Source organism: Athene noctua, chromosome 3 (assembly GCF_965140245.1).
Source record: "Athene noctua chromosome 3, bAthNoc1.hap1.1, whole genome shotgun sequence".
Lineage (NCBI taxonomy): Eukaryota > Metazoa > Chordata > Aves > Strigiformes > Strigidae > Athene > Athene noctua.
In genome coordinates this window covers 10,066,027-10,126,974 of record NC_134039.1, presented here as the reverse complement: position 1 = coordinate 10,126,974, position 60,948 = coordinate 10,066,027, and the positions used below count along the sequence as shown (strand labels likewise).

The window sequence follows — 60,948 nt, the reverse complement described above, 5'->3', positions numbered from 1 at the left end:
CGGTTTCCCCGCGGTGAGTGAGGGGTGTCCCGAAGCTGCCGTGAAACGCGGGAGGCGAAAGGGGCGTCTTGGCTGCCCGGGGAAGCTCCGAGCTCGCTGCGGGGAGCCCGAGGGGTCCTGCGGGTTTAAGCCTGCGGGGAGCCTTATCCCCGGCTTAACGGCTCCAGCCCAGGGTGGGGGGGCAGGGGAAAGCCTGGGAAGGTGGGGGGGCCCTTTCCTCGGGGCCGGCCCGGGGGCGCGGTGAGGTGCCGGGCGGCGGCGCTGGGGGCCGGCGGTTTCCCAGGCGATGGGTGGGGAGAGGAGGAGGAGGAGGAAGAGGAGGAGGAGGAGGGGTCCCCGCGGCTTTATCTCCCACCCGGCTCCGCCTGCCGCCGGCTGCCTCCCGTCGCTTCCCCGCTCCGCTCCGCTCCGCACGTCCGGGCCGGGCAGCGCCCATGGGCTGCGGCAACTCCACGGCCGGCGGCACCGGAGGGCGAGGTAGGGCGGCGGCGCTGAGCGGGGCCCGGCGGCGGGTCAGCATCCCCGCGGGCAGCCCTGCCGGGGGGCGGCCGTGGGCACCCCGCCACCCCCCCGGCGGGGGGCTGCATCCCCCACCCCGGTTTGGGGGATGCCCGTCCAACGGGCGGGAACCGCTGCCCGCGCTCCGGCAGGAGCGTCTCCGTTCCCCGAGGCTGAATCGCTTGCCCAGGGGAGAGGGGGTGATGTGGTCCGGCGGGGGGGAGGGGGCACCGGAGGCTTTAGGGTGCCCGGGTTGTCGTTAGGGTCACCACCTCCGACAGTAGCTGTCCTAGGCAGGGTGAGCCCAGGCCGGGAGCTGGACGTCAGGGTCCCGCCGGGGGTGTAAGCTCCATCCTCTTCGCTTCCCTATAAGGCTACGAATGCCACTTCTGAAATGAATTTGTGCCACTTCTTCTCCAATGTTTGCCGGAGAAGTTGGAGGATTGAGGCTTCTTACATGTTGATGTGTGCCACTGACTGTTGCGTCCAGCGGGCTGCCTTGTTTGCTCATTGCTGTTTTCAAAAGAGGTAAGATCTGGGAAGATGGTGCTGATGTGTTCATCTTCCCCCCGGCCCCCTGAAATACATATGGTAATTGAAAGGTGGAGTTTCACCATATAATTATAAATAGGAACATTTCACAATCATTTTTAATCCTGACTGCACTGGGCAAATATTGCCATCTGTTTCAGTACCTGTATTGAGTCTTTCAGATGCACTTGTTAGCTTTGTAACCTCTTGGAAATACACAGCAAAACAGTGGCCGGACAAGTTGGAATTACTGGGTCTCCATCTCTTGCCATTTTGACTGACTTTATGCCGAGCTGCAGTGGTGCCTCAGGTGGTGTTAGTCCCGATTTGAAGAACTGGGCATATCTGAGTGTGAATGATGATGCCTTCTCCAAGTTGCATGTATGTGTCTATGTTTGTGTGGTGTGTTGATGGTTTACACACCAAGCCCTGCACTTCTCATTCCTAGGGGAAGGGGTGGCTTTTCTGCCATTATTGCTTACCTGATTGCTGCTAAATTATTCTAAATTACGTTTTAGATATCATGTCTATCAGAGGCCTCCCTCACCCATAAAGAATGCACTGTATGAATTTGCTTGAACTTCTAGCACTCATTAGAGCTGTCCTGTTTGCACACATTAATTCTCTCCCATTAGTTGATTCCTGCATTGCTGTGACTGCAAGTTGTGTCAGTTTATGACCAATGTAGCTTCATACTGCTGGGGTGCTTGTTTACATCCCATTTCTGTTTGCTGGCTAAAAGCACCAGAGCAGGTATCGGAGAAATTGCGAGGAAAATTTTGAGTTGATCATTAGTCCCATTGTTGTAGCTTCTCGGTTAATGTTGATGAGGCCACCCTGTGTAACTTGTACCAGGACACAAACGGGTAAATGTCAGACTGACTAACTCTGACAGCGGTAGTATTTAGTGAATTATGCTGAACTAAAAGTTTGTTTGTTTAAATAAATGTGTCCACTGTTGCATTAAAGGCAGCTATTTTCAACAGGTTTTGGGTTGCAGATTCATAAATTATTTTTACTGCAGGTGGAGCCCCTTCAGTAGTTTAACTTACCAGTACTGTTATTCATAATACACTTGAACTTGCATTTCATGGCAGCCTTTTGCATACTCTCTAGAATAGTCCGCAGATCTCCAATGGCTTAGTGCAGGTAAAAGACAATGCCATATAAAACATATAGTTAGTATAATGGAATAATTACTGTTGCCCTGATAGAGCTTTTCAAAGCAAAAACAGCTTTGAAAGGTCCAGTTCTCTTCTCACTTTCACCACCATCAGTCAGGAATAACTATGCAGTCTATGGTGTTATAATAATCAACAAGTGTTAATAAAAGTAAGAAGTCAGGTGTCTACTATTTATTTTTTTCCATTTAGCATACCTTGCAAAGTGTATCTAATAAAAATGAAATTATTTTATATAGGGGAAGGAGAAGATGCACCATTTTTAATTGGAATTCTAGAGCTCTTAAGGAAAGTGTAACTCTGAGTATTTTCCTGAAAGATGTGAATACTGTGTAAATACAAATTAATCTTGTGGCTTGCACAGCATGACTACATCATTAGTGCTAAAGTTATGACTATTCTAGTCGGTAATGTCAAAGCCAGAGGTACATAATGTATAATTAACCTGTAACACTCTCTGTCATATTATATGACTAAGGATAATATTGTAGCATACTTCACAGAATACATCAGACATGTTATGCTAGACCCCATTTTCTTACTCTGGTAAAATTTCTATTGTAGCCTAACTCAATTTTTCCTTAGCAGACGTATATGTAATGATAGTTCAGCTAATGATATTATCTTCTGTTGTACGGCTAGAATGACATCAGAGGAGCGATCAGCTCTATGGTCTGTGAGATCTAAACTAATAGACATGATCTAGAATAACATTTCTGTCTGTGGTGCAGTACTCCAGAACACCAGCGTAACTCACAGAGTTTAAATTTTCCTTCCAGAGCATCAGACACTGGCAAAAGGCTCTTCAGTTGACAAACGGCAACTAAGTAAACCAATGTATACACATCCTTCTTAAATCACCTAGCTATTTTGTTAACTATGGTTTATACTTATTTTTTAAATTTCCCATCACCCACAGACAGCTTTATTAACAACTTGCTATTTTCCTGATGTTTTGTTACCTCACTCTATGTATCCTTCTTTCATGTTATTTCCTGGTGTTTTAGAAGCTCCAAATAGCTCTTCTGTTTTGGTCTTTTAAAAATATGTCCTTAAACATTAATTTACTTTTTTTCCAAGTTAAGGCATTTCCCTTCTTTCTAGTGTTGCTTCACTAACGGTTTTTAACTGCCTCCTCCTTTCTGTACCAATTGTAGTAGGAATGACAGCACCTTAAATTATGGTACTCAATGGAGGCTGGCAGTCTAGCCTTAATTTAAATATACAGAGAAGCTGTTAGTCTGGAGAATTTCAAATACAAATTAGGATTAAGAACTTTCACATCAAGTTTAAACAGATTTACTAACTTCAAGTTTGTTGGAATGCCCAGGAAACCATCCTGCCATTCTATTTAAAATCCAACTGATTTTTAAAATTAATGTTTAATCAGGTCACGTCTATGTACAGAACTGCCACCTGATGAGTTGAAGTAATCAATTTGAAGTAAATTGATATAATTCTGTCCTCAGTTACACTGGGGTATAAATAGAATAAATTCATTGGTGTTAGGACTTGGTTCCTTATTGCTGTCTTTTGGAGCAAAATCAGAAAGGAGCCTACAATAGAAAACTCATTTGTAATCTTAACTGTCGCATGCATGTGTGTGCAATTTTTATGTTTTTATTGCTTTTTGTTACAATTTGAAGTATTTGCAAGAAAATATTGTAGGAAATTGTGCCTTAAATATTAATGGGAAAAATGTTTCATAATCTATTCTGAGGTCAGATGCTGGCGTTCTTTGAATCCATGTTTTTATGCATGTAAGTGGTTGCCTCTCATCCTTTTTATGTTTTTTTGTCTTCCACATTCACTCATTATGCATTTCTCAGCACAGAGGAATATTGTCTGTGGCTGTCAATTTCTTTCAACCATCTTTTGCGTTTGTCCTGCATTTGCTGAAATCCTGCAGGCTTGTCAGTAACAAGCTGCTGTTTTGAAAGTGCAAAACCCCCTCTCACTGAATGGAAGATACTTTGGAATATGCTCTTGTCCTTCTTCATTTGTGACTGTTAAAAGGCTGTGGTTTTTTCTGAGAGATCACAGCTCCACTACTCTAGACAGAACGTTTTTCTTCTGTAATCACTCAGGCTCAGAGTGATGTATGGCTGAATGGGCCTCGTTTATTCTGCAGGCTGTACTCTTCCTTCTCCTCCTGCAGCTGTAAAATGCCAAAATGCACCCATGGTCCGACTGTGTTGGTGGTGTGAGCAGAGAAGTCATTTGGGACACTTCAGTACTGCCTATTTTTTGTAAATACAGCTTCCTGTCTTTCCCTCAGCCTCTTGCTGAGGTTAGGCAGATTTTGGAAAACTAAATCAACATGAGCCTATTAAGACAAGGTTTGTAAGGTCAAGTGCTGCCTTCTTTTAGGCCAAGCTGATACAGTGGGAAAAAATGTACAAACTTTCCAATGTGTGATGCTTTTCTCAAGTCACATATCTAAAACATCATGGCTACCAGAGCACTAAGCCTTGCTGCTCTGGCAGAGCTATGCACTGTTTGTAAATCAGTGGTAAATAAGATTCTTTGGCTGAACATCTGGCAAGAGGAACTTGAGCAGCTATAAAATAATATGTCGCTCACTAAACATGGAGGAGTTAGAGAAATATGTCAGTGAAGTAACAGGGGTGAGGGTGAATGGATTGGACTTTAAAAACAAACACGACTGTACAAACTGAGATATTATTGGGTTCCTTGAGAAATAAAATCTCTGTATAAAGAGTGTTCAGGCTGCCTAAGGAAGAAAACCTTATGGGCCATCTAACTGAAGGGATGTTCACTTGAACGCTCAGAACTGTTCCAGGAAGAAAATTTTGTGAATTGGAAATACTTTCAGATCTATATTCAGGTACTTTAATGGTACTCAGGTGAATTTGGACCAAACTCTTGTTTCACTTCTGCTAGTGAAAATGAGAAATAACACCACTGAAATCAATGGAATCTCGTCAGCGGAAGTGAGGATAACCAGTTCTTTGTGTTTATAAAAACAGTAGAAAACACTTTGTTTATTATATGTATTTATTTATTATAAATAGAAAAATGACCTCTTGAAAAGTGAATTTGTTTTTATCATAGTTCTCAGTGTTTCAGTGTGAGGTGCATTTCAAAATGCTGCAATGATTTTTCTGCAGCGACACCCCCTTTAATATTCAAAGGAAACAAGTGTTGCCAGGTGTGAATGATAGTGACACATCTGCATTCACAAACACAGCTTCATAGCTGTATAGCTCTACATGGAGGCCAGGTTGATGGGTCTGAGAGACTGCTCCTGTCCCCAGACTGTGAATGTATGTGTACTGTAATGCACTGAAGGCAGGTACGGCATTGAACATGGACATGGCATTGAAGTGTGCCTGGTGATTGACTGGAATTTGAGTATCATCTCCACTGGGAAATGTAATCATACTATAGGCACATAGTTCTCAGTCAGCTAAGGTTTCAGTTTGTGTATTAAATGCTTTTTACTTCTGGTATACTTGCTGCAAGGAAGGCATTAATTTTTCAAACAAGGATCCAAAGGGCTGAGACCTCAGCTCAGACTCAGAAAAGACTCGCCAAAGGCCTCACAAAGGACCTCTCATCTCTTTTTTTGGAGAAACTGAGTTTGTTTGCAGTGAGTTTAGGTTGAAAAAATGAGAAAGTTATGGTTCTGGGGCAGAACAGGGATATTGCAGGAATAGTTTCTCCTGGGGAAAAAAAAAAAAAAAAGATCCTGCTAGCTACAGCAGTGGAGCTAGGCTTTTTGAAATGTGTTGTCTGAGGTGTTGCTGATGTCTAGATGTGCAAGGTGTTGCTCTGAAGTTATGTAGCTGAGCTGACTCTGGATGATCTTGCCTTGGTAGCAGAAAACGTCTCCCTACATTGACCAAGATCAAGCTTGTATGCAGCACTGCAATGCCAACCTTCCACCTGGACACAATTAATTTGGAGGATTTATATGTAGTATTATGTAATATCCCTATAAAGCCAAAGAGTCTTAGAAAGCTGCCTGGCAGAATAAAGTTTTATAGTGAGGACCTGAGCTTATTGTGCATAGAGGTACTCCCTCCAGGTTAATTAAGAGTTTCTGATGATACGCTTAGCTGCACTGAGATTTTGCTGACTCTGGAAGCAGTACTAACAAAAGAAATGTGTACAGTCTAGTCTATGTTGTTGCTGGGAAAAGGAGGGATAGCCAGCTCATTGGAACTGGGAGTGATGTGATGTTCAAGAGTTAGCTGTAAAGGGAGGTGTTTCCTGCCGTCCGCGCCATCCATTCAGGTGGACAGTGCTGGAAGGCCTTGCAGGACTGTTTCTTCCTCTCTCTGTTTAAAATAAGGATGCGGAAGGCATATTCTTACACGTCAGAGTGAGACAAAAGATACTTGCTATTTATGGATATTTTTCAGCAGCAAAAATAAAGTTTTTCAAGAAGTGAAGTGCCATGACTGGAAAAAATCCCAACCTATACCTCCAAACCCATAAAATCTTTTGGATTGACAACTGTAGTTTCTTCAGAGTGAGCTCAGATAACCTCTTCCAGCTAAGTACTGAGAGGAAGAGGAAAAGAAGTGAAAGGTTTTCTAATGTGTACCCTAGCTTGTATAATTAATAGAAGGGATAATTTGCTGGTTACTCAGCTGAATGATATACCAGCAATAGCAACATGGCATTAATAACTTGGGAGGAACAGGAAAGAGCTTGTTCTTGAGTGAATGTTCCTCTCCCAGCAAGAAGCATCTGAGTCACCAAAAAAAAAAAAAATCAATCAGATCAGGCAGCCAGGTGGTGGTTTTTGTCTTTTTGCTTTTTTTTAAATAGCAAGATGAATTAAGGGGTGGTCAATCTCTTTAGATGTCTGGGACTTTGGATGGATTGTGTCCCAACATTTATATTAGTTCTGTCTGGTTGTTTTATAAAACTTTGTTTATGTGGCAGAAGAATGTAGCCACATTTTACACATGTAATGTCAAATCTACAACTGAATCAAACAGCAAAATAAACAGGCATTCAGGAGTAATTGAGTTAGCTGCGGTGACTTTGTAGCAGACAAAACTAGCAGAAGACTGAGCAAAGTGAAGCATGAAAAATTCAGAAAGATGAATTTTATGTTGCTTTCATCCTGAGTGACTGCACCAGGGCATTGGTCCACAGCAGCATAATTTTCACCCACTGAGAAACTAGCCCAGATCTAAGCATGATAGACTTAAGGGATAATACAGATAATCATTAAGGATAAACTAGACATTGATGAGAAACCTGTTCACTGACAGCAGAACATTCCTGTTGCGATTTCTGTGTTGTTTAGGACAGAAAGGTAGAAAAACGCTTACTGTACTATCAGTTGGTTTGGAGGATTATGCCATTATTTTGTAAATATGCACTTTTTTTTTTTTTTTTTCATTCCAGGTGCCACAGGGACTACTAAAGATGTGTAAGTACTTACTCTACTCTTTCAAATACTTAAGCCTGGGCTTACCTTCAGTCCTACTAGCCTTATACTAGATTCAGTCATACATGATTCATCTGGCTCCTAACATATAATCAACACCACTAGATATTTATTGTCTTTAGTGACAGCTTCCATCTCCACAAAACAATTTAATGTCTTGTTTACTTTTTATCAGATTACTTCCCTCATTATTTCTCTAACAGAAATGTCTTTTCTCTGCTTCTGCTGAAAGAGTTGTTTTCCCAGAGGTGATCATGTTACTTCAGACTACTCTTCCCTGTCTCATACCAGCACACCTTTTTCCAAAGGCCATGTCATTGTATGAAGTGACCACATAAATTTCCACCAAGCCCTGTGAGAGATGTAAAGAGCCACCCAGGCAAATTTCTCCTCTGTGGGCGACCTGGTAACCCATTCAGACTTCCTTTTCAAAGTACCCACCTTCTCTAGATGTTCTCTGCATTGAAGATAGTATCTATCTGTTCCTCTTTCTCTCCTTTATATTTGACACTGAGTAGCAGAGGGCAGCCCTACCCATCCTGTTTTTCTCTAAATGTGTAAGGTCTGAACCTCTGTTGTCCTTCTGCCTCTTGCCAACTTCTGGTTTTCAGAAAAGCACCAGCAAAAGATTAGCATTACTCAGCCCATCTTTCATTTGCTGATGTGGAAGTGTGCAGGAACAGCTTTATTCAGTCATAAATTTATTTTCCTATCAAAGGAAGCATTAAAGAAGTCCTCCTGAGGTGTTTTCTTCTATTCTATATAATTGGTATTTGCCACTAGAGTCTGAGACTGAGGATTTTAATGTTATGCAATAGGAACATTCTTCAGTTTTATTTACTTCATTTAGAATAACTACTCTAATTAGATGGAGGAATCCTGCTGTAGAAATGAGGGCTGTCAAGTCAGATAAACAAGTGGAGAGAAGAGCTTAACGACAGGCTTGTCCTTGCTATTACAGAGCACAACTGAGAGCTAACAACAGGTCTCACTTGGCAGATGAATGCTGTTGTCACAGATACTCTTGAGATCTGTGTTACTCATGTAGTCTGTTTTCTGGGTTTGCAGTGTCAGACATAAATAAATTACAGAAAGCAAGCTTATGAGGAACCTCTTCTTGATGCAGCCTACAGCATCCATGCCCTCAGCACTTCTACTTATACAAACCCACTGGGTTTAGTTTGTATTAGGGCCTTTTTCTGTTATTCAATTTAGATAATTTAAGTGACTGATTTAGAACTGCCTCTCTCTCTTTGCTCTTTGGTAGTTTTAAATTTCAAAATTGCAAGCACTGCTAAATTATGAATTTAGTAGGCACATTTCTATGCTTAAAGGTATGGGTATATGTAGAACTGCATTTGTGTGTGTGCAAGCATTTGTAGGGCCAGGCTTTAGGAGGACTGGGAACATCCTACCTATTAGTGTTAGATCATCCGTCATGTTTCAAAAAAGTATCGAGATAATATAAAAAAACTGATTAATAGTGCAAACTTCAAGAAAGTGAAAGGGTCAATCCTGGAACCATTACTCATTCAGGTAAGTATAGTGGAGCCAGCTGAACAACCTACGTGAGTAATAGCGTGCTTGAGCCTTCTTGTCAGACATTAGAAATGCAGATCTGTTAATGAGGAATGGCAGCGATGACCTGAAAAGTCCAAAATCATTCACCCTAATATTTTACAGCAGATTTTTACAAAGGAAGTAAAATACCAGAAAACCTATTCTAGTTTCACGGAAACGAACAAAGCAGATTTATATTAACTGACATTATAGATCCACACAAGCTTTTATTTTATACCTTTTCACTTCTGTCAGCTAAAGATTAAAAATTCTCTTCAAAAAACCCACATTTTTTTTTCTGTCAAATTTCAGTCATATTGGTCCTGGTCCAGAAAAGCATTCAGGTGTGTCCTTACTGACAGCATACTTTTCAATACAGAATCTGGTTATTCTAACTCAAGAGATTTCTCGTTTCTTGACTGCAACTCATTGCCAAGGCACCAGCGTCTCCTGGAGTGAGCAGCTGAGTGAAAGGAGGGAGGCCTGGATCCTGCTCTGAACCTCTTGGGGTGACTGCGGGAAGTTACTTTTCCCTCTGGGCCTTGAGTTTCTCCACCAGTAAGATAGGGATGATGATATGATCTTCCTATGCAAAGTGCTGTGAGATTGAGGGCTGCATGGTGACAAGAAGGTTGTATGGTCTGGGAACATGATCTCTCCCTGTGTATTCCAACCCTCAAATCAATGGTGAATCTGTTGGCCAGTCTGAGCCAACACACCTGCTCCACTAATGAAGAGAAGTATGTCACTGCTTACTGGAAAAGCTTAGATATAGGAGGGGTTAAATATATGCTAGAAAATAATGCAATGCCTTTGATACTCAGAATGTGGCTAAATTCAGAGGAAGATTAATAACAGTAATAAGGAAAGGACACAGCAATTCAAGCCTGTTTCAAAATATAGGGAAGAAATCCTCCAAATACAAATGACAGGCCTTTGTTCCTAAGAAATGCTGAGAAACTGAGAAGTAGTCTGTCACTTGTGCAAAGTTTAGTGAATCATTTCTTCTGGGACTACTGAGCATGGCTAGAAAGAATCTGTATAATGCTCAGCATGAACAGAGTCCTAAAAGCTGAGGTAAGAAAAATGTAGATGGAATGAATTAATGTGAATGCCTGTCATTTGATATTTAAAATATTATGTGAAAAATGACAGCTTCTTTTACCATCAAATGGACATAGGTCTGATTGATGTAAAAACTGACAATTGAACCAAGTACATTTTTCAGACAGGAGGGTGACAGGAAACCTCCTGGGATAGACAAATCCTTACCAAAAGAAACATTTATTCTAGCTCAGGATAGAATGCCGTTACGTGGATTTGCTGTTAAATCCACCTACTGGCTACAGGACTTCACCTGTGCTACCTGATGAAAAACATGCTCTCAGTTCCTTTGGAGAAGATGTCATCATCATCTGGGGGAAGATGCAGCGACGCAGCAGCAGATCAGTACAAAGTACATCGAAGTGCTAAGTTCCTTTTTGCTATCTATTCCTGGTGCAGAAAAGCTTATCCTAACTTGCTCTTCCTGGAGGACTCTGTAAATAGAGATATTTAAAGATTTTTTTTAATGCTAGGTTCTTCCTTTATCCCTGACCTAAGAAGAAGCTAGAGACACACTGGAGGTAGAGAGGGAGAGAGAAAGGATGTGCTGGACTCCTGTATCCCCATACCCTCTCTGAGTCTGGGAAATGTGGCAATGGGATGGATCACTGCTGAAACCAAAGGAGATTCTTTCCATTCTCATTTCCACATGCTTGAGTCTGCTCCCCAGAGCCACTCGTGTTCACCCAGCCTGGGCACAGAAGCAGTACCTGCTGCAGTGGCACAGATGGCACCTGGACATTTAAACATGTGAAATTAGTGGGCACCTTTCAAAATGGGGCCTTAAGCTACAGTGTGTGAAGGCAGCAGTGTGTGAATATATGTCATGCATAAACTGTAACATCATTCCTCCCCATTCTGCTTAGGAAGGAGTCCTCAGAAAGGGATGGAAAATAGCTTATTTCTTAAGTGCCATGACCAGAATTTTTCTTTCTTCTCCCTCTCACTTTTCCACGTTCCTCCTGCCTCTGCTTACTTTCTCTTTCCTAGCAGGACTACAGCAGCCTGCACCCAGTCATCACCCAGCCCAAGAGCTGTGGTCTGTACAATCCCAGATCATATCTGCTGTTGTGCATTTAGGGGAAAAGGTATTGCAAAATTAGACTTAGATTTGCAGCTATTAAGAGGAAAGGAAGAAAGCAAAATGTTTTAAAAAACCTAGTCTGCTTAATCATAGGCCTAGATAATTTGTTCTGGTGAGTGACAGTAATGGTCCAGTGATGCCCCATTACAAAACATTTCTAGAACAGAAGAAAATAGCCCCGTTGCCTAGTAGAGTTTCTTTTTTTTAAAAAAAACATTGGCATTAATTTCCTGTTGGACAATATTGATTATTATTCTTACAACTTCATTTTAGAGGCTTTGGGCTGTGCATGAAGGTGCCAGCGCTTTTAAAGGATTCTTTTCTCTGGATAATGGTTAATCTGGATTATAGAAAATGTTCCCAATTGTATGAGAAAATCAATCCTGTGACACATTCACAAGCAATCATTTCTGTTGAACCAACTGATCTTTTGGCACTCAAAGTCCCTTTCTTAAAGTGTTGTCATTTTGTTTTCTAAAAATACAGGCCTCATTTCTACCCACTGATATGTTACACAGGCTTTCCACTTTCTTTGGCTGTAATTGGCCCACACTAGGACAGAGCAGCTTCACAGTCCTCAAGGGAAATTACCTCTGTATTTTTCTGTCTGTATGTGTGAGGACTGCAAGGTGGCTTAGGCTGCATGGGGTCAGAGGAGATGGGAAATGTTTTCTGAAATAGCACTAGCTCCTCCAGGGAGGAGTGGCAGGAGGGCCAGAGAATGAGGAGTTTATTGCTCAGAATTTCCTGAGTGGTAAGACATAGGCAAAGACAGCAGACGAGGAGGCTCACCCCACTCAGTGCTGTGCGCCGCATGAATGTCAGTTAGCAAAACTGCAGCATAGATTTATCCCAAACCTCTACTATTAAAAGGACCTGTGTACCCTTATTCACTGTGGTGACACAGAAAGGATAGTTGGTAATGTTCTGCCACTTAGAAAGAAGATAAGTGTAAGATAATTCCCCACTTGTAGCAGTATTTTTAAGCATTAGCTACCCTTCCAGGAGAGTGCTGACTGAGCTTTAAGGGGCGTTTTCTTGCATTTAAGGCTGCATCTTCCTACGAGCTCTCTGTACTTCAGGCCAAAAACCCATTGACTTCAGGGGTCAGTGATGACATACAGCCCTGACAGTTAAACAGTAGGCACATCTACCTTTTAGAATAAATAAATTGCAGTAAGAAATGTCATATATTATTGTTCAAGATCGTGGTTCAGAAATGCCTTTCAAGGCTACAGTATGGATTTAGCCCTGACACTGGGTAAAGGCCATCTCTCAGTTTTATTGCCTGGGGAGCAGATAAGAAATACATGGCTCAGCTCATGATGGGGAGTATCTCTGCATTGCCCCCATAGTCCAGGCAATTGGTCCTTCAAAGGGAATATTCAGGTCAGGATATCTGGGTAAACACCCTGTGCATGAGCATTTCCATAGCAGAGCCCCCTTTGCTGTTTGCAGCCTTCCCAGGGCACTGCTGTGGCAATATCTCATGGCTTCCTGGGCAGCTGTGCTCCGGGACTCCTCCTTGGGCACTTGTCACAGTTGCCCCCAGCCGTAGGGAAGGAGTGAATGATGTTTGGATTTAACAACACTCAAGCTATCTTGCCTCTATTTTTATTGCTAGGTTGGTAGGTTGCAGGCCAAGCTAAAATGCAGCTGCTGCCCTGATCCATACCCAGCCATGCAAGCAGAACTCAATCCAAATACTTAATCAAAGGTGGGTGAGTAATTTGTGTGAAGACTGACACTGGGGCACAGACGGAGACTGCAGCGCAGCGCTATACCCTCAGAGAGCAAGAATAAAATCTTTATCTTTTCCATACTAAATTTGCCTTCACATTGGTGCCGATTACCCCCTGCTCCAGTTCAGCTACACTGGACAGTATTTCAGTGGGGAGAGTCAAACATCAGTGACTCTCTGTCGATTTACAGACTGACCTGTGATTTTTACCCTAAAGGTAAAGAGAAGTAATTGCCCATTTATAAAGGATTAGTAACAGTTACTTGGTTTGCAAACAACTCTGACTTCAGGAATTGCAGTACCTCAATTTATGGAGAGGCTCTAACATCTTTTGGCACAGGTTTATCTTTCTTCATCATCATTCCCATGCCAGCATGGACACCCAGTACCCTCCAGTACTCTTTTGGTGGAATAGCAGCCCAGTCTTGTTCCTGTTATGTGTGGAGCGGTGTGAGGACTCACTCAGGAAATGTGTTAGTTTACCAGTTTCAGCTCACAAATCTACTTTCAGGCATCACTGGTGGGGTTCATGAAAATTAAGCTGCATCTGTTCTCAATCCTTTTATTTCTTCTGTATATCAGACTGGAAAATTGTCACTCTTTTTGTGCCTGTGTAAGTACTTTATTGAATTGTGGATGACCTGAATTAAACTGAGATTAGTGATAATCCCCTTCTTCCCTTGCTCCTGAATCTACCCAGATGGTCATGGAGTATCTGAAAGAAACAATCTGCTAATGTATTTTGTATCTTTTGATGTTACAGAGCAGAAGAATCTGTATCAGATGATGACAAAAGGAGGTAGGTGCTCTGCCGGGGCTGGCTTTGTATGCAGTAGGCTGCAATGAGTTCTGCTGCCAGATGTACATCCTTCCTTCCATCTTCCTAATTCTCACCAACACCACCAAAGCAGACAAAAAGGAAAAAACAGAAGAGAGGAGGAGATCTCACACAGAGCCCCCAGTATTGATGAGTCTCCCCCATCCTGTTAGTGAGTTGGGGATGGGGGGAACTTTGCGTCAAGAAGAGCACATTATCTCACAGCTGTCGGTGATGTGCTTGGTAAGGGCCAGTGACCTCTGCCTTCACACCAGCCCTGCCACAGAAGATGGCATTAGCACTTGTGGGAGATCTCTGCTGGGATGGAAGTCAAAGGAAGTATGACTCTATCATCAAACAAATCAGAAGTCGATTTAGAGCCCTGGGGGCTGGAGGATGTGTGATTAATTTGAAACCTAACGGGGTAGAGCAGCATAATGGGAGTCTGCAAGTAGCTCTAGGCACAGCAGAGGCTCTTAAGGATCCAGTCTGTCACCTCCTTGCATTAGTCTCTGCTTTTCATACAGGCCTTGGAGCCAGAAATTATGCTTTGCAAGGCCATGAAGGGGAAAGAATTGGACTATGGAAGTACCTAACATTCTCGTGCTCCTTCCTGCTAAGTTTGCTCCAAGTGTGGCCCTAAGCAGGAGGATGCAGGTCCTATTTATTAATGGGGAGAGGTCAAAGTGCTGTTTAATTGGTGTGCTTTGTTTGAAGTGAGATTCTTCAGTGGTCCCAGTGTCAAACATTGCTATCAGGTTGGCTCTGTCCTCAGTTGGATATATTCTCTGTCTAGAACAAGCTGAGCAGGTGGGGTTTACTATCACAAGAGAGTTGGGATTTAATTAAAAATATTAGGAATTTGAGTGAAAAATAACTCCTTTCACAGGCTTGTATGCCACTCAAGAGTAACAGCTAGCCTTAAGGTTTTTTTGTCTGGCACCATATTAGCAAGCATGTGGCACTTTTCCGATAGCCACGGGAAACGAGGGGTCTCTGTGGATGCTCATGCAGAGGTGCCCTCCTCTCTGACCATCCATGGTCTGTGTAATGCTGTTGCATAATGTCAACATTATAGGGAGAAGTGTCACAATACAGCTCTGAATTATCTTTATTTGTTTCTTTATATCAGGAACTATGGTGGTGTGTATGTTGGCCTGCCGTCGGATGCGGCTGCTATGGTTTCCAGTCAGACAAAAGCTGCACCGAAAGGTACTGGAAAGTTGTGTATTGTAGTCCCCCTTCTTTCTCAGTTTAATTTTATCTAGTAAGATACATTTCCTTTAAAAATCAATTATTATTTCAGACAGACTGGCTAGCCTTGGCGACTCTTAAGGCAGTGGGGCTATTTATAATCTTTAAAGTGATTGTTCCCATTTATTTAAATTTTAACACACTTTTGCAGAAGGATCCTAGAGCAGATGCTGACAGTGTGGTACATTGTCTTCTGAACAGCTTCTCCATGCTCTGAGTGCTCTGTGAATTCAAAGAAAACAAAACCCTGTTAGGACTAAGAGACTGTGATAGATGCACTTGCAGAGCCTCAGTGCTATTTTTAGTTTTGAAGGTGTTTACTTGCATTGCGGTGAATTCCAGTAATAATAGTTAGTAAGTGCTTGCTTTCAGGTTTATTTCTGTTCTTATATGAAACCCAGTGGAAACTGTTTCTTTTCCATGTGATATTTTCGAACAGTGGGAAAAAGCATTAGGTTTTTTGGTACTTAATAGACAAGTCATAAACATATAATTATGAAATCATGTAATATTGTTTAGATTTAACCAACAAAATGCTGCTGTCACATATGTCAGCACAGTGTTTAGTCAGTAGCTGATGCTTCCAAAATTTGCTGCAAAACAAAAAAAACAAAGAAAAATACTACTATTAATCAAAATAATAGCTGGGTTTGGAACAGTAGTAACTTTGTGGCATGTTTGGTTGTTTTTTTGTTGTTTTTTTTTTTTTAAATGGTGTTCTAAATTAGTGATGTTACAATGTTTTAACCATCTTTATCTTTTGTTTTTTTTAATTAAGATTAGAAGGAAATAAACACATCAAGATGCAAAGAGCTGGAGGTAATTATGCCTTAATTAATGTTATGTGCTTGGCATCTATTCGTTGAACAGAAACAAAGTGGCAGTGCTCCCTGTGCTGCTCTTGGGTGGTTTGGGCATCACTCAGTTACTTCTCCATCTGCTTCAACTGCTGGACCTGGAGCCAGTTCTCAGTGGTGCAGACATAAATTAGAAAGTCATCTTCTTGGTGAGAAGTGGGAAGCAAGGAAGCTCTGTATTACTCCATTTGGGAATAATCAAATGCCCTGTATTCACCTTCAACCACACCACAGCTAATCCTTCAGTGGTTCTAAGACCTCCCATGAGAAGTGAGGTGCAGCAGCAGCGTGTAGACCAGCCTCTATGGAGACAAAGCTTTTCCCAGGAACAAATAGTTTGCAGTTAGAAAACATCTTCTCCATTTTGGGGAGGACATTGAAGCCATAGTGAGGCACCCACTAAGTAACGTACTGGAGCTTTCCTCTTGCTATGGGTGAATCTGTGGGGGCTTTGTTCTCCACCAGCCAGAATAGGGCAGTGAAAATTTATAGGCTGTAATCCTGATTTAAGAGTTTGAACTAACTAAAAAAAAGTCCTTTACAAGTTCATATCTGAAGAAAAAATAAGCTCAGTTTCCATTAAGATTTTGAACTAAATAAACATCAAAAAATTTTGAAAGGGAACTGTTTTGATGTCTAGCCAGTGGGGAGGGGGAAGTTATAAAGCTGCCAACAATTTCCATAGGAAGCAGAACCCTTTCTTAATTTTGGTGAAGAGCCAGAAACAGTTATGGCTGGCCCTGGTGCTGAACGCAGGCCTAGGATATATGGTAGTATATACCATAGTATATAAAGATATACACTGATTATCTTTAATCATGTGAATGGTTAAAGCTTCATGGACTCTGCTAGGAGCTCTCATACACAGGGAGACCTTTAGCTGGTCATCACATCTAAATTTAGTAACCTGTCTGAGATGTCTAAGCTAGCAACACCATCACCCTTGACCTGGGCAAGGCTGAAGCACGTTTAGATTGCAGCTTTCCATTCATTTTGATGGACAGAGCCTGAGTTAATTAGATCCCTGTCTAGGTGCTTTAGTTAAATGCCTGAGACATTTTTTTTGTGACTCAGAATAGCTGAAAGTTCACTTTGCCTTCTTCATTGGTGCAAGACCAGGACTTGGCTGTTGGCTCAGGCCAAGATGAGCACATTTAAACCTGCAAAGGATCCTCTGAGCTCCATGAGTTTATGTGCATGTGTGTCTGCAGAACATAGACTACAAATCTCTGAGCTTCTAATGACAGCCTAGTTCTCTGGTTTATGTATAGAGTGTTACTGTGTTGCTTTACCAATATTGCTTTAACAGTCCAGCTAAATCTGTTTGTTCCTTTCTTTTTTCAGTCTTCTACTAAGACCAGTTGCCAGTGCTTTAGAGAGCTGTCTTTGTGCTGGAGATTTTTATATTTACGTAGCCTTCTGGGGAGCAAGAGAGATCAGAGCACCAAAAAATCTAAACTGTTGCAAGTTCCAACTACGGGTAAAGCTTAAAGTACAGCCTTGAATCAGTTTCCTATGATGGTTGCATTATGGAAACCTCCTGCTGTTCTCCAGTGAAAAATGAAATTAATGAACCCATGGTGGATGTTTCTGCACAAGAGCTAACTTTGATGATCTGCAACTTATTTCTGTGTGGCCATATTGCAGATTTCATCAGCTATCAGCTACGCTTCGTATATTTTCTCCAACAATTTTTGATAGATTTTATATAGAAAACCATTACTACTGTCCACTTAATAGTTCCTATGGTAGGTTCTTATAAATTAATTGTTAATTTACTTCAGAGTAATATATTTGACAGGTTTGCATCTTTTTGGTAATATTGCAAATTTTAATATTTTTGCTGTGAAAACTTAGGATGAAATAAGCATAAGACCATCAGGTTCTTTATAATTACTACTGTCACTTTTATACAGTGAGAAAAATAATAGTGTTTAATTTTCACCTTTTAAGAAGATACTGCTCAAGGAAATTTATTTAAATAAGAACAATGTACTTCATCATAATAATTACATGTCTGTTTTTTATTTTCTTCGGGTTTATTTCTTCTATAAAGCATTACATGGAAAAAATACTAATGAACCAAACTATTATGTTATGTCTTCCGTTCTGTGTAATATTATAATGACATTTCCTTGTGTAATGATGAAGTGATAGTATTTTCAGAGATGGCAGGACTAAACTCCAGTGCTGTATCCTCCTGAACTATAGAGGATTTTTGATCACTATTAGAGTTTTTTATCCCTGACTCATCTCTAAGCATCTCCAGTATGGCAAATTGTAACAGAATGAGTGTTATTACTTTAACAAATTGTTGTATTAAATAACGTATGAGCGGTTTTAAAATTCATCAAGTTTATAGCAACTGTAGGTTTCACACAGAACGTAAACCAGATTGTACATTTCCGTATGGCTGAACGAGTATTTAAATTATTAAAGCTTTTTGCATAATTCTTTAGTCAAAATTTTTTTTTAATAGAACACAATATGCCATACATTTTAAACAAAAAAGCCCTCAACCCACATCATATTAATGTATTACTGTACCACTTTTAAAACTAAAAGAAAAAAGCAGCAGAGAAAACTTGGACATGAAGTGAAACATTGTAAACCATGAAATTCCTGCCCATTTCACTGATATCTATTAAGACCAATGAACAACCATTGACTATGATTTCCAGTAACTTGCAGGTCTGGCTTTAAAATAAGTGGTAGTTTATTTGGTGTAAAGCCTGTAAAAAAGTATTTTAAAATATTCCTTTTGTGTCCTCTTTTAAAGTATTTGTGACATTATTTACTGCTATTCTCTAGAAATCTGCTACTTGAGTTATCAACAATTTCAGGCTTCCAGCTCCTGAAGACAAATATGCATCTTTTTCTTGACCCCTTCAACCTAGAACTGAGATGAAATAAGCTTGAAGATTAAGAGGTGGTGTTGAAATATCTCAGTATGAATGAATGTCTGTAGATTACATCTGCAGAGTCTTGCTCTTGCAAATCAAGCTGATAAGAACTCAAATAGCACTGTGTAGCATTTGCTTCCCACCTGCTTATCATAGCATAAGGGTGTAGTTTCCACATCACATGTTCCACAAATGGTCTAAATGGTTTGCACAGCACAAGTTTCTTTAGTACGCAGCAATTAGGCCCATGCCTGACCTGAACACGATTGTCTCTCCCAAAGCAGAAAAACCACCAGTCATCTTACAGCTTGAAAAGCCAGCAACAGATGACATTAATCTCTCCAGCTTTTTGTACACTTCTATCCTTTAAGTTGCTGGGAAGGATCATCAAAAAGGTGGACAGGGCTAAATTCAAACATTACTTCTGCTACTGCCATCCAAACCCCCATGTGTGGGCTGAGGAAAGAAAGAGGTGATCTTTAATGAATAGCTCTTAGCAGTTGGTGGTGGGACAGTTGCAAAGGGTGCTTTTCTTGTTTTACATCATTGCTTAATTTTTCCTGTGCAGACCTGCAGAGAAGTGTGGAGCACTTTGCAGAATTGGCCTCTTAATGATTCATCCTCTGAATGTGTGGGAGGTATGGTGGTTTCTTAATATTTTTGTTCCTCTGCATCTTTTCACCTCAAAAGCTTACTGATCAACTGACAAATGTTTCACGATCACGGACTGGAGCCTCTGCAAGAGATATACATTCATTTATGCCATGTGGGCCTGTACCTGTTAATCTGAAGAGCTAGGGACATGTCCTTGTCTTAGATTTGCAGACTCGTCTTTTGTTTTCCAAGGACTCACAGATCTAGAAACTGGTGACAGGACACCGTATTCTGCCTTGGCCGAATTCCACTTAGGGAACTGATTTTCTGCTCATCAAAATTCCTCTATGGCGAACAGCATTTCTTAAGCCTTTGTTAATAAAAGCACATGACATTTCATGGCAAGATGAGTATATCTGCTATTTCAAAACTTACAATCTATGCGTTTTTCTGTTAGGAGGAGGAACACAAAAGAAACCCTATATGCCAGCTGCCAGCTGTGCATTTGATGGCATCCTTGGAGGATATTTATGCACTCAAGTGATGGTTCAATGTGAGACTTGAGAACAGAACACAAGTAGCCATTGAATGGCAGAGTTATTATTAAGCAATACACTTTGGTTTTGTCAAAACATCTTGAATTACATTTGCAAAGAAGACACATTTAAATGTTGGGGCTGTAATACCATTTTCTCTGCAGTTGTCACTCATTTCTCCAGCCAGAGTTGAGGAGCCAGTGAAAACAGTTTAGCAAAGACAGTAGATTCAGGCTCTCTGATTTGAGATTCTTTGACAGCCCAGAAATATTGTGCTTGAATTCATGTAACTCAGACAACTGAATCCTGAAAAATTCTGGAGTACCAAAGCATAGGATTGAAACTACAGTTTGTGATTAGCTGGAAAAAAATCCAAATATCTTGTTGGATTGCAAGTTTTGGTCTAGTAGTACAAACTATTTCACCTCGAAGTCAGCTGCTCCTTAGAATGACACTAATGAGACAGTGCATTTATTTAACTTTCTTCTTAATGCAGAACCTGGAGCTTAGTGGTAAGGACCTGACTTCTCAGTATCGGGGTAGTCCTGGCAGAGATACTGCTCATTTCATGTGTGTCATCCACTTCACAGTGTAGTTCAGAGTATGTGACACAGCTTTAAACTTCTGTGCTGCTCAAGGGTTAAATCTGTCACTAAGAGGGTTGCAGAAGGTGTGGTAAAGCCTGGTGTAAGCTTAGTTAGGACTTCATTCACTAGAAGTGAAATCCTCTCATAGCGAAGAGTCCACACAAGGCTGAAGCTGCAGAAAAACATAAAGGTGAAATTTGTCTCTAATGAACACCAAGACAAAGTACTAATTTGCTTGGTTTCATCCTGCATGTCTAGCAGAGGCGTCTCTGCTGTATTGGACTATGGTTGAAACAGCATCACTAGCATATTGTTCCCTGTCACCCACACAAGTCTAGTGATTCTCTATAATCATGCTTCCCAAGCAGTCGGTGAGTCACTGCTGATCTGTTTTCTGCAAAGTAGACCTCTGTTTGGTTTCCATGGTGATCAGAAGTGACAATTATTACAGACTGCTACTACAGTTCCTCAGTTGCGTGTGCCCACTAAAAGAAGCTCTTACCTTGTTATAGTTCCTTGGAGTTTTGCAGTACATCGTCATTGCTTTCTATTGACAGCAATTCGAACACTTCAGGTGAATTGGCTTTGTAGAGAACATGCTGGAGGAGGATGTTTTGTGGAGTATTTTTGTTTTGCAATGTATTTAGAAAAAGACCATGTTAACTTTCCATGGAGCAATGGTGTGCCAGTATTGCAGGAAATCTTTTGAGGCTGGGCTAAATAATTCAACCTTTGTTTTAACAACAAACATGCACAGAACTTAGGTTTATCATAATAGGAGTAATTTAATTTTACATGATGTGACAATTTTTACTGTAACCTTTGGGTTTTCAAACATAGGAGTATTTCCCAGACAGCAGAAACTTGCTTTGGGGTGCTTAGAATGGCTGTCACACATGTGGTGGGAACTTATCTGTAGTGGGGACACTTGCCTGGTCATTGTTAAAATACCTATAGCTGAAGATAGGACCCTGCTTGTGAAACAGATCATTCCATGAAGTGCTGTGAAACTCTCATTAGCTTAATCGTACTGAGGAAAGAATTAGAAAGATACCATGGGATGAAGCCTGGATGAAAGTGGCAGAAAAGATAACATACGTCGAAGAATGAGGATTATAATATTATGCAGTAAAGACAGATGCAGAACAAGGTTAGGAACTGAAAATGACGTAAAACAGGAAATAGTTTAGTTAAGTATCTGATCCATTTCTCTGTGATTCTAATCTCTTGAAATAGAGCAAAAAGTAGACCACTGCCAATTCGTTTTAAGACTGAAGAGAAATGGGGATTGGCTTATCGGTTCATTCCAGCCCTCAGATGTCTGAGATTGCAAACCTTTTGTGAAACATCTCATTTTTATTTGTTTAATGCCCAGTGTAATGAACCTTATATGTCCTTTTGGGTATTACCAGGACATATAAATATCCTGCCTTCTCTTTCAAAATTTGTGTTGGAGTTCCCTTTGTTTATGTCTCTCTATGCATACTGAAACTTCTAATTACTTTGGAAGTTTGCATCACACTTGAAAACAATTTAGTAGACTGAGAAAATACACAAGATGTAAAAATCATTAACAGGCATCGTACAAGGAAAGATTATAGAACATATGAAAAGGAAGCAGGAGCTTAATTTGAAAAACAGAGTAGAGTTAGAACCATAGTTTTGGTTTACTTATGCCATCTATTTTACATTTCTCATAACTAATAGATCCCTGTGCAAGTGGCTAGTTTGGATCACAGCACCCTTATCAGTACCCAGCAGTCCACTTACGGGGTTTTGCTTATGGTCTTTTATTCCTGTGTTATTGGAGATGGCAGTAATGTGAAATACTGAATTCCACCCTTAGTCTTCACTGCCCACTTTTTTTGTTGGCCAAATCTTGGTGTTGTCTGCAGGATGGCTTCAGCTCCATAAAAGCTGAGCTCACTGGATTCTTACTGTGAGGCTGTGATTCAGAGCGACACGTTAATTGGAGGCAGGTCATATTCAATAGCTGTTTTGTGGGGGATGCCAGACTGCAGGAAAATTTAAGACTGTTTATTGGAGTTAGGGAAGAATTCAGACTTTGGACAGAGTCCACATTGCATCATTACCAAACTCTACTTGGCAGAACACAAACATAACAGCACATGCATAAATAAATAAAATCAGGGAGGTAATGCACACCTTTCAGCCTATATTTAATATCATATTTATGGTTATATATTACTGGACACTGACTGCAACTTTGACTTGTGAATATTTTCCCACAGCTAGGTTTGCATTCCCAAAATGATATTGCTGTAAGGAAAAAACTTGGAAAGATTCCCACTACCTGGATTGTCCATAGGAGCCTTACATGCTTTTTGGGAAATCAGCCAATAAATTTTCTTTAAAATTAAGTTTTAATTAGATCTTGATATATAAATAGTATCAACTTGGAGCAAACTCCAAGTATCTGGTTATTATAACAATGTACTTCATCTTTGAAGTCGCACAAGAAACTAGTTGTTGCCTCTTTCCTCTTCCAAATTGTGAGTTACTTTAATAAATAAATGATTAAATTCTTTTACTGTTCTATCAAAGGAACTGCTTTGGATCATCAGATAAAAACAAACCAGTTTTGGCAGGGGATTAATTTGTAATAATGAAACTGTGCCAGCCAGGGGAGATGTAACTTCTATAAATTCCAAATTCTTTTTAACAGAATGAATAATGGTTGCAGAACGTACACAGCACTGTTAAAGTGTCTTTGTTCAAGACATCACTGCTTGTGTAACAGTTGCTTCTTTAGAAACCCAAGATTTCCAGTGAAAACAACCCTAGAAATCACTACTTGGAAAATAATTTTTGTTTTCTGATAGTAATCTGCCAAAAGCAGCATTATATTTTCCCCTTTGAATTTCAAGAGGAAGACAAATTCTCATCTGAACCTGTAAGATAAACAATCAACTTCTCCTTACCTGCAAACAATTGCAGGCAATTCTCATTCAGAGGTACAGGAAAAAAGATAAGTGATATTGACTAGCTCTATCGTAGGGACATATACGTCCATACACTTGAAATTAATCCCAATCTTTAACAAACTGGACTAGATTAGAGTAGATGTCATGTTTCCTCCATTCAGGTATTTTTACTGAAATATGGTATTATTCTTTCTTTTCTTTCTGTTGGCCAAAATAATCCCTGGCAAAAATACTTCTTCTGTATTTATTGTAAGAATGTGTACTTCACTATAATTGTCAAAACTTCTTGTACTATTTCCCAATTTTACCTTGAATACACCCTCTGGCATAAAACTCTGCCACAGACGAGGTTTTACCCAAAAGGGCTAGGCTCACACTGTTGCTCAGGTGAGCACTCCAAATAGCTGCCACTGAAGAACATTTTATCCAGAATGCTTTCTACTCAGCTGTTTTCTTCAACTTCAGTTGAAACATGGATAATGTTGCCTGATTGTTCTCTAGGAGGAGCATTTACTGCACAGGTGAATGACTGTATCATTTTGGGATCTGGACTGGCATGGTTATAGGAGTCTTCCGTTCCTCAGTGTAGGGTCCTGAAACCTCGTCTTACCTCCTGTATGACACCTCCTTCAGGTATGTCTGTGGTCAAGCAGCTTTGTGCTATGAAGTTGGAAAGCACAAAATGATGTTAAAAGTGTCTCAATCACACTCCAGTTCAAGCAGTGATGTGCAAAACAAGAGTAAATATTACTGGTAAATTAGTTGAAGAGATGACTTTGCCACATTGCACAGTCTCTTTGAAGCAGCTTGAAATGATGACGAAAGGAGCGAGATAATAAGGAATCAAGTCCTGCGATTCAATATCATAAATACCCGTATTAGACATTGCAAATTATAGCAGTATCCTTTGCACTGTCATTGCAGTTGCCTCAAAGTTGTTGCTGTCTTGTAATAATTTCACCCACACACCTCTGTAGATAGTAAAGAAAAAGACTTCCAGTTGGCAGTGGCTGACCATTTGACCCATAGGTTTTCTTGCCTAGGCCATGGGGTGGGGCTGATGTGCACAGTGCGTAGCTCATGATCTGAAAACTCCCACTTTGTAGCCTGCTGGTTTGCCACGCGGTTCTGCAGCGCACCTTCATGGTGTCTACCAGTGTAAAGGTCTACCAGTCAAGAAGAACCAGCTGGTTGACTGGTGGAGCAGAAGGGCACCTCTATGACATACTCCCTCTGTTGATCCCACTGACTTTTTGGTGCTTTGGGTGAGCTATGGTGGCTTCGCACCCAATGAGCGACCAACCATGTACGATCAGTGATCGTCCCCAGGCCAGCTGAACCATGCCATACCCACCCAGTGGCATCAGACCGGTACAAATAACACTGCTGTGCTGGAGAAGCTGGCCTTGTCTTTGGCTGGCTGAAGTCTTAAATAGTGCTGGGATTTGTTTTTCTGCTTCCCTCGCTCTCTTAGCAGCAAAACCCAACTGACTGCACTGAGTTTCCTTTTATGTGCCTCCTGAACAAGCCTTATGTTCAGAGCTGTGCTGGTGACAATCAAATTAATCACTGTCCCATTGGCAGCTGCACACAGGCTCTCCCAGCAGCCTCAGAGGGGGCGGGCTGTAGCCTGGGATGTCGGAATAAATCCTTGTCCAAAGTAGGTCAGCAAACTGTGCCTGGCCTTGAGAAACAGCTTTGATCGGAGAGAACAAATTTCTTGATATTGCTGGCAATCGTTTTCTTCAAATGTCTTTCATGGGAACGAATCCTACAGACACAGATGGCAATGCCAGTTCTCTGAAGCCTGAACCCTCTGGCAGAGCTTAAGAGAAAAGATGTTCCAAAGAGAGAGTATCCCAAAGGCTGATTAAAAAAACTCTAAGAATGCGTAAGGAATCCTTTGTAAGGAGCCTTGATACAATTCTGCTGCTCTCATTTCGGTAACATTCAATCAGTCGCTCCTTAAATCTGCAACTGTCTTAAGTTTTGATTTCATAGTATCTATACATATTATTTTAGTAGTTAAAAATTTACCTTTTTTTCAAAACACATTTAAAATTTTGAAAAAAATTACTCTGACCATTATCCTGATTTCCAAGAAATTGCCCAAATTAATTAATCAGTCACTTCAAAGCTTGTGGTTATTTATTTTTCCCTTTACAGTTTAGTTTTAATAGACGGGCTTGAGTACTAGTATTAAAATGAGGAGTCATCTCATGTTAAGAAATATTTAGCAATGACGGTGCTAACATTGCTACTTGTCACTGCTGCTGCCTGTGACAAAAATTATAGTATATGGACATAACTTAAAAATCTAATTATTTTAATTAACTTTGCTTCTTATGGACCTTTTATGTCAAGTCTGAAAGTTAATAGAGTCTATAAAAACATTGTTTTTGGGCTACTTCAGATCATCCTCTAAGCCGTATAAATATGTCTTTGAGGTCTTTTCTATAATGAAATCCATTCTGTTGTCCAGTTTCAATGTGATTCATTATAGTTCTGTTCTAGCCTCTCTACAGATGCTACTATTATTCTGCAATGAAAAAAGGCAACCAGTCATTTCTGGGTGCTCTGTAAAGTCTTAAAAGCAAGCTAGCTTAAAATAAATGTTTGCATCTTGCTGTGTTTTTATGACCTCCAGTGCACTTTGGGCACCACTAAACTATAAATAAGATCAAAAGATTCACTCTCTCATGCTCAAAAACCCAAAATAATCAAACATTTAAAAATTAAAGAATGCCAAAATTAAGCTTCTTGATACATTTGTATTATGACACATTCTTTGACAACTTGATCAATTTTATTTTCCCCAGGATACCTGCTAAAATGGACCAACCTAATTAGTTATGTATGAAAAAGCATATTTTCCCTTGAAATCGTGCAAATATTTATTTATTAATTTTATCACTGTTTTATCATTGCTGTGGGCGAATTTGTTGCCCAGAAATATGCTTTCCTGTACTGCTGTGCAAGTTCAACAATAAAAATGTAATATTTTCTCTCTTTCTCTTATTTCTGAACTACTGCTGGTTCCTGGTTACCCAAAGATGATCTTATTACCAAAGGCAACAACTGTGAAGGACTGTCAGTTGCCATCAAAAATTTGGAATAAAAATGTCAAGCCTTCACCTTGATGAATCTCGAATTATTTTGTTTTGCCTTTACTATAATTTACTGGGAACTCACAAGTTTTCATCATGCTGCTGAATGGGTTAAAATAAACTTAAAAAGAACAATCAGGCTGGTACCATTACTGCTTCATGAAAACTAGTGTAGGTACATCAAGGTATAAGAGGCATCTGAAAAGAAAGTCCAGCACCTGCCTATGGGTGGACAGTCACTCTTCAGGAACATGATGTGAAAATGTAAAGTTTTCCTAACCACCCAGATGACAAGCCTGTGAAAACAGTTAATCAATCACTTATTGTCTCTGTTACTTTTAATTTTATTTTTGTTGTTATTATTACCTAAAGCTAGCTACCTGTGGAAGAAAGCCAAAAGTACACAACTGCTGTTTTTCAGCAGGTTCTGTGTTTGCCTGGTTGGTTTTGATTTTTATTGTTTATCTGATTTCAGAGCTAAAAATAGACATGAGGAGCTGGGAATCAGAAACTCCAGCCTTCCTTATGCCACAGGCTTGTTAGTCTTGGCTGAATCACTTAGGTGGAATCCTTTAGAAACAGTTTTTAGACTTGAATGCTCAAGCAAAGGCCTTTTGTTCTAATGATGTCTCAGTACTCCTTCTCCAGGGAAATCTGAGAGGAATTTGTAGTGGTGAGCATGTTTCTGAGGCTCTCGGGACCACCGTTGAGGCTGGGTGATGTAGTGAGGAGCCTGCACATTGCCAGCAGGCAGTCTAGCAAGGGACTGGATCTCCCTCTCTGCCCTCTCCCTCCTTTCTGCCGCCCCACAGAAGTTTCTCTGCCTGAGAAACGCAGCCCCAATGTGTTTTACATCAGCTGGAGAACAAGGATTTAGCACCTTTGATGTGTACGATAAAGGAAGGAGAAGGAGGGGGATTTGGAGGTGAGCAGAAAAGCTAGAGCATGTTAGTGATGTTGATGAATTGATGTTTGTTGAAATGTGGTTCCCTGCACTTCTTCAGTGGAAATTACTCTTTTCTAGATGGAGAAACAATGAGTAGCTTAACTTCATTACAGATGCCGAAAAAATATTACTCATGTTAGCAAAACAGCTTTTTGTTCTTTTTTTCTCTTTAAAAGCCTCAGAACCTGTTACTGTTTCCAGTAATAGCTTGGAAATGAGGCTATTTTTTTTTTAAGTAAGAAAAACAAATAATCCCTGATTTCATTCTCTGCTCAAATGCAACAGTGTGGATCCTCTTGTGATTTCTCCCACTACGTTCACAGCTCCATTGGGGTTGGAGCAGCAGGCACAGAAAATGGTGCAAAGCTGACCCGCAGTGAGTGCTGAGTTGTGGACAACACTTTTTTGGCTTGGGGGGAGTGTCGTGTCTGTTCTTTTCATTTGACAGCATTAATTCCAGTGCCCACTTTCCGGGTTGAACAGCTGCCAGTGCACCTGTACAGAAATCCCTGGCAGCAGCATGTTTGTGTGTTTTCTCTATGGCTTTTAGCAAAAATACAAACATTGCAAAGACCTGGAGTGAATTTTTCATACCCTGTTATCTGACTGAGTAAACAGCTATTTTTTATCTTGTTTGAGAGTGTCACTTTTCCCCGTAGTAGATGTACTCAGTGATATCTGTGTCTGAGCCTATGAGCATCTTCTACCTCTAAGGGCAATACATTAAACTTGTCACTGCTCCCAAACTGGACAGACTGGACAGCTCTGCAGAAGTCTAGTCTGAGAAAAGAACTCCAGTGTCACAAAAATCCAGAGTTAACATTGTTTTGCCCCCAAAAAATATGTGAATTTTGTGACCAACTTCTGTTCAGAAAAAAAAGGTTTTATTTGGACAAAAGGCCTGTTTACTCTCCTCTGTGACCAGTGAAAGGATCAGTGGTAGAGGTAAGTAAGTAAGAGGTATTTCAGTGTTTCCCTTATGTCCAGCCTAGGATCACTTTGGTCCTCAATTTAGTATTAGAGGTTTTTCTTCTTGCATTCACACCCTACAGCTGATAAAATTGCAGGTAACACTGCTGCAGGGGAGCCGCCAGCTCTTGCTTGTCTTGGGGACCTGAAGATGTTTGATGAGGTGGTGGGGCTGATCTTTTCCCATGCACTAGGGGCAGTCCTCTCTCCAGGGCCCTAACACCCCTACTGCCTGCAGCGACAGGCTTGGGAAGGAGAAGCCATTTCACAGAGGTGACAAAGATAGGAGAGATCCCAGCATGGTCCCACACTGAGTTGTGGGACCCATCAGACTCCAGTGAGGGACCATGGATTGCTGAACACTAGCTGAGCAACAGGACCCAAGACATTTCATGAAGTCACCCATGGTGACCAGTCCTAGTGATGCCATTACTCCCTGGAAAGATTTCCTTTCCTAAGGTACTTTAAAGGGGAGGATCTTGTGGTATTGCCCAAAGACTGGGGGGTTTGGGTCAGCAGTTGATCCAGTGTGAAGATTGAAGAGAACAAAGCTTGATTGCTTCTCTCCTGAGGAGCTCCAGTTAGAAGATGTGATGAAGCACATGAGGAGGCAGAGAGCACACGGAGGCAGAAATGTGGCAAAAAAACATCAGAGAACATCAAGTGTTTAAAAGTCTGTGGCTGAGATCAAGGCCTGTTTGAGGAAATGGGAAAATCAATCAGGGGCATGCTGTGGTCATTTGAGTTTGTAAAAAGGAACCAGAGACCAGCAGCAGGGTGTTAGGTGCAGATGCCAGGGGAAGGGGTGTGGGACAGCCACTGCAGAAAAAACAATTTAAGCAGCAGTTGCCTCAGGGCATGTGCAGGCTCTGCAACTTCTTCCTTTGACATTGACCATTATCAGCAAAATCCTGGACTCTTTTCTACAGGGGACACATTTCAGGTGTATGGAGCAGGGGATTTATTTAAGGGCTGACAGCTTGACTGAGGATACAGTGGCAGAGTGGCTTTCTGGCCAGGGAAAGGGAACCAGACACGGGGGTGTGGGGGCTTTGTGCTGCAAACCCCCTCACTGCACAGGGACTGGCCACAGGCAGGTTTCCTGTGCAGTGGAAGCAGAAGTGAGGTAAGAGCAAGAGTCACAAGACTCTTTCCACGAAGACATGGAAATGGTACCTTCTCCTGGGCCTGGTCTCTGCGGTACCTCATGCAGGCAATGGCTGAGAAAAACGGGAAACACTCAGATCTCCAGGGGCATCTCCTGAAACCAGCAATTAGGGGGAAACGGAAGACTTTTTCTAGGATGTGTGGAAACCATGAAAGGCCGGCGGTGCTTGAAAGGGAAACATCTTTTTCAGGGGCCAGATCCAACTGTTACCACATATCTGACAGCAAGTAATGGTGGGCACCTGTGAAGTGGAGCCCCCTGGAGACCATTGTAGATGCTGAGGGCTGATGAGCAGCAGAGTGAGAAAGGTCTAGGTGCCCCTGCCTTGCCTGGGGACACTACTTAAGTGCTAAAATGTTGAAAACCAAATAGGTAGTGGGAGCTGTTGGAGGAGGTGGAGCAAAGGCCGTCCAGGTGGAGCCGCCATTCAGTTGGAGGAAGCTAGAGACCTGGTCCTGCTTGTGAGGGGAGCCAAGAGGGGATGAAGACTCCGAGAGCCTGTGATTAAAGCCCTTGGGGCAAGAAAGGAGGGTTGGACCATTTGTCTCCTCTGTGTGTATATGCAAGGGAGGCAAACCAGCAGCACATTGGAACTATGTTAAAGGGTGAATATTTCTACACGAAACCTGCTTTGGATCTCTCCTGCTGAGCATGCGCTGGTTGGAAGGCGATTGTACCTGTATGTGTGTTTACATGACTGCTCTGTGTCCGGGTGCCTCTTAAACACAAGCGTTACTTTGCTTGGTAATCACAAAACCGGGGATTACGAAAATGCAGACGAAGCTGCAAGGGCAGCCGCATGCAGAGCGTTGGTTCCCCAGCAGAGAGCAGCGTTGCTCCAGCAGTCGGCGGGGCCTTCGCGTTCCTGGCTGCGTGGCTCCTGCAGCTCTGCAGGGCTGCTTTGCTCAAGGGGCACTGGGGCTGCTGGTGGAGGAAAAACACCTCATGCGAGGCACTTGGGCCTGACCATCAGAGGTGCAGGTCACCTACAAATGTAGCTGAGCCCAGCCGGCGTCTGGGCCACTGCTATCAGCATCATCCGCTGTCTCCAATGAAGGCTCCTCATGCAGGCACCCCAACAAAAGGGAGCCGTGTTTCAAAGGCTGCCCAGGAAGAGTCTTTGAGACCATGTGGTTAGTCAGGGCTGAGTCTGAACTGGACCTGATTTAAGTCAGCTGCTGATCCCCCATGCTGTGAACTGGCAAAGTTACTTTTCCCAAGGGGCCAGTGAAGTATGTTCAGTGTGCAGTCAATGTTTCCTTTACAGCCCCTGTTTCCCTCTCCTCCAGGGGCTGAAATGTCAGGCAGAGTTGATTTTTTGCTGCAGCGAGCAAAGCAAGAACTGTCTCCTAGAGCGGGAACGGTCCCTTTGAAGCAGCCCCACTACTGTTGGAGGGGGCAGCCCGAAGCGCTGTATAACTGCGTTCCTGCTGCATGGCCCCTTGGTGAGACAGGCACTGGAGCCCAGTTACCCACTGTAGTCAGAAATAACAGTCAGGAAGAACAATAAAAACGACCTGAGGGTGCCCCTGAGGGCACTAGTGGGTATTAATGGCCCTGACTGATTTGACCGGGGCCCCCCACCCACACCATGGGCTTGGGAGCCTCTTTCAGGCCAGCGCAGGGCCCCAGCCTGTTTCTGCACTGGCTTGTTGGTGGGTCTGTCTCCCGGCCCTGCCTCCTGGCCGGACCCCCTTGGTGCGACATTGCAGCCCTGGCTCTGGCCCTCTCTGCTCCTGGCAGGGCCCCCTGGGACTGGCTTGCCCTTGTGGTGCCATCACAGGAGCCTCTTACCACCCTGCGTCCCACGTTCAGCCCTTTGGGGCTGCACCCCGCAGTGAGGGACCAGCCTGCACAGGGCCACCCTTGATGTCCCGCTCGTCCTCACTCCTGTGGCAGCCCTGCGTGGCTCCCTAGCAGGGTGCTGTTTCTGGCCCACCTGTGTCTTGCTGATGTCTGCACCGTATGTACCCCACTGGCTTGTTGGGGCATCTCTGCTGATATTTCCCTGTGTTTTTTCCGCCTGAAATCTCTGCGCTAATTGTACTTGTTGAAATCACAGAATCGTCTAGGTTGGAAAAGACCTTGAAGATCATCCAGTCCAACCATTAACCTAACCTTGACATTTCCCAACTACACCAGATCCCTCAGTGCTATGTACTCTTAAACCCCTCCAGGGATGGGGACTCCACCACCTCCCCGCGCAGCCCATTCCAACACCTAATGACCCGTTCTGTAAAGAAATGCTTCCTAATATCTAATCTAAATGTGAGCCTTCCACCAAAGGGGAAGGCTTAAAATAATGTTATCCTCTTCTTGTGCGTGGACCTGAGCACTCTTTCGGAACTGGTGCTACTGCAAGTTGGAACTTTCATTTCTGGGCTCTGTGGTCCTTGATACAACCAAGTGATTACGTTGAGCTGTAGTGTTTTGGATGGCAGCTAGAAGTTTTGTTGCTCCATCTTACCGTGTAGTAGCGATTTCTTGGGAAATGTCCTGGCATGCCAGAGCAGTGGCTTCATTAATCAGGCCAGCACCAAGTTAGCAGAGCACTAAGAAAACCAGATGTGCTCATGAGCTCAGTGTTTTTGCAGCAGACCTATTTTTGCCTGCCGCAAGACAGAGAGGTTAGAAATCCATGTAAACTGTTGTGTGCTTGGTGCTGTAGACGCCTCCCTGCTATTAGCTAACGTACATTGCCAGTTCATTTCTCACGGACACTTACTTAAGGCTCATTCTTCATTTGGGCTAGGTTTGAATTGGCATCTTGAAGAGAAAAGAATGGCAGCCTTGGCTCTCTGGCCCTCTCAGGTCTCCTTGGTAGCCCAAGGAGCGTTCTTCCTTCTGACACTTCCCATCACCTCTGACATCTCATCTCTTAAAGAAGCTGGGTTATTTCGGTCTGGTTTTCCGTATATATTTAGTGGTCTTAGGAAAAATAAATATGCCAGCAGGAGAATTCCACACTCCAAACAGGTAAAAGAATGAACATAAATATTTGAGGTGATATGTTCATGGTAGTGAAAAAAGAATTCCAGAAAATGATTCTCTCTGCATCAGCACAGACTAAGTGCAAAGTCTCTCCTTTGTCATGGTCTGTGTTAAAGCTGTTGCAGGCAATGGATGACCAGGTTTACAGAGCTTCAACGTCCACGTTTCAGTACAGGGAGAGCCGTGTCACTGCGAAGCCTTCCCAAGCATTTCAGATACATTTTGGGATCCTGCACTGCCGGTCACAGGCTTTATTCCAGGTGCTCTTAGGAGTGATTTATGCATACCGAGTGCTACGCCTTCGAGGACACTTGAAAGAATTGCAGTGACTCACCCACTTCACTCTCTCAGTGTCATACTGTGCAGGGCATGGCTTAAATTGTGGTTTTTTCAATGCATCAAAAAACCCAGAAGTGCGACACAAACAACCCTGCTAGATGTAAATGCCATGGACTCAGTTCTCCTGATGGGCTGAGACAAAGGGAGAATGACAGATGATATCTGTGCTGGCCAGTGATGTTGGAGGATGTTTAGATACCTTTGATTGGGTATCCCTATGCAGGATGGATACCATTAGGCAACTTTACCAAGCAGCCCTTTTTTTGAGGAAGAGTGAGTGAAAAGTGGTAAGCCCCATTAAAGGCCAAGACTGGGAGGAAAATGTGATTTCCCATTTGTTAAAGTGTGGACACTGTAAGACTTGTTTCACACGCAGGCAGCCCCGTTGTGATGGCCGGGATGATGCCTGAGTTCCTTGCGTACAGTGTGAGGTGAACTGGGCCTGCATTTGCTGTGCACGGGAGTGGCTGGTTTCTCTGGGGATCAGAGTAGTTCAGGGGGTGCCCCGTCTCCTCTGAGTTGGTGCTACCGTGGTTTTTTGCTTTCTAACAAGAACCAAAACCTGATTGGAGTTATTCTTCTGCCTGGGACATTAGTAATGGCTGTCTCCCACGTAGATGTCTCCTGTCTAATGTAGGCTTCTACTACAGCCTCAGAGGGACAACAGGGAAGAAGGATAAAAGGTCTTTCCCCTATGCTAGCCTATGATATGATCACCAAAGACCCAGTTCTAAGGCCTAAAAGGTGCTTTTTTTTCCCCCTCCAGTAAAGAAATGTGGAAATTAAATGTGTTTGTTGTACAACAGTCTTGAGAGAAATAACAAAGGTTTTGCACTTTGTGACTGAGCCTGTACCATGTAAGCTACTCCACTCTTTAAAATCTCATTGAGATAATAGCTCCAGTGTCACGACAGTGCTAATTCCTCTGCTGACAGGCTGTACACTAGAGCAGCAGATCAGTTTTAACTACTGGAATTAGGAATTCCTGCTGGGATCCACCGGTTATACCCTGGGCTACGTCCCTACAGCTTCCTGCCATTTGGCCAACGTGCTGCCCTCCTTCTGCCAATGCTGTGACTGTAGGAACAGAGCACTTCTACTTTTGAAACAGCTGAGACCTGTTGCAAAGCCCATTAGAACTGATGCAGGGGGGGTTTTTTAATGGATTTCACGAGGTCTGGCTGAAGCCCTTGGAAACATTGCTCTTGCTCAATGTGAAACTTGGAAGAAATCTTGGGTAAACAAGGCAGGCTAATATTCTAGAGGCTAATCATAACTGCTTGAAGAGCAAGATAAGGTGTGAAATGGCAGGAGAGTAAGAAAAGTGACTAACATTATTTTAAGAAGCTTCATCCAAATCTATCCAAGCTACCTCAGGCTTGGTTTGCCTTTGGTGAAATATCTTACTTTATATGTGCATGTGGGCTTGACACTAAAATTCAGGAACGAGTGCCAAATTTCATCTCTGAGAGGAAAGCTTTCAGCTTGTGGCAAAACCCAGCACAGCTTGATGCATAGGTAAAGGAGTTGCCAAGAGCAAAAGTTGCCCTGTGGCCTCACTTGCTAATTCCAAACTCCTGGAGAGCTGAGCCTGATGCTAAGGCAGAGGTGGAAGGGACTGTAGAGCCGCGCTGCTTGGCCAGGAGACGGGTGGTCCTTCACAGCAGCAGATCTTGCTCTCGCTCCTTCCAGTCCCCCTGACTTTCCATTCCACTGTTCCTTTGCCCTCTGCTGTGGTCCTTGCTGCCGTGGAACAAGTTGCCCGGCCCCAGCCTTGAGGTGATGGAGTCTGATGTCACCTACGCTTCCGAGAGATGGAGCTGCTGCAGATGGAAACGGATGGTCTCCAGCCTCAGCCGTGCTGGCTTTAGCAGTTCTGCTTTGGTGTGCTCTTCTGCAGGGTCACTGACAAGTAGGATTCTAAATTAGTTTGAAACTTGTGCTAAATGCACTTAAAATAAAGCCAAGTCACTAGAAGCTGTGTGCTGATTCCTGAAGGCAGGGGGTCCTCGTCTCCTTCAGAGATGGGATGCTGAAGCAGCAGTGTGACTTTGCATAGCCATTCCTGTGTTGGTGTTGATCTGCAGAATATTGTGAGCCCATGAGACTGGAGCTAAAAATGCCAAAAATTTGGTAAAGGAGGACCACCCTGAATGTCTGTAACAACCTGGAATAAAATCTTGGCTTTTGAAGAGCTCCTTGGCTGCTGCCTAGTGTTGTGCTATTCTTTCAGTAAAGAAAGTGCTCCCACTGTCTTTCAGTCATCAAGTATATGTTGTACTTTTATGTAGAGGTCTTTAAAAATCTGCAGTATGCCGGATGGGAGAGATTCAGGGTCATGAAAGCGGGAAATGAATTCAGTAGTATGCCAGTGAGTGATGTAATGTTGCTTATATTAAATTAAGTCTTGATTAATAGACTCAGCCTTTTTCTGAATCATTGTGATCTTATGGGGGGCGTGGAATTGTTGGGGGGACAGAATAATTGTCCTGTGTTTGTGGAGGCGCAATCATGTTTATTACATTGGCTGCCTATTTTCTGGGTCGGACTGGTCTTCACCGTGACTTCTGTAAGTTACTGCAGCATTTTACAATGTGCAGACCAGATTCAGCCCTCATGAAATGAACTGCTGCTTTGCAGAAGGCAGCAAAGTTGTGCTAAGTCTGACATTGCTTCTCTGTCTTTTGTAGAGCCAACTGTTTTTGAGGCTGCTGTGCTACCGAGCCAGAGGAACATCTGAGAAACCTTCTTTCTCCTCCGTACGTGGGAGGGTGTTGCCACCGTGACCTCTTAGTAGGCAGAGCTCTCAGGTTTTAATCTCTGAAGGGTAAAATGTTCTGAAAAGTAATAAGGAAAAATCAGGTTCACAGTTCCTCCTTTTGTTCTTGCAGGCACCTGTAGCTGTAGCTTTAGGGGGAAGTGTCCGTATCAGAAATTACTTCTTCCCTCCCCTCGGATTGTATTTTGGACACTGCCGACTTTGGTATGCAGCCTGTGTATGAAAGAGAACTTGCTCGTGAGATTAATGCGACCGAGCTGTCCCATGCAAGAAAGGGCTGGAGAATTGCTCTCTACGAACGTTCAATTAGAGTGGACGTGAAACAGCTGAGAAAACTCTCCAAAAGGCTGAAACTGTCGCAAAACCTTGCTTTTCAGGAGCCTGATCCAAAGCCCATGGAAGACAATTGCAGTGGCTTCACTGACTTTGGTGACCGTTGATCACACTCCACAATCTGTGCTAAAGCTGTTATATTTTTTTGTTTTATTTATTTGTGGTTTTGTACTACTGTTTCTGTCCAAAAGCAACTGCTAGATTTCTGAAAAAGACGACCTGAGCAATTAGAATGAGTGAACCTTTGCTGTGAATAAATTGCCAGTAGAAAAGTGCTAATGGCACCCGGGGATTGTGTCCTAACAGGGACTAATTAATGGGCCTAATTTGATGCCACAGAGAGAACATCACAGCTCTTAGTGCTCTGACACAAGTTAAATGTTAACGAGTCCCCAGAGGACTTTGAATTTGGGTTCCAATTACTGTAACCGTGTGTATGGCTTAGCCATATGCATATACCTAAGCAATATTCAAGGCTTGGGTATCTTGCTACCTTTACTTGTCCATTGTGACAAGATAGCGATGCTCTGGAATGTCACCCCTAGTATTTTACTATTTGAGACCCGTACAGCACATGAGGAAGAGTCCCATCATACCTCTGAAAATGTCTTCTTTGTTCTGAACCACCTGCACGATGACAGAGGCATCCTGAGAGCTTGCATGCTGCGTCGCAGGAGGAGAACTGTTCCAGCTGCTCTGGTGTGAGCTACCACCAGAGCAAGGGAGTGCAATGCTGAGTCCTCTGGGCCAGGTCGGCACAAGTTAATCCCAGATCCGCTGTGCTGAGCAGCATGGCACAGAGATGTCTGTTCCATGAAGACAGTGTTGTAGGCCCAGTTTGGCTTGCCTGGGCAGCACTGTGTTGCATGGTAGAGATTTACCCAGTCTGTGCAAGCAAAGGCATGTATCTCCATCTTGTGAGTCCCTGCAGGTGGTAGATATGTCCTCACATCAAAGAGTGCGGTTCTGTTAAGCTCTCTCCAGGTGCAGACCTCTCTCAAAAGTGCTTACAGTCAGTGTTGCCTTTAGCTTGGATCGAGATGTAGCTGAATATTGTGGCTGCCTCAGATCAGGTCTTTGCATGACGCTCTTATTCATGGCTACTCCAGAAGGAGATGAGGGTTCTTTGCAAGAGATTCCTATGTCAACTGGCAGCTCTTCGATCCTGCTGGTGGGGGCCCAGTTCCAGTCAGGGTCCCTGAAGTGGCTGAAGTCCCTGTTAGTGGCTCCCTGAAGGTCTCTCCTTTCAAGGACCGTGCCAATAAGGCCAGGGGTGTTCGGAAATGGATGAGAGCATCTAAAACGTCGGTTCTCCATCCCTAGTACAAATCCGGTGTGGTAACACATCTTCGCAATGTGCGGATTTCCTTTGAGAAGGTGTTCTTTGATGGTAACATGGAATTACCGAGGACACCTTAAGTTCTGGGCCCAAAGGGACCACTCTGCATCACAGAGCCATTGTTGTTCCCCTTGCATCTGTGGCTGTGAGCCTGGTTAAATATGCAAGCTGTCAGATCTACCAGAAAGGCTTGTGGCTGTGGGGCAGAAGAAAAGCAGCAAGCGACAGGCTTGACTTGCTTGTCCCTACTCCCTAGAAGTTTGTCACTGCTTCTTGTTAAGGGAGGGATCGGTTCATACGTGTGTCTCTGGCCTCATGGACACACCTGATGTGCTCAGCAGTGGTTACACTACCTGTGTTCCCCAAGCTGATAGGACAGAGCAGCTCCCAGAAGCTGGCCCAGGAATTGCTTGACTTGAGGGAATCCAGCTGTGCGGTGAAAACAAAGCACCCAAAGGCTGGTGCAAGGCACAGGTCTGTCCAAGCCACTAGAAATGGACACCCCCTCAGTTCCTCATCAGGTATGTGAGAGCTCACACAAGCATTTAGGCTGCTAAGTTTGGATTGCACGCAGTCCAGAAGAAGCCAACATTTTTCTTCAGTAGCTTGATTTTTCCAGAATTGGAAGGAAGGTGGAGGAAAAGAGGGCTAGAATAAAAGCAGATCTGCATCCCTCCCCAGAACTCTTGTCTGCAGCCACATAACTCACCAATTGCCTCTTTCATCCTTACAGATTCCCCACTTTGCCTCGCTAGTGGTTGGTTTGCTAATTCTTGCTGGTACCTTTGCTGAAGCTCCCTGGTTCCTGGAGAGGCACATGAGGGCTATGTGGTGCCTCAAAAGGAAGGGAAAGAGCACTGAGGCTCTGTTTTACTTCTGTGTTGTTCGTGATCACATGTTTGGAAATATGGAGAGACACCTGAGTTGGGACCCAGAGAAGGCACGCTTATAATTCTAGACATCCGGAAGATGTGGTTCAGGTACTCAGGCACCACCTTGCCATTTGAATATTTCCCTGTCTGAATATTAGAAACACCATAGCCACAATAAAGGGATCATTTCTCTTTCAAATTCTCTTCATGTTTTCCAGGCAAGAATGTAAGGGGTTTCATGCAGGAGCTTTTCAGCTGTACCTGGAATGTAACTGTAGGATTTCGTTCTCTAACCCATGTTTGGATTCATTCCCTCTTCCTCAAAGCTGTGGTATTCATCTGACTTTGAGGCTCCTCCAGTGTCTTCAGGTTCCCAGGACAGAAGGAATTCTTAGAGCATATATGTATGTCCCCTTGCTGTCAAGGACTGAGAGGTGAAATAGCTCACAGACCTGGTGGGTGACCTGTTGGTTGCTGCATGGGTTTTACTTCAAAGCCTTTAATGCCCATCTATGTCTTCCCCTAGTTGTTTGTTTTGCAATTGGTCCCCTCAGTCTGTCAGACTGGCAGGCTGCCCAAAAGGCTGTGACATCCACGGCACTGATCTTTTGACAGTTGGTCCATGTAGCTGTGGCAATGTGTCCACAACAACTTTGGCTGTCCTGAAGCTGGGCATTGGCAAGCAGATACGTGTCGGTACGTATCCAACGTGTTCTGATCTGTGGACCAGTCTTTCTGGAAAGAAACTGCAAGCAGGGGTTACTGTGATGCTGGTCATCAGCAACCACAAATGTTATGAAAGCAAAGCTGACAAACTGTGAGAGAATGCAGAGGGCAGCAGTAAAAATAATAGAGGCTTTCATAATTAAGACCAGTAGATTTGAGGTAGAGAGAGCTAGTAGTTTTCCCCTATTGACAAGAAGCCAGATGCAAGTCATATGTGTCTGTAAATATAGATATATGGTATAGGTATATGTAAAGGAAAGTGATGAAAAAAGAGAAAGACTGGATCAATATAATGCTAATTTTACAACCCCTCAGTTGACTGTATCCAGGGTTGTTAAGAGAAAAGCACACATTGCCTGTCTTTAAGCATGAAGTGAGCAAGCTAATCCCTCTGGGCTCTTAGAAAGTTGGGGGCAAAGGGGTCCCTAGAGAGGGAGAGCTGAAGCTCCGGAATGACTCCTCTGCCGCATCAGTCTCTCAGAGCAACCTGTCTTACTGCAGAGGCAAGTGGCAGGCAGTTTGCTGAGCATGGAGCCGAGTGGTGAAAGTCAGGTGATGCACACACCGCTTTCCTCTATTTCAGGGAGCTTGGCACGCAGTCAGCTCCTGCACGCTTTACTGCATGAGCTCAGAGCTTTGCCGGGTTTGGGAAACAATAGATACGGAGCATCTTGGCCGGCTGGCATTGAAGGTTGCTCTCCATGAGGGCTTTGAAGTCTTTCAAGGGATTCAGCTTCAAAAGGGCTGGGCTAGATCTGCTTTTGGAACCATGCACGTCCTGGAAAGTGTGGCTCAGTTGCTACTGCTGCCTCTACACACTGGCCTGTCTTCCTTTTATCCTGCTGTAGGCACTGTGAGTTTAGCTGTGCCTCTAAAGCAGTGGATTCATTCATGCTCCGTTGGATTCATCTTCTAGGACTGAGCAACCTGGAAGTCAGCTGGACCTGTCTGAACTGCCCACTGTCCTTTCAAAGGCATCATTAACAGAGGAAGTGTTTGCCATTCACATGCTTTTAACAGACATTTCCAGCATTAAACCCAAAGCTACCTAGCATATAGATTTTTGGAACTGCTGCCCTCCAGGAGCTGGGATTGGTGAATCGCCTGCATTTATTTTTACATTTCAGTAAGATGTGTTGAAAGCAGTGCCCTGGCTGGAGCACGAGGAAGGCGGCTTGCACACATGTCTTTGTGCATGCGTGTTTCTGTGATTGCATAATTGAAACAAAAAAACCCCAAACCCAACATCGGACACAGGGACAGCCTGCTGCGTAAGGTGGTGACGTCACCATCATCAGAGATACACTCAACTGTAAGGTTTGGTCTGGGTTTAATACGGGTACCCAGGCTGCTGTGTGGAATAAAGGACTGCAGGGAGGTTTCCTTCTAGTGCTAATGCTTCTGTGGAAATCTTTCTGGAAAGTAGATTAAGTGGCAAACACCCCCATGCGCTTACGGTCTCACTGAAAATAGCAGACGGTATTTGATTTCACTAAAAAGCTCTGGGGAAAGCTGTGTGTGCTGGAATTGCAGGGTTGTGGATGGCATCAGTCACTCATCCCCATGAGCATTGAAACATCTCTATGTTGGAAAAAAAGGTTCCTTATAGCCATAGTCTGGTTGAGATGCACTGGCTAGCTGTCTCTCCTGTCAGAAGACAGAGCTGTCCGTCCATAAACATTTTCCAAGAAAGGAAGGAGAAAGTCTGGTTTGTCTGACTCACATCAGTCTCCTCAGATGACAAAGTGCAGAGCAAATCCTGCAGAACTGGTGAAACTTGGACTAAAGCTGTGCACAGAAAAAGGACTTCAACATCTAGCTAGCTGTTCTGCTTGCTTATCCATAAAAATAAAATGAATTATTCAAACTGAAAAATGATTATTATTTGAATTATCCAAATGGAATTATTAATACATTTTAATAGAAGAGTAAGAGTTGTGATTTTTTGTGGGGAATGCCCCCGTTTGGTTTGAGAAGGTACCCGCTGTGGAAAGGAGAAAGGAAATCCCCTTCTGTCTCGTGTGCCCTGCCTGGCAGAGCATACAGTATATATAGTGTCACCGATACAGAAAGATTTGTGTGAAGGCGTGAGTTTCTTCGAGGGGGGCAGACAGAGCAAGAACAAGAAGGTTCTTGAAGGATGTCCTTCTTTTTATGGCAGAACTCTCGACAGCCTTGGCAGTGCGGACTTTGGAGATGAAATACAGGCCAAACTGTGTCCGAGCAAGTGAGCCTGAGTTGATCCGAGGGGACAGAGACAAGTTTAGGTCAGCCTCGTAGAGGCTCCGATTATCAGTGTCACTTTTTCTTCTGGGTAAGGCTGACCTTTGTATGATGATGTTCCCCCACCCAAATCTTCAGATGTGTTGAATATGCAAAACATTGCAAAACGTGTAGCCAAATACCAAGTCTTTGCAACTTCCCTGCAGAAAATGCAGCTGCTCCTGATGTGGAAAAGTGATATCTACTGTTAGCTATGCTAAATCTGATGTAACAAGGGGAAATTCTTCTCAGACTGCCAGCAGCATATAAACGACCTGGTCTGAGGAGCGGAAGGAAACCAAAATCTGAGAATACCTCTGCTGATGGCCAAAAAAATAGTCTTCTCCAAAACATCCCTCCCCTTCATGCATGGTTTCCCCCTTCATCACGGGGGTGATTCAAAACTGCACTATAACAGGCGGGAAGGTTGTTACTGATGTCAGTAGATCTCGCTCTGTATCCTTAGGATGTGCACAAGCTGCTTCCCAGCCAAATTGTCTGGCATGGCCTGAGAAGCGCAGCTGTGTGAAACTTAGAGCACCCCCTTTCTCATGGAATCTGGGGCCTGCTATGATTCTTCCCCTTAACTTCCAAGCTGGTGCACTGACCTTTTCACGGTGTCTTCGCCCAGCTCCCCGGACATATCATGAGATGTCTGAGGTACAGACAAGAGCTGTTTCTTGGGGCAGAGAGGTCTTGATCCTATGGACAGAGATACTCTTGAGATGATAGATGCCTCAAGCCTGTTTTGGATCTGTAGGCACATCAACATTTTGAGGACACGGGGGTAGTGGGTGTGTTCATCAGCTTTTGAGCACTTGAATTTCTGAGTTTTAGTGGTATTGGCCATAACACTTGGATGGCAGTCAAGAACACAGGAACCTGGCAACGTAATTCTTCAAAGTCACTGGGGAATATCAGCAACTGGATCGTTGTCAATTGCTGTTGGACACCCTTGGAAACCTATAAAACAATGGAATTTTGGCTTTGATCTCAAAGAATTAAATGTGTTTAGAGAAGTTGCTTTAGTCAGAGACTGAAATCCTATAAAATAAAAGAAATGTCTGGTTAATTGGTGAAATCACAGTGGTGCCAGCTTGGAGGATTGATGAAATACTCTCCTGTTTTGGTAGATTGAAGTAGACAGAGAGCTATTGGTGCTTCTTTTAGCCTGGGGATAGAGGTCTGAATTGCTTTGTCTTCTTGGAATGTGCCGTGTATCCTCAGGGATAAAGGAGAAGTGAGTAGTGAAAAGGGAACTGCACTGAATCAAGAATAGAGTATGGCGTGTTGTATGGTGTGCGTAGTCAAAGGTTTGTATGTGATGTACGCACCCGGGCTATTAAAGAGTGATGTTGCAGTGGTCTGCTTGCTCAACTCATGCTGATGGCATGTTTGTCTTTAATGTGTTTCAATGATTCTGTAATTTTAATGCAAATAGACCATTCCTGTGGTTTGCTTTATCATATGGAACCTGAGCAGTGTTTTCAAAGTCATTTTGGTATGTATCGCAGTTGGATGAAGGAGGCTATGCCAGCTGGATGAGAGAATTGACGGAGGGCTGAAAACCAAAACATGTCAGAGAAAATGCCAGCCGGTGAACACAATGGGGATAATGTTAAAGCCAATATGCTATAGCTACAGGGTTAATACTACTACGAGGGGTAATGTATCCTCAATGCTGTTCATTTTGAATGCCTGTCTTCTCTGTGCAGTGAAGTGCTTGGATCAAAGTCATAAGGCACAGGCATAAAATAGAAGGAGCTTGAAACAGAATATCCTGAACTGACCCATTCGTGTCTATGTAGAAGAATGAGATAATAGATATAGTTGGTGCAACTATATATAGTTGCACATATATATGTGTGAAGGGCTTTATTTCGCATTACCAGGAAAGGCTTGTCTGATGCTAACCTTAAGAGCTGGCAAGGGACGGAGCACTTTGGCTCTAGTTCAGGAAAGCACAACATTCAGCCTGCAAGAGGATTTACTCGTATCCTTAAAGTTGAGCAAATGTTGAAGAGTCCTGTTGGTCTGCGGCTCTCTTGTTTATCACCTTGGAGAACCCACTTTAAAATGGTGGAGTGGGCAGAGAAGCATTCGCTGATGTTATCACAACCCTGGAAATGCCTGGAAATAAATGTGGTGCGTTGGCCTTAAGCCCCCTCCCCTTCTTCTTCTTTTTCAAGGACCAGTCTGGAAACTTTCCAAAGTGATTTGGGAAGAGCCCTTGTAGGACTGAACCCCGTACTTTGTGGGCTCACGGAAAAGCTCTTGTTGACTTCACAGGGGCAGGGTTTGGTGGTTGGTCTTTAGAATCTATCCAGAAAGGAATTTCTCTCCCGTGGAAAGGGAAATGCTTTGGTGGCTCTAACTCTCTGCCAGCAGCTGAGCAAACATATCTCCGTTCTAGTGGGAGATCACCCACGGCTTTGTGGGCTCTGGGACGGTGTGCCCTTACACAGCTGGCTCTTGCGGTCAGCAGCTGGGCATGGGGCACTGCCCACACGTCTGCAACCAGGCGCTGCAGCGAGGCACAGCCACGGGCCATCATCCTCACCTGTCCCTGACTTCCCCAGGCAGTGCCACGCCACTCATCCACAGGCAGCTGGGACAGCGTCTGGAGCGGGGATTGCTGTGGCAGATCTTCTGCTGGGAAACTTAAAAAACATTAAAAACTTTCCCAGTGACAGGCAGCCCTGTGCCGGGTCCAGTGATTTTGTGAACCCGAAGCCAAATTTCACCATTCCTCTTATGGCCAAACAAGCGTGAGCTGCAACGGGGTTTTTGTTCTTGTTCTTTTAGTCTGGTGGGAGTTTGCTTTCTTTGGTATAACACTGTCTTCTCTGTGGTATCACAGAATTGTCTAGGTTGGAAAAGACCTTGGAGATCATCTAGTCCAACCATCAAATACGTATGTTACGCCTGGCAAGGGTGTGAATGATGGAGCTGAGGCTTGGAGCACCTTCTATCTTCACAGTGGGGAGGCTGAGTTACAGCTAAAAGGAAAGCCTTAATTCATTTATTAATGTCTTTTTGTCAGCTATAGCCAACTGCAACTTGTTTCCTTAGACACGTACATGTGGAAACACTCTGTGTTCTGAATGCGCTTTCGCACAACGTGTATGTAACCCTGTGCAAGTGCTAAAAACCCAGCTAGGAACTGGCTCCTACTTGCAGAAGGTCTCTTTAGAAGGCCATTTGCTGGCGTAGGCTTTCATGCAATTTTCCCATTTGCCAAGGGTGTTAAATAGCAAACGAATGTGTTCTAGCACGGAAAAGCCCAAGCTTTGATTTTTATGGTCCATAAGGCAGAGGATGCATTTGAGAGAGCAAATTTGTTTCAGCCAATTTCTCCTTTGACTTCAGACAGCTTCCTTCCTTCTCAGTGTTCTTTGTCTTTTAAAATTGCAGATAATTAGTTAGTGAAGTTTTTTAATACCACAGCATTTTTGAACAATTGCTAAGTTCAAGTTGGTCTACATAGGAAAGAAAATTGTACTCTTGCTAAGGGTGTCGTAAGAAAACTGTCTTTCATCCTTTTCTGTAATTATTAAATATGCTGAGTAAAAGACCAATGACATGCCCAGAAGACTTCATGTTAAATAGCAGTGCAGTGTTAGGGTAGCTCAAGGGCGGCCAAACTCCTCAAGATATGAGCAGCAAAGCTGTCACAGATGGATGTGTCCTGGGATTGTTGTTCCCCTCCACCAGTGAAGACATCTGATTATGTCAGCCTGCTGTTCTTTGCTTGGCCACCTGTTATTTCATGCAACTGTAAGTATACTGATATTCAATTGCAAGTCTGTTTGGTGCAACAACTTTTTAAATTAATGTTAGAAGATATTTCTAGTGTTAACACCCCCTTTTACATGCTCTTTTGCTCAACCCAAGTTTGAGAAGGACAGCACAGCTTTTACCTGTAATTAGTAAGGACTAGTAAGAAAAAGAATTGATCAAAAAATACACTGTGAATACAGGTGAATGTTCCTGTGAGATCAACTTGAGCAGGGTGTATTAGAATACCAACAAGTTCAGGGCTGGGAAATGTTTGAGCTTTAGCTCTGTCTGATCACTTCCATTTATGGATATATGGTGGCATTTCTTTAAAGGCTCAGCTATAAGTCCTGTGGTGAAGCATCAAGTGTGCCAGTACATTTTCAGTGACTGTTTTCCTCACATATATATGACCTTTCCAAACCTCTATGCAGTTGGGGAATTCTTAGTTGTTTTTATTGACAGAGGGCCACAGGAGTGTTCAATTTCTGCTATGTCTATTGATCAGAATGAAGTACGACGAGATGTTCGGAACATCCTGTTGAGGGTGGCCTCTCCCCTTGATGGGACATATGGAGCCTTTCCCGGTGGGGACTTATGCAGCCATCCAGGCTGTAAAAGCTCAAAATGATCAGTGATTCATTCTCCCACAATGCATAATGAAGACTTACAAAGTATTGCAGATTGAAAAAATGTTACCATGGGTCAAGAAAAACTTGGGGGTTTTTTCTTCATTTTTGGTTCTTTTACATTCATTTGTCAAATTCCAGTTAATTTAGTAAGGAAACATTGTTTTGATGTAGAATCACTATGTGGTTTCTAAAAAAAAAGTAGAATGTTTTCCTACTGTTTTTCTCCAGTCAAAACAAGCTAATGAAGTCGCCATGGACTTAGACACCTACTTGATTGACTCAAATCAGAATTTTTGATTGTGTTTGTTCTGCAGTCTATTTTTAAGACTTAATCACTGAACATTCAAATAATCTAAGAAGCTAATAGGGTCCCAGATGTGGCTTTTAAAATCTACATCAATAGTATGGTGTTCATAATTCTTTTTCTGTGCAAAAATAAGTCCCAGGTCTTCTACCATGTTTGTACAGTGTATGAAATGCATAAAACAGACCTGTCAATCAGGCATGTGAGGAGAGGCTGCATCCTTGGAGTTCTTGTAATTTCCTTCGTCTCCTGAAGCATGAGAAATGGCCATGTCCCTTGGCCTTTCTCAAAAAAACCTAAATGGATGTCAGTGTGATCAGCATGGCTTGCTCCTATCAGGTAAAAACCAGGGACTGGTTATGGTAGGATAACCTGTCTTTGCTTTCAGACTGCAGGATCTTTTCCCTAAAAGAGGGAGAAAGTGCATGGTAGCAAGTGAGAATCTATTGGCTAGTCTTCAGCTAGAGGGACAGTCTTTAATAGCGTAACAGAAGAGGTAAACCATTGAAGCAAATGACCAATGAGCAGCTGGAACAGGCTGGAGCATAAAAATATCCAAACTCAACTGTCTGGAAAGATGAGCAGAGCTAATCAGAATTTGGGCCTACTAACAATTGATCTGTGAGGGATTTGGAGTGCCTTGCCACTTGCTAAAGAAATTTACTGCAGTCAACAGTGTTTTAGAGACACTAGAGATGAGTATTTTACAAAGTGAAAATCCAGCATAAGAACAGTAGAGAATAGGAAAATAGAGACTGTGGAAGCTTCAGACTCCAAGTTTGTGAATGAAATTGTTCCTGAGCCTCTGTGAGCTTCAAGTTAGGCTATACTCCAAATGCAGATGCTCTGTTTAAAGAAAGAGTGACTCTAAATTAATCTCCATGAACAGATTCTAACCAGAGCATTTCTTCATGGCTGTGGAAACCTTAATAAATATGAATTTGTGCCTTCCTACTTCAGTTCCATTTCCATATATAAAAATCCAATTTTTGCTAAATTTGAAGGGGCTGGAAAATTACATGCCATGGAAAATACAAAAAGCACTAAAACATGCCAGAGAAATCCTCACTAAACTATGCAGAGAAGACCCTTGTTAAAAAATAAAAATCTTATAATCTGTCTAATTAATGTTAATTTAATTGGTTATTCAGAATACATTTCTCCTTTTTATTTCCACAGATTTTCTCATGACTCTTTGGAGGTGGCTTATTAGCCATGCCTAGAGAACTATGGCAGGCATGCAAATTCTGTGAGCCAGAAGATAATTTACAACAAAGGAATTACAATACAAAAATTAAATTACAAGCAAATCACAAAAGCATTTTAATACTTCACAACTGAATATGGATATTACAGTCTGTCAAGAGGAAAGGAGAGAGAAGATTAATTCAGTCTTTCACAGTCCCAGGAACTTTTGTCCCACTTCTAACAAATGACTATGATGCTAATATGAAAGGATAGACCCCAAAATACAAACTGGGATCAATGTAATTACAATACCATCTCCGGAAGTACTGGAATTATAATACCGTCTCTGGAAGTTCAAAGGATCTTTTACAGAACTGTCAAAATATTTTCACCAAAGTTTTTTTTCTGTTACAATGCTCTTCTGTTTTGCTAGGAGGATTCTCCAGGCCAGGTACAGGAAACTAAACACACCTTGCTGATAGGTACCAGGCTCCAGCACTTCTCTGGGAAGTGGCGCCAGTCCTTGTCCCACGTGCTGTTGAGCTCTGGTCTGCTTTAGACCCCCATGGTGATGGGAGGTTGCACATCCTACATTCTATGCTACCCCCAGCAGCTATAAAGCATTGACAGAAGATACACTTTCTTGATTTGCAAAAAAACCCTGTAGAGTTGTTTTCACTTCAGAAGGAAAGAAAATACCTTTCAAAACATAGACGTTGTCATGAGGAACACAATCTTCCCTCTAGCGGAGATATTCTGGACTTCTCTTCTAGATGGAAAGGCTTTAAATACTACGTAAGCATTAAGGTTGTAAGGACACTCATTTATTACCCTTCCCCTTTCTCTCCAGTGAAGCACATGGTTGTCAAAAAGTCGTATATAAATTAGTCCCCCTAATTGCAAGCAATTCAGAGGATCTGAGCGAAGTCGGATGGTGCAAAGATCTCCCGTGATTCACTGCTGTGTTTTGCAGCGTGCTTTCACTGAGTGTTACAGCGTTTACAGCACAGTGCCACGGTACTGATCAGATAGGCTTCGGCACGATGGATCTTTGCAGCATATGTATCTTCACCCTGGTTGTTCTACTGATGATGGGGTTTGCCAGAGGTTGGTTTGACTCCGTGACACCACATCAAGCAAGCGCCAGGCCACTGCACCTGGTTGCAAGAGCAAAGCTTCCTTTAGCCAGCACAGGGAGGCTGGGATCATCTGTGGGTCCCTGATCGTTTCCCTCTTGGATTCCCCATCTTAAAGACACAGGAATGTAGGAGGTAAAGGAGGAGAAAGATCCATCACAGTCCTTAGTATCAAAGCTCGACCCCACAGGTTTCTCTCACCGTGCTTAGCTAAATGCTGCTTGGATATATCCTTATCACACAGAGGCACCACGCAGATTCCAGTCCTCCTCCACATGAGTTCAGTGAAGATATGCTCCACTCCCCAATTTCAGCACAAAGTGGACCTGTTTTCACTGTCACCATTGGGTCCCCTCAAGAGGAAATTCACCGGGCTTGTACAGTTCAAAGCTAGACATGGGCAATACCCAAGTTCAGGCAGGCACATACAAATAAGGAATTGTGGCTGCCATTCTTGAAAACCTCACCTTGTTCGCTATCAGTACAATCACTATCGACAGAATTTTAATTATTTTTTCAGTATTTGAACTTCTAAGAATGCCACTGTGTCCTAATATTCCCTTTTCTTTCTCCCTGAGGTCTGGTGGTTTGCCTCTTTCTCTAGGAAGCTGATGCAAAGCTCACCAAGGGCAACAGGAGCCTTGAAGACAGGTTCAAGAAGCAAAAGTAGTTAGAGTGCATGTAGGCATTGTGTTTTTTCAGCATGAGATAATGTCTGCTTTTCTTGTTGCAAACATGTTACTATCTTCTATCTCTTAACATACCTCCTAAGCCCTTGTACATTCCAGTGATATTTTAAGCCAGGAGGTCTTAAAGTACAGGTCATGACACATTGCCCGAGGGTCATAAACCTATTCCCTTTTACTGTCTCTGGTCTGCCACTGAAACAGGCTTGCTGAGTCACTTGCCAATAGTCCTCCTCCGATCACAGCAGCACTCTATAAATCACTGTACCCATTCCTGCATGTTTACTTTGAAGCACCGTGGGAATCAGCCCAGAGGATGGTGGGAGCCTCTGAGGAGGTGGGGCAGAAAACAAGCAACTGTGGGGTCACATCAGGGAGTGAGGTTGAGGACACCTCATCACAGCAGTTAGCGAGATAGATGATACCAAAGAGCTCACGATCCAGTTAAGTATTGAAGTGTCCAAGGGTTACTGAAGGACACAGGCAGGGGGAGGTGTATGAAAACTCACTGGGAACAAGATTCACTACAGCATTTTCTGTGTGGATCTGCCCCTTAGTGGCAAGAGGGCACAAACCTCATCGCAAGCCCACAAGAACTGTGATCCCTGGCTATTTTTCAGGTTATGGACAAACGAAGACGAAAAGATGCATTTGGGAAACTCTGTCTTCCCCTTCGATCCTCCGATTCTCAAGTGGTCAAACGATGAAGTCCCTTGAATCTGCCTTAGTGTGCAAGTAACAAGGAATTCCCCGTACAGCAGAGCGCTGTGTGTCCAATTCCTCTGGTGTGGTTGGCTGATGATTCCCTGTACTGAGGTAACTCCTTGAGATGAATTATGATCTTGGTCTCTTAAAGAAAGCTCTTGTGTTGTACCACACAGCTACGCAGCATGTAGATGCCAACCAGCAATAGCTTGGATGTCATGGGAGAGGGAAAGAAACAAACTGATTTCCACCAAAATGAAGTAACATGGATGGAGAAAACAAAGCATGTTATACCTGAAATTTGGTCACGTCTGTGTGCCTGACATTTACAATATCTGCAGAGCTGCTTTCGTTGGGAGTATTTTCCTTATGTCTCTAGGCACTTCAGTGCAACTTTCTAAACCTCTTGGTAGAGATTGATAGCAGAAGAAAAGCTAGTCACTGATGATCCTTTGTAGGGTGGTGTGGAAGACAATATGGCTTAGTTCAGGGGGAAATAAGCGCAGTCTCCTGGCTGTGTCGCTCAACGGCTCTACAGACTTCTTTTTGAGGACAGATCATGCCCAGAATATCTATAGGGGAACAACTCAAAAGTGAAAGCCTTGCAACAGAGCAAGGTTCACAGAGAGAGGTGGTAGGTTTTCTTATACAGTTACTAATGTCACTTCCTACAAACCTTTCCTTATTTATATCCTTGGATCATCTTGGCTCCAACATTGCTGCTGCAGTATTTAAACCTTTGAGAATATAGGGGCCACCTCTGTCCTTTATTTGAAGTAGCACACTGGTAAGATAGTGTCCCAAATGAATACATCTGCTGTGTCTGAAGCAAGGTTCCCACATGGCTGTCAGGTAACCTGACAAAAGAAAGTGGGCTTAAAATGCAATACACCTTCTCTGTCCAAAATGAGCATCAGAATTATTTCTTGACTAATTCTGGGCATTTTCGTAAGCACCTGTTGATAGAAAGTTCTCCAGCAGGCATGAGATATTGCAGGTACTTGCTGGCTATTTCCTCCTCCTGAATGTGTGGCTGATTTCAACTGGTAGTGTGAGAATGGACTTGGGAAAACATCCCACCTTGCAGTTAAATTCACTTTGGTCCTGGTTTTCCTTTCTCTTTGGATTTATGTTGCCAGTGGTCCTACACAGCCTTCTGCTAACTTTTTTTTCTGGCTAGCTGGGTGCTGGGAATTCATCTAACAGCAAACCACCAATGTCTTGTAGTTTCCTCCACGTGACAAAGACACCGCACCAGACTGTGTCCAGTTGTCTCTCTGCAGGAACACGCTTGATGGTTCAACCTCCTCCACAGGATGACTGAACTATCTTGAAGACCTCCTTCTTCCACTCTACTTGAAGGTCACATTTTTTGTAGGAGAAAAACAAAACTGTCTAGCAACTGTGTAAGGAGCTTGTGTTGAAAACTCTGGTACGAAATACCCGCAGGAGAGTGAGGCTGGTCTGGACACCCTTTGCAGGTGGCCACCAATAATCACCCCAGCCCAGCGGCTTTAGCGTAGCTGCATGTTTGCTCACGTTATAGTAATGCCCCTGGCCACTACTTCGACAAGACAAAAAGTTTCTGCTGAAGTTTTAAAAAAATAAAACAAAGAGGATTTTTTTTTATTTTGACTTGCATCAGCAAAATCCAAAGGCTCCTAGTAAATGTGACCGGCTGCAATCCCAACATCATATCGGGGAGAAAGATTAGTCCTCCTTTTTCTGAGTTTCAGACTAATGCTGCTGTGTACTTTCGACGACCGTCCAACCCACAGCTGCTTCTAAATAGTTTTCAGAAGACTGTATCATTTACAACGACAAGGTTAAGCCACTGGCACATGCAGTCACCGCCTTATCGTAGCGTAGGTCCTTTTTTTAGCTCAGTCCAGCCCAGAGCCCTGGGAGAGCATATAATAACTTGTGGCACTGTTTTAAAAATAAAGTTGTTGTGAATGTCAACCACAGTAACCTTAAGGCCTTCAGTGACGGTTCTGGGGAAAACCTCACCTTATTATTTCAGAGACATCTCACGATATCCCCATCAGAAAAGACTGACCTGAGCAGATACACTGCTGTCCTGTTCTGAATTTTCCTGAAAATGCCTCTGCTGACAAGTAAGCTTATGTAGTTCATTTTTCAAGAGACACTAAAGTAAATGAGGAAAATTGTGTGAACCCAGATCCTGCTTTCTGAAGTTCTGAATCCTGGGCACGACTCGTCTTCTGTGGTAAAATTTTCAGAAACATCTAGGATTTAAACGCTAAGGCTGTCACATAAAGGTTATTCTAAAGATGATCCCTTGGCACTCTGCTAACTTACTGGATCTTTCACTGCCTTTGTAACTGAATCACAGAATCAATGGAAGGGATGGATCCCCCAGCCCCAGTTGTGAAATTTCCTTACAATTGTGTTTTGAAAAATAATTTCTATCAAGAAAAATACAGTAAACATGCAACCTTTTAATGTCATTAGCGGTGTAAAGCTGGAGCTGTGCTAAAAAGGAGGTTAATGTAACAATTGCATTGGCTGCCGAGTCGAGGCAAGCTACCGATTGCTGGCAACAGCTCAGCAAGCTAGGAGATATCGTTATCTCTTTTGGCTTGACAGGAGGATTACATTTTAACCGTTTCTAGAGCTGGGAAAGGTGTGAAGGAGGTGTCTGTCTTCAGTAAATCATGATAAAATAGGGCAGATGACCTCAGTGTAGAAGAGCATCTAAAAGCTAAGAGAGGAAATGAATATATTTTTAATTGGTGATTCTGTATCTGATTGAAAATATCACAGTCCTCCAGCTCCTGTAAACATTAGACTGGTTTTATGTTGTTTTGAATTAGTTTGGAATGAACCTGACAATTTTTTACACAACTCCTTATATACAAAGAATGCTCTAGAGGCCTGGAGTTATTTACTGTACTCCATAGACGTTACTAGATGAGCCAGAGCAGGAGCAGGGCTGAAGAAGAGGCAGCTGTTGCACAAAGAGTCACCACAGCTGGCCTTAGGTTAAATTGTTCTTCAACTATTGCTGACGATGGTTTTGGTACAAGCTGGAGCAATTAGCACACACAAAGTGGACTGCTCCAGTGCTGAACGTGGAGTGCAGGAATAGAATTCCTGTGTGGATATCCTTATGGCTGGTTATAGAAACAAGCAGCATCCCCACCAGTTTTGGATGGATTACCTATCCACTTCTGAGTTAAGGTTCTAGTCACTGTACTTATTTGTGGTTGTCAGCACCTTAGGCACTGTAATTCCTTTCAAAGTCTCACCCACCATCAGCAATACTATCTGTGCTTAGGAATACTTACAAACAGTTGATGATTTATCCTAGAATCCTAGAACGGTTTGGATTAAAGTGACCATAAAGATCATCTAGTTCCAACCCCCAAGGGCAGGGGGGACACCCTCCTCTAGCTGAGGTTGCCCCTGAGGTCCAACCTGGCCTTCTCTGGGCAACTTCTCTTCCCTTATCCACCAACACTGAAACACTGTGTTTTGCCAATTATTAGGCCTAGCATAAAGGGCACAGCCAGCATAAAGACAAACCAATAACCAAACTGTATTTGATATAAAAGGGTCAGTACATGGGTGAGTGCTGGGAGTACAAACAAGTCAGTCAGATTACACATAATCAACATCAATCCCACTGACCCCAACAACAACTACACACGACCAACAATGGGTGGAATAAATGGTGAAATGCAGTCTCCCATAGAAACAATGGGAGACATCTGAGTCAACCAACCAAGTACATAAGACCAAGGAAGCCACACACTGAATCTCTACACAGCCCACGTTTACAAAAGCCAGACCTGACTGGAGCCCAGTCCCAGGGAGGTGGGAAGTCCTTCCCCAACAGGGAACTCTGCAAAGCACATCCACCTCACATCCACCCAATGGCTCTCCCTGCCAGGCCGGCCCCACCCTGGGGGAAAGCCTAAAGGCAAACTCACCCCCGCTTTGTGAAGGGCTGTGGGAGTCACCCATATGTCAACCTTAATTTGGGGCTTGGGGTTGAAACCCCAGCATTTCACCCTGTCATAGGAGAACACCAAAACCATCAGTCATGATTTGCCCTTAGTGAAGCCGTGTTGGCTGTCACCAGTCACCTCCTTATTTTCCATGTGCCCTGGCATAGTTTCCAGGAGGATGTGCTCAACGATCTTGCTGGGCACAAAGGGGAGACTGACTGGCCTGGAGTTACCCAGGTCTTCCTTTTTTCCCTTTTGAAAAAAGGGACGTTGTGCTTCACCCTTTTTCCGGTCAGTGGGAGTTTCACTGGACTGCCATGACTTCTCAGATATGATGGATATTGCTAAGCCATTTGGTCTGCCACATCCTAAGCAATGAGCTTGGCTCTTTTCCGTTAGATTCCCATGACAAGCAAAGGTAAGCAGGACAGAAAGTATTCAAAAATGTTTAGAAATGTTCAAAGAATGCACTTGCTTGTTCAGCTCAGCAAGAATAGTGGCTACTAGTGGACAGTTCCCTGTAGAATTTAGGAAGATAGAAGAAGGAATATATATGTTTCTGAATACTATATTCCTAATTGTACAAAATCTATAGAATAATAAAGTTTTAATCAAGTTCATCAGTAGGAAGGCATTTTTCCATCTCAGCTATTTCTTCTCTAAATGAGTCTAACCCTCCCAACATCCATATGAGATGACTAATAAACCAGCCAGTGTATGCCCAGAGCTGTACAGAAAGAGAAATCATAACACAAAGAAACTGAGTGACTTGTTCAAGCAGAAATGCACTCGGTGTCAGATGAGGGACTACAGCCCAGGGGGTCTTGGCTGCCAACTTCTGTGTTGAGACTGCTAGGCAGAACTTTTTATTATTCATTCACTTGCACAACAAAATGGGAAAACCCACAAAAAGCCCATAAAATGAGCTGATGAGTAGTGGAGCACAGATATCTCCCCCTCTAGGTGGCTAGTGTTGAGCCGATGATGGCAGCAGGCAGGCAACCCTACTGGAGCTGTCTAATGCTGCTCAACTTAAGCTTCCGTAGGGGATCTCAGAGTACTCTGAGCTTACAACACTAAAATAATGCCTGTCAGAGTAACATGCTCATTACCAGGATTATCACATAACCCCACACATTCACTTGACACAGAACCTGAACTTCTCAGAGTATTTCTACCCAAACTTGTCCATCACAGTGACTCTCCCATACCGGGAGAAGTAGCAGGACTATCTTGACTTCCAGAAGCCTGAACTCCAGAAGGAGGAGCAGTACTTCAAACTTGGTTTCACAGAAGTTCTTCACAGGTGAAACCACATCTGTAAGTAGATTGAACGGATCTTGCCTCAAAGTCAATACAAAGATACTCCAAATGTAAACAACAGAAGACTTAAGTGTGAGAATCAAATGTTGCTTAGAAACTTGATCACGACTTCTTGCATCCATTCAAATAATCCTGGCAAAGGTCTGAATATTACTTAAAGGAATGTACCCATGAATGTAAGCAGCAACCAAATGGCCAACAGGAAGAGCATTGCTAGCAGAGATTAACAAAACTGAAGAGCAGTTTAAAATCCTCTGATAATCTTCCAAGTGGATGGCACAACTTTTCAAAATCGTTTTGCTGAGGAGCAGGTTAATCTGGCTTCTTTAAGAGGTAACAATTAATTATCCATGCAAAGACATGCTAATGATTTCTGAGTAAATACTCATTCCCGAGCCCCAGAAGAACCTTGCTTTTTCAAGTTTTCCCTGTGAAAAAGCCGGTTTTAGGAAGCCTGTATCTTCTGACACAAGTATATGTGATAGAAAACTCCCAGGAGCATGTCTTGTGCAACACAGCGAGAGGCACTTGTGAAGCACAGCTACAGCCTGACTGGGCCCAGTGGGCGATCTCCGCTCTCCCTCAGGGCCTCCAGCCGTCCGATGCATGCTCGTGGCAATACATCCAAACAACAAACATCCTGCATTGAATTCAGAAGGCAACGCTGCACGCGTACACAAACAGCTGTGACTCCCTGTCAACTTGCAAACCCAGGGCTTGGCTACAAGCACCTGCATTCCTCAAGATGGGGAGTCATTTCCCTGTGTCATGTCAAAGGAATATTCTACAAGATGTTTGCAGAACCCACCTGAACAATATTCGTGCCTTTTGCAAAGAAGCCTCACTGCCTACTCAGCCCACAGCCTATTTTGGAGGCAGAGCACCGCACGTAGTGCTGGGGGAACCTCTTCTCTGTTCTCATGACCGCAAGCCCTAGGCCTAGCCAGGCTGCAGATATGCCCTGAAAGATCGGATTGATCTCAAAGGTGTGCCAGGCCTGTGATACCTGTGAGCATCTGCATTGTCTGCACAGATACTTCCACAGCGCTCATGGTGACCACACTCTTCACTCCGTGAAGGACACAACTGTTGAAGAAATGTGCAAAGGATTTTCTGACTTGTTCTTTCACTTAGTTTTGCTGGAGACAAATGAAAAATCTAGCTTGCTTACGTCATTCAGTGAAAGCAGAGAAGGAAAGCAGCTGTCAAGGAGCAGAAATCCCATAAATCCTTGTAATAGACTGAGAGGACGCAAAGCTCCGACTGACAGCGTTTCGCTGCTGGTGGTGGAGGGGGGTAGTCTGGTGGAAAACTTTCTCTCAGGAGGGGGAGAGTTTTGAAAGGCTCCTTAATTTACTGCACTCTGCTATTGCAGGTACAGAGTGTTGGATGAGAGAAGAGTTGGAGAGGAGGCACCTTTTGCACGAAGAGAAGCTCTCCATCACTTTCTTATCTTTCATGATGCCCATTAACCTGTTCATAGCATCATCTTTTCTAAACATCTTGAGGTTAAGGCAAAGCAGATATTTTCACCCAGAGAGAAGAGATAGCTTTCCAAACCCAAGAGGGATTACCTCATGCGGCTTTAGCTTAGTGTTTACTGGGTAAAGCAGGACACCATTTACACCAGGCATGCTGCCTGTAACCCACCCACCATTAACTTTCACCTCACAGAAGGGATGCGTGACCCATGCTTCTCTCTACACCTGGCAGACCCTGCCAAGGAAACGGCAAACCAATGGCAGCCCCAAATCTTCCAAGCGAATCAGGGGGCCTGCCCTATGCGCACAACATATTTCCAAGCCGTCTGTCCTAAATTCTCAAGTGGGACGCACTAGTGCGTACATTTGCTGCACAGGCAGCCTGTTCACCAGGAGGCTGTGAGAAGACTGCTGTGGGATCAGAGGAGCACCCCCTCAGCTGCAGCAGCCCCAGGCTGCTCTGGGCAGTGCTGCTGTGTACTGCAGCAGCCCGTCCCGGCCTGGAGATGCTCATCCTAAACTCCACAGCCATACGGACTTTACCCTCCCCCATGCAGAATGGAGAGTGACATAAAATTGGTGAAGAGAAGAAAACCCTGGAGAATGGGTGAGGCAGAAAAGAAAATACCCCGCTATGCTAATGCCCTGCTTCATCCTCAACAGTCAGATTTTGCCTTCAAATCTACACTTTGCAAGGAGTCCCATGCTGTTCTTCTCCCCTCACAACCACCTGAGCTCTGGCAAGAGGACAGAGCGACAGCCCAAATACGATGGCAAGTGTGAATCCGTGCTGCTGGGAGAGGAATAGGCAATATCCCTTGAATCTGGATGCACGTGAGATTTTCTACACACTAGTGCACGCCCATGCAATCAGCTTCCCCCATGTCCACTGTGAGCTGATGTTGTTTGAAGCGCTCTCGATTTCACATGCCCGAGCGGCAAGATCAGGGAGGGTCTTCTCAGAAGACCCTCCACATCAACTTTTCTAAGTTCCTCATCGTTATGGTTCTATAAACTCTTGAAAAATATAAATTAATCTTTTCAGCAGCTCACAGCCACTCAGATTTTGACAGAAATGGGAAATCACAGTTAGAAAAACTAAATCCCGCCTTTGTTGCCTGAACTTTAAACTACAGATTAATTTGACAGATGTCTGAGCCTCATTAATATTGCTATTGTCTGTCTCTGAATAATAAGCCTGATGATCACTATGCTCTTTTGAGACACGCATACTTTAATACTATGCTCATTACTGTACAAAAATGTAAACCACATTAAGTAGTTGTTTTTTCTTTTTCACACAGTCATGAAAAATGCATTTGAAAGGGAGATTTGTAATGTTTCCAATTGTGAAAAACTGTAGAGAGAACTGGAAAATACTTGAAAACTCTTGCTAAGGAACTGACATGGCTGGGAATGCTTTTGCCTTATTTTACAGGCTCTCTGCATGGCAAAGCTAGTTCAGCTTCCCAGGGACCCGCTGGCACTGGGCCTACGCCACGGTGGCTGGACCAGGAGCAATTCCTGGAAGAACAGGGCCACAGCCAGTGCACTTCCATGTTCTGGTGGTATCTGGCTCCTGCAATGGCTTTGCAAAACCACAAGCTTTTAGGCACAGTCCCAAGAATCCCTAAGACTTCTCTCAAATGCTCCAGGAGGCTTGCTGGCCCAGGGCACTTTTTCCTTGGAAGAACCATCAATTTGTCCCTAAAGCTGAAGTGCAGCTTATTCAGAACCAGAGGCCCAGCTTCACAGACTGGATTTTCAGAACCAGTTGGCCAAATCGTCTCTTTGCACAATGTGTTTGCTCACTCCATGTGTCCTGGGTTTGGCCTGGGCAGAGCTGTTTGTTTTTTTTTTTTAGCAGCTATAATAATGCTGTGGTTTGGATTCAGTATGGGATTTGATATGAGAACAATGTCGATAATGTACTGATCTTTTTAACTGTTGCTAAGAAATCAAGGACTTTCCCACTTCCCACGTCCTGTTGGTACGTAGGTACACAAGAAGTTGGGAGGGAGCATAGCCAAAGCAACGGACCCAAACCGGCCAATGGAACATTCGATATCCTATCACATCATGTGCAGTATGTTGATGAGGGTTAACCAGGAAGCTCACTCTCGCTTCCAGGATTGTGGCTTTAGGATTCTCTCTTCTCTGGGTTTGCTAGCCAGGAACGGGCTGGGCATCAGTCGGTGGGTGGTGAGCAATCACATTGTATATTACTTGTTTGCATTTTCTATTATTACTATTTACAACTATGATTTCTAATTATAATTATTATTTTCATTTTATTTCAATTATTAAATTGCTTTTATCTCAATCTGTGGATCTCCTTACCTTCACCCTTAACCCTCCAACTCTCTCCCCCATTTCCCAGGGTGGACAGAGGGTGAGCGAGCGGCTCCACGACACCATGGGGTAGCATTTCAGCTTGAGGAGCTGGTGATTATTTGTGTCTTGAATCCAATGAATCGATAGCTTGGGGAGAAGGCAAAAGTGGTGACCACTTGAAGGTCTTCAAGCAAGCCATTTAGGATGCAAAGTGGTCTGTAGCATTTCATCCGGGTTCACTGCTTCAGTCTAACCTCCAGGCATCTTCCAGCAGCTCTGCATACACTATACTCTCATCCCAGACTGGGTGGCTTTCCCCTTTTCACAGCTAGCCCTTTGTTCAGACTGGCACCTACCACCCTGACTGGGGAATGCAGGCCCACATCCTCAGCCCTTCCACATCTTCCTGCACACAGTCCTCTTCTTTCCCCTCATCCCATGCACACTCCACCTGAAGCATGTCTGGATCCAGTAGCTCTTTAGTTTCCTTTGTTCTGCTGAAACCGGTCAATTCCTACTTTCTAATCTCACAGTCTGGGGAACTCAAAAAGCAGTTACAACATGGAGGTCTACCCTTAAGTTGAATGGAGGACTTCAATGCAGGTAAAGGAGGCACGGCTGGAAGAGAAATGGGAGAATTAACGCATCCAAAGTTATCCAGGATCTTTTCAGGGACTCCATTTTGGTTTGGGAATAAGGCCAGTTTGATTAGTCTACTTGAGGTCCCCTGAAGATCTCAGGAGGACAAATAAAAGATGACTGATGGAAGGCCTTCAGGCTTTTCTGTATGTAAAGATCCCAAGACACAGCCCCTGCTTTCCTGGCGCTCCTTTCTCCTCCGTTTATGGTTAAGGTGACAAGAATCATTTGAGAAACTGGATGACCAAGTCAGGAAAAAAATAAACCATCTCTCAGGCCCAGTTAAATCTGTTTGTCTAATTTTTTCCTTCCAGGCAAATCCCATGGGAATTTGCTAAGCTAAGACTGCTACTCCTACCACCCAAGCTACTGACTGATGTTCCTTTTTCCAGATTTGCCAGAATTCTCACTCTGATGAAGTTTTCCCCATTTTGTCCTGAAGAGGATTCTATTAATGCCTCCCCCGCTTTTTCTGGCAGTCTGTTCCAAAACGCTAAATCCTTATTTCCTCAGCAGGGATATAATACCTTCTCTTATTAAAAATACTGAAACACAAGCTTACCCAGAGGTGTGCTTTATTTGACGTGAAGAGATTCAGTAAAAATGCTTCCCTGGGACAGCTAGTGTTTCAGCCATCCTGCAAGGATTTGGCACAAGTTTCAAATGTTCTGCTGGACTCTCTGTTTGAGATTTCATTAACCCCTTTCAAAAGTGGCAATTTCCACTGTTTCCAAGTGTGGACGGATGGAACTTTCCAAGTCGTTTGTCTGGAGCTATGGCACAGGCAAAGAGAAAGACTGAGTCCCTTTTGATTAATCGCTGGGGAATGGAGCGAATAAGGAGGATAAAAAACTGCGGTTCTAAAGCTGGCTACAGCAGCGTTTTAGAAACAGGCAGTGAATTTGGCCTCCTAAGATAGTGACCACCAAAGTATTCCCATCATCAGCCTGTAATGCTGTAGAGTCTTGCTGTGAGGGAGCTGGAACCCCCTCTGCAAAAGGTCAAGAGAATAAGAAAGAAGCAGTCAAGGGACAAATGTTCACTGCAGTGACAACAGAGTCACTAATGTTCATGTGCTCATCAAGTACAAGGTCACGTACATGGAGGGAGAGAGGAAGAAACAGATCTCCCACGCTGTGTGTGCAGCAGAAGAGATCTCTGCACCATGGTAGGGCTATCCCAAAGGAGGGATGTTAGTGACGTGCCAGAGAAGTCAGTCCCAAAGCCAAGGTTGTCCACTGAGAGCCCTTGGCCATGTTTAAACGCTTTGGGCTCTTGCCATCTCTCAGTGAAGATGATGTGAGCCTTTCCATTG

The 60,948-nt window shown here is 43.3% G+C and overlaps 1 protein-coding gene across 2 annotated transcripts; it reads left to right on the top strand.

Annotated features, from left to right (window-relative positions):
- The first annotated feature begins 338 nt into the window (after positions 1-338).
- C3H12orf75 (chromosome 3 C12orf75 homolog) lies at positions 339-19,950 on the top strand. Of its 2 annotated transcripts, none has more exons than XM_074901250.1 (6): positions 339-477; positions 7,599-7,623; positions 13,894-13,929; positions 15,080-15,159; positions 15,985-16,020; positions 17,403-19,950. In XM_074901250.1, the coding sequence occupies exons 1-6, from the start codon at positions 435-437 to the stop codon at positions 17,411-17,413; spliced, it is 231 nt and encodes a 76-aa protein (XP_074757351.1). In that variant the 5' UTR covers positions 339-434; the 3' UTR covers positions 17,414-19,950. The 2 variants fall into 2 exon arrangements, with proteins under 2 accessions (XP_074757351.1, XP_074757352.1); XM_074901251.1 differs by having other exon boundaries at positions 15,980-16,020; positions 17,403-19,946.
- The last annotated feature ends 40,998 nt before the right edge of the window (positions 19,951-60,948 follow it).

Bases quoted from the DNA above. Each gene is read 5' to 3' on its own strand.
- C3H12orf75 (XM_074901250.1), top strand. From the start codon at position 435: ATGGGCTGCGGCAACTCCACGGCCGGCGGCACCGGAGGGCGAG. The intron at 7,624-13,893 runs GTAAGTACTTAC...TTGATGTTACAG, and splicing joins ACAGGGACTACTAAAGATGT to AGCAGAAGAATCTGTATCAG. The intron at 15,160-15,984 runs GTACTGGAAAGT...AATTAAGATTAG, and splicing joins GACAAAAGCTGCACCGAAAG to AAGGAAATAAACACATCAAG.